The sequence below is a fragment of the Vidua chalybeata genome, chromosome 3, assembly GCF_026979565.1.
Source record: "Vidua chalybeata isolate OUT-0048 chromosome 3, bVidCha1 merged haplotype, whole genome shotgun sequence".
NCBI lineage: Eukaryota > Metazoa > Chordata > Aves > Passeriformes > Viduidae > Vidua > Vidua chalybeata.
In genome coordinates this window covers 8,401,658-8,473,746 of record NC_071532.1, presented here as the reverse complement: position 1 = coordinate 8,473,746, position 72,089 = coordinate 8,401,658, and the positions used below count along the sequence as shown (strand labels likewise).

Sequence of the window (72,089 nt, the reverse complement as noted above, 5' to 3'; positions counted from 1 at the left end):
GCTCCTTCATGAGCAGTTCTGTGTACAGGAAGAAGAAAATCTGTTCTCTAAGCCAAGGAGGACACGTCTGGCCATCTTTTACGAGGCACTCACAGGGCCCAGATTTGCAAAGTTTTGCATGAGCCCAAATATACAGATGGGAAAATCCTCTCAAATTTAAAGTACTTGGTTTCCTAATTCCTTGAGCCAGAGAACACCTGCACCTTACTGCTTCTGCAAATTCTGACTTTAAGACCAGATTACTAAAGCTGCAGAGGGGTCTGCTACCCCACTTCCTTGCTCTGTGTCTCAGTAAGGATTACATTTTTTTAGTGCAAAGATTAGCAATTCAAACAGAGAGAAAAGAAGCCTGAATACTCTGCTGCCAATTGCTTGGTTTAATTAAAAAAATCCTGGCACCCTATTTTTTTAAGAAAAAGTGTCTTTTCCAGAGGAAATGATTGAGTTCTTTTAAGGGGCAGAAAAGGAAGGGAAAGCCAAACCTATTTACCATGTCAAATCCAGCGAGGTTCAATGAAGAAGGGCAAAAAAAATTAGGAAGTTTCACAACATGACTTAAAAATCAGTTTTGTTTAAACTGAAAGCATTGCCTTTTTCCTCCATTCTAAACATGTGCGAGAACTGACCTTGCCCTGCTGGGTGTTGTACTCTTGACTTTCTTGGTGCTCTCCAGCGACAGCTTCACTTTTATCAAAAAGGGATCTGAGAAGAAAGGGGACTTGCTAGAAATCTGTAATTAGGATATAAAGTCCCTTCTCCTTCAGGTTTTTTTTCCTTTCAAGTGCTAGGGTTTCTCCAAGAGAAGTGGTGAGCATAGATACAGTCCCTGTGATGAACAAAATCTCTCCTGTCAATGCAGTAAGCGCAGAGATGCAATGGGTTGTCATAAATCCAGTCCAATACCCTCTTGCAAAATAATTACGCTTCAAGAGAATTTTAATCTCATGTTAACAAGACCCCCTACAATCTCTGTGCTCTCAGTCATATTAGAAACTGATTTGTAATTAATGACAACTGCAATGCCACCACCTTACCATGAGAGAGATCTTTAGCTACCTTCTCAAAAGGGCTTGAAAAAAAAAAAAAAAGAAAAATATGAGAGAAAGGTTTAATGGCTGCTTTGCCATGTTAATAGTAAGTGGCTCTCACTCAGAAGTACCTGGAAGCACAGAATATATGAGCAAGAAAATAATCTTCATACAGTGAGCATTTAAATTACAGTTGAAAAAACCTTATTTGAGTAAAACCAAGAATGTATTCTGTGCAGCATAAAATCCAATAACTGTATTTTGCCTCTAGAGAGGTACTGAAGTCAATACTTTGACCAGGATTTGACAGTTTGTGGAGTTCATACTCCATACAGGGTGTTTGTGGGATGGATGTTCTTAAGAAGTCCGTTAGATATGAGTTTGTTTAACACAGAAAATTTTTTGTTGCTATTCCTGTTGATTTCTGCTCCTTTGATTTTTCCCTCCAAAATTTACTCAATAAATAGGTCCCTAATGTATCTACATTCTTCAAAAGCATTAAAAAATCTGGGTGTGATTAATTAAAATCTCATTATCCATCATAATTGCAGTAGGTATGCAAAATAGAAGATTTTTTATTCAAGAAATTAATACATTCCTAGAACTCTTTGGGGTTCACATGAGAGATGGAAATGAGCACTGTGTAATAATTTGTTTCAGGAGAGCTAATTAAGTCAGTTCATTTATTCAGTTATCTAAGCCTGGCCTAATCCTGTATACTCCTAAAACCTTTTGATGCTCCTAACTTCATTACTGATTTGAATTAATATGAGGACACAATTCTGTTTCGTAATGCATGGGAAGTGCAAGGCCTGAGATCCACAGGGTAAATCTGTAGCCTGCCCTTGTCTTCCAGCCAAAGACATGGACTCCTTTTCACAGCCAGTACCTTTGGTCCTGCCGGAGTCTCTCTGGGGAACACCTCTCTTGCAGCTGGCTTTGGACCCTGAGGGGTCTGGGGAGGAAGAAGGGGAGTCACAAGCAAGCTGTGATCACAACTGCTGGCATTTACTCTGCACAAAGGGTCTGTGCTGTGGGAAAAGAAGAGAATGGGCCTTGTGGCCATCTTTATTGCTTTCTGCTTCTCTGCCTCATGCCAAACACCGGAGAGTACACACAGACAAAAGAGAGTCCACTTGTCAGTAAACAAAGGGTATTTATTTAAGATGAGGATTAATTCTGAGTTCTGACTGCCCTCTGTTTGAGGATGCTTACTGTGAGAGTAGGGAAAAGGCCACAAGACCTGTTGTTTGCTGTCTCCTGGAGAAAACTTTATTGGTTGCTTTTAAAGCAAAATATTTTTTAGAAAAACACTAAAACGAATTATTATTAGTCTCATGTGCATGAGTTTATTCCTTCCATTATAGCCCCACTGTATTTTCATGGAAAACAGGAAACCAGTCTTGGTATGCACTGCTTGGAGTTGATACTGTTGGGATATCAGAATTGAATTTTCATGAGGAAACCTCTGGAGACTTCAGTCTTCATGCAAACTGGCCGTACTAGGCATCCATTTAATTTCTTTTCATAAAACCACACTATAAAACTAATTCTTGGGTCTGAAGTTTCTGGAGTTTGCTGTATACTTAAGGAGAGCAAAGGGAGAACTAAGTAGCAGTTCTGGAGAATTTTCATGAATATATTGCATGAGGTAAAAGAATTCTACAGGAAACTTCTGGTTTGCCAGTAAGGACTGAGGAAGCGTTACAGTCCTTGCACAGCTGTAGTAAGGGAATTATTTATTATTTATACATGATCACTGGGTCTTCTGACTTATAATTTACTGTTTTGCATGGGAGTTTGCAGACCTGCTTCCTGGAGAACTGAAGCCATGGGTCCATCAGAGAGATGAAGTGATGATGGCCTCTTAAAATTCTCAATATGTTTTTTTCTTGGCTGTGCATAAATACTTCATAAATTTTACATCCAGCTCATTTTTTGCAGCCCCAGATGCCATAGCTGTCAGTTAAGTAGGGTTTGGATTTTCTTTTCCATTTTGTAAAGGATCTCCATTATTAGATGTTGACACCAATTGATTATCCTCTGTATTGTATCTTCTAAGAACACTGAGCCAATTAAATCCCTCTGCCTTCCTAAGGGTGAGCCATCCCGTAGACTCCTAATGGTCCCACCACAGCATGTTGTTTCTTTGTTACTAAGCAGCAATTAACAAGTTTTTGCTGGAGCAAAAGCTCCCAGAGACAGGCATGGCATGATAATAGGAACGTGTCTCCTTTTTGTCTTCTCAGCATGGCAAGATCTTGTATAAGCCTTCCTCCATTGGGTTGAACAGCCCTGTCAGGGTGCTCAGTGTAGAATCTGCCACAGTGCATCTAAAAAATAATGATATTTATGCATGTTCAATTATTAAAGGATCCTAAAACCTAAATCTGAGCTGCAGTCCTGTTTAAAGCAAGAGATAGTTTAATGTCAGTGAAAGATTATCTTTTCTTACCAAGATGATCTCTGTGCTGCCATTGAGTTCTGCACTGTCAGGTTTTGTTGATGGTGTAATTGTTTTTTAAAGTGACTTTTTCAGGTTTTAATGTCATGTTTATGCAAATTAAAACACAGAAGCTGAGAAGGAGACTTGTCATCTTTCCAAAATAATCTATAAGACTATTCTTTAGACAAGTCTCAATTGGGAAATAATTACTTCTGTGCATGAGATTAATAATAACGAAGTAATTTGCTATTGTTTTTCATTAGGAAAATTGTTTTTTAGCAATGCTATTTAAAAATCCAAAACTATGCCTCCTGAAATTCTGGTGATTTTTAAGGTAGATGAGATGTTATTGGATATGGTATGGAATGCAAAACACATCTTTTCCCCCAGTGAACTTCAGCCTGTCTGGATTTTATTTTGTGCTCTGATGCATACTAGGTAATTTTAGATTAGAAGGAAGCATTACTGTTGCATCTGCATTACTGGGGAGCCTTAGTGTCCCAGTCTGCTCCTAAATGTCCCATCTCCATGAGGAAAGGATGGGCTGGGAGAAGGGCTGGGGCAGAGGTCATTCTCCAAAGTGAAGGAGGTACCCTGGGCTGGATCACCAAACTGCTCTGTTTAATCCATGAGAGATAATACTGTTGTTCTTTGTCTGTCTCCTTTGAAAATAAGAACTTTGGAAGATTCAATCTGCTTCCCACTCTGGCTGAGCAGTGCTACCATGGTCTCTGGAGGCAGAAGTAAGAAGGAGAGGAACTTGTCCATTTGGAAAAAATGGAGATATTGATGGCCGTTTACTTCTCCAGTGGAAAGTAATGTTTCTGCCTAGGAAAGTGTTGGGTTTTCACTTTTAAGGATCAGGTGTCATAGGAGGTGCACGTTGGGTGTTTGTGGTACAGCCCAAAATCTGCATCCTTTGGAAAAGCCTGTCACTGTAAGAGACCTGTACTAAGACTCGAAACCACATGGAGTGTGACTAATTCAGCCTCTGCTGTGAACTTGGATCATCTGGGTAAGCTGTAAAGAGAATCTGTCCTGAGCTTTGAGAAGAGATTTCAAATTAAAGTTTTGTGTCCATGTGTGCTGAATTCATGGGCCTCTGCTTATACCAGGATCTGGAAAGGTGTTGCTTTGGTTGTCTGTGATTTCTTATGGAAATCCCTTAGGGAGTTGGTTCATTTCCTCAGTACTGGTGTACCCAAACTTTCTTTCCCCTCATGTGTATGTATAGATATATATACACATACAGATATGTAAAGCTAGAAATTAGTAGTTGACTGTAAAGAATTTGGCAAAAACTCTGGCCTGGAAACTCTGGCAAACTGTAGATTCACTATGGAAGCTTGTGACTTAAAACTAATTTTTTATTGTTCATTGAAAGTGTAATGGGTGAGCTGGAATCTGTTAATGCAATTACTCCAGGCTGGGGGCAAAGCAGGAGCTCATTTCTTTTGGACAGTAGCATTCTCTGTGATGCACCCTTGTCTCTGTAAGCAAGTGCTTTATCAGTATGTAGCTAAAAAACCAGTATGTAGGTCTTGCACCTCAGTGCTGTCACTTCAGAGTGATGCTTGAAATGCTTTAGCAATCATGTAGCTGCAGCAAAAAAAAATGTTAGTACAGTGAGAGACTAGAAGAAAACAGAAGGTATAATCACACCCTTGTAAAATAACTGATGTCTTCATTGGGAACCCAAGCTCTATTATCTCCAAAACAGCACAGTACTACAGAGTGAGAGAGGATCTGGAGTTGTGAATTTTAAATGGAAATTTTCTGCTTGTCTTTAGCCTTAGTGATGGAAAAGTCACTTCAAAGCTGGAGCTGTGTCAGGGTGTGTGTAGGAATATGAGTAGCGGAGAAGGTGCACTTCTGGCTGCCCTTGCTCATTAGGTATTAAGAGGGAGTCAATTATACTGGAGGACAACAAACTGAAATTGAGAGGAACTGTCTGCACCATTAACCAATGTGACTGTCCAGAACTGCATATGCAAGTGCAGAGAAACTCTGAAGAGGAATAACCTCTTCCCTAGGTGAGCAGATCTATCTGGCAGCTTTGGTCTCTGGTTCTACGGGACTGCACACAGTGACCCAGGCACTTGGTGAGAAAACTCTGTACAAACTGATTAGTTTGGGGTTCTGTACACCCATGTTTCTAACCCCAAAGGGCTCTCTGTCCCTGCAGGAGCTGTCTCATTGTTCCTGCATTGGTTTGCAGTGTGCAGTAGCAGTATAACTTCAGACCCCCGTGGTGATAGTGCAGTGAGAGCTTGTGATTGCTGTAGCCTGTGTGGGATGTGTTGGAGTCAAGAAAGCTGATCTGCTAGGACACACGCATGCAAATGTGATCTGCAGCATCCCAACATGGGTTTTCCTAGTCCCCTGTGCAAGGAGAATTGAACTGGGTCTCTCGTTCTCACAGACCCGCTCCTGCCCACTGAGCACGTGCAGATGGGAGCCCATGGTTAATTTCTATCAGATGCTTCCCTTGCAGTGACAGTATTTGAGGTAATTTCAATAACTTGATACACCCATGCTTTTCCTAACAGGCTGTTAAGCCCTTTCAAACTGTCCAGATCCCCCTGTGTATAATGGGATATACAAAATCATGGTAATGCCATTGCTGAGAGGAACAAACTGCTGTCAGATTCCCCTCCATATTCTCAAAGAGTGAGTGTACAATTACAAATCCATTGAGCTGCACTCCATTATCTCTTATTAATGGGAAATTGTCCATAAATTGCTAAGGCGTGACTGTGGTTTTTTTTCCCCAACACAGCTGCAGTCTCTTTATCCTGTGATACTCCAGCATCTCAAAAATAAAAAGAGAAAGTGAGGTGGGGGGGTGGGGAGAGATGGGAGGAGGGGGGCTTGAAACCCCTCACGCAGCTTCTTCCAGCAGCTCCTGGCAAGACGAGCGCCTTCCCTCCTGGCTGCCCAGCAAAGGGAGATGAGCAATTAACAAGGACATACAAGAGTAGGAGCAGGAAGAAGCAAAGAAGCAGGTGTCATGGTGAATGTGAGGTTTTATAGAGAGAAACACTTTTGTTTACAGCATTGTTGTGGAGCACAAACACATTGGTGGGAGGCCTTTTCTGTAACACCAGCTTCCCCTCCTCCTCCTTTCAACAGATCTCTGAAGAGGAGTGGTGGGTGTGGAGGAGCTCAGAGACTGGCCCAGCATTCACCGAGGGCTGTGGAAACTTCCCTTTTACTTTTTATATCAGATCTTGTAACAGCTGGGAATGAGAAACTATTGGGATGGCTGGATTTTCAATAGGACTCCGTGCTTTTTGGGACGGAACAAGAATCTGCCACAAACATCCCAGATGGAGACGCTGAAAACTGAAAGCTTCTGAACCTGGCCCAGGGCTGTTGTTATTGATGGCTCAAGTAGTGCTTGAAGGGGAAAGATCTTGGAAGGTACAGTAAAAGGGAGGCTGTGCTCTTAAAGCAGGATGATGGCACCAAGTTATGTTGAAGCTGTGTCTTGCAGTGGCCACCTTTGCAACCCTAGACCCTCCTTTCATTTCAGAGCCCCATGAGTTATCTCTCCTGACCTGGGCATCTCTACAAGCAGCACAAATACTCCTGAATAGCAGGTGCCATGGAGCAGAGCAGAGGTCCAGGTGCATTTGGTCAGTGACCTGTACATATGATCCCATTCCTCCTGTCATGTTAGGATGAGGAAATGAGCTACTTTGTGTGGCAAGTAACAAAAGGCCATACAGTTTTCCCTGTGTTAATTATACTACAGACTGCTTAATTCTGTAAACGAGCTGCTTGGCAGGCTTTCAGAACAATTACACAAGTCCCTCTCCTGCTCTCCCTGCAATAGCTCAAGAGCAGCTAGGCTGTGAAGCTGATGAGCCTCAGCACCATCCACCTCATGGTGGACGTCTTTTGAGAGCCTCTGTCCTGGCAGCCTGCAAAGCTGGGGCACCCCACAGAGTCCCTGGGCTTCTGTACTGGGCTGGAAGGACTGAAACCTGCAGAGGGGAGGGAAGCTGTGCAGTGGAAACCACAGTCAAGCTAAGGAAGGAGTAAGAGGCGATTAATGGGATCCATGGGCTAGAAATTTTTAAGGCAAGATGCTTGAGGCATGGTCACCAAAGCCTTTGGAGAAAGTCTCTGTCACTGTGTCGCTGTTGGGGCAGATGTCTGAGTCTTTGAGGGACTTGAGTTCTGCCTGTTCCTAAGTCATCAGCACGTGGCACAGTTTGGGCAGTCAACTGCTTCTGGCTCGGCCCCTTCACATGTCAAAAGGAAATAATGATCCCAGCCTCCTGCTTTGGGAGAGTGCTTTGGCATCAGCTGTGGAAAGACCAGCAGGTATGATCCTCATGAAGAGGGGAGAAAGGACAGCAGCCTCTGGGTGTGACATGTGAGGGACCTCAGGTCTTGACCAGGGAACGGCCTCTCCTAAATAAAAAGTCTGTGCTGTTGAAGGGTCCGGCCGACACAGCAAATCAGCATTTGTGTAATTGCATACTGAAATGTGAGCAGCACGATTCCCCCCAGGTTCCCATGATGACTCAGCACTACAATAAATGTTACGGAACACAAGGTACCTGTAAGCTCAAGGTTGCTCACCTGCCAATTGCTGTGCTCTGAACTTCTTGCCTGAGGTCTGCAATGTAAAACATACCAGGAAAAAATGCCTTTAATTCTTTTTTTAAGTGGCAAATGTGACTGTGTGCACTGAGCACTAGCTCTGCTTTCTGCCAGCAATGCAATTTTCAAGCAAGCAAAATAGATTCATCCAAAGCACAGTTGAAAATATTAGACTTTTATGAGGATGCTCAATAAAAATGAAAGGATTCTAGAATTTGTTGAAGAAAATTATGGCCTTGAAGAGAGTAATAGCTTTTATTCCTTTGATACATAAGGATTTATAATGTAATGTAATAGAGGCATTTTTCTTCAAAGGATATATGAATTCCATTACATCCCATTACTAGCCATAAATTTAATATTAAAAGTTTTTTATTTAGGATGACATGTAGAGATGGATATGAACCAGATTCTTGACTGGTTAATATTAAATTTATTTTATTTTAGTGTTATTTATATTTATATTGTTTTATATCAATATTCCATCAGTTCAAATTTTGGCCCTTAAGTGCTATTTATTGATTTGGGGTTTTTTTATTATTCCCCCCTCATTGTCTGTGTTGTTTGGGGAGAGGAGGAGTTCATGTTACATGTGGACTTTCCCTGTACTTCAAGCCTGGCTGGAAACTGATTGTGGGGCCATATAAAAGAATTTAGTGCCCATGATTCCAGAAATCAGGGCTTGGGCTGAGCCCAACCTTTCAAAAACGACTGTCACTTCCCACTTATATTTTGTGACATATTATAGAACACTACTTCTCTTTGCAGCAATTTTGTCATTATACAAGATAGAAAGAAAAATGGGAAATCTATTACAAGCCAGACTTTGTTATGACACAAGAGAAGAATCCCCTGGGAAGTTAGATTAAATTCTCTTTGAAAATAAAATAAAAATGCCACCATGCTTGACAACATTAGATTTATTATATATTTATCTCAAAAGTTCTAGGAATGCTCCTGTCAAAGCTTCTTTAGATGCTGAGATATGTGAGACAAAGCAAATCATTCCTTGAGTCATTGAAAGGGAAGTTTATTACAGAATTAGAATTAAAATATTTTAATAAGAACAGAAATCAGCAGTTCCATCACGAGTTGGAGGCTGATTGCTAGCTGCCTATGTGAGCCACTTAAACCAGCTCAGCTGTGAATTTCATATATGCAGGAAGAGGCACGTGCTAGGAACTTGTGTTTGACAGTGGTTTAAACCAAGTTCTTTAAATCCACCACAGAGTGAACTCAAAGAGCAGCTCAGTTGGCAGATAGGGCTCATCTAACACATGGTGACTGGTGATTTCCCCTGCCTCAAAACAGAAAAATGCCATTTTTTGTGATTAAATCACAGGGATGCTGTGCATGTTAAGAGATTTTTCTACAGCTAGTCCCAGTCCTACAAGGAGCTGGACATGCTCACATCTGATGAATTCATGTCATACTATTACACTCCAGGACTGAGAAACTGAAATTAATGGAAAGATTGTTCTCTCCACAACTGTGCATCATCCTAGACAGTGCATCTCAGAAGTACTGGCTGATTCATCTTCCATGGCCTACTTCCAGAGGTTAGGGGTGTGCATATGTAGTGGTTTTGGCCACTATGTATAGAAGCTCCCATGCAAAACCACCACAGCATATGAGGGAGCTGGGGTTCTTGTCATCATGACTGAATTTTCTGCAGGAAAACTTGCAGAAGAAATGGGGAATGAATTCCAAATAGCATTGGGTTAGAAACAGGAAAGAAGACAGTCAAGAGGAGTATGCACCATCTGGAACAGATGCACACGTGTTGATACCTGGGTTTCGCCTAGGTCCCAGATGTGGTGGGGATGGATGTGAATAAAGTAGTTCTCTGTGTAAAATAGACATGAAAAGTGAGCTTGTAACAAACAAGCACATAAATGCTGGGTGCCAGGAGTGCCTTCGCAGCCAGCAGCATAAGAGCAGCTCATGTCTTCAGATCTGTGGGAAGTCTTTGTGAGATTGACTTGCTCCAGGGTAGTAGCTAGTCATGAGTCTCAGAAAGCAGGGAAGCAAGGTTTTCCTTGCCTTTGAGGCATTTCCACTGTTCAGGAATAATGATGCCAGAAAATGATGCTGTCTTATTTTATGATTCCCAGATGTGTCAATAAAAGGCCAGTGGGGGGGAAAACAGTGCATAAAAATACAGAAGCAGAAAGCTCCAGGACGCAACTCTGAACTAGGTGGAGAAGAAAACTGTGTATTTTTTGTGGGAATGGGTGTTTTGCCCAGTAGAGAAGAGGACTGGGGGAAAAGGAGAAGAAGAGTAAGGATGTTGAAGAGACACTTGAAGATGAGGAAAACTGAGGTGAGATGAAAGAGGCTATCTGTAAAAATCAAAGGAGAAATGAGACTTAAGGCTTATTAAATCAAATACTTCGATCCCCAAAGTTTTCTTTCTGTACATCAAAAAGCTTAAGAAAGATTCTGCTTCTAACTGTGAATTTAGCTTGAAGTTCCCAACTCTAGCACTTTGGAGAGAGCATTAGGATTCATTTAAAACCCTTTATTCCTTTTGATGCAATAAAACCTATATAGCACTTTCCTAAATGAGTATCCATTAAGGGGACAAAACTATGAAAGAGTAATTTCCCACAAAGTATGAAGTCCAATAAGGTCTATTACCTCACATTTAGTGAATGGCAGAAGCCTATGAAGCATATGAACAGGTTTCCAATCACCCATCCATTTGTCTCCTAGAAAATGTACAGCATGCAGTGTGTATTCTCTTCCCTTCCCCCATAGGTCAAACATAGCATCAGATTTGTTTATGCACCATTTAACTTTCTTATCTCTTATGTGACACTTCAACTTTGTCTTTTATCTTCTTGCCACTGCCAAAAGGATGAATTCCAAATGCAGCTCGACCCTGCATTGCACTTGACAGCCAAGCCTCCCTGCACTGTCTCTGGCTCCATGAGCACTCCAAGGGGGTAGCAAGGTGGTTTTCCTCCACTGTTTTCCTTTAGTTACCACCAGAAGCTGTATTTCGGGAAAGCAGTCCCGCTTTTTAGCTGCTTTTATGGTATGAAAAGGGGGAAGTAATATAGGATTGACTCTTTGCATCACCTTGGAAAATGAGATTAAGTGGAATTAATTCACTGCTTTCTTTAGGCTGGAATTCATCCATATCCTTTCAGGTCTCCCAAGTAGCAGCAGAGGAAATCTCTAAAATGTGAAAAAGAACATATCCTTTTTTAAAAAAAGTCAGAGGACCTCTAGAGTTGGGGTTTCATCTCATACTTAAGTGATGGGGCTTAAAATTGACAGGCATTCATTGCTCCTATGAAGACTTCTGGCTAAAAGAGGGAGGAAAGACCACAACCAACCTTTACCTCTGAAACTATTTGGTGTTGACTGATTCTCATTTAAGTACTGAATTTGGAGGGAATCTGTTTCCTGAAATTTGTACTGGAGGAAAATATTTGCAATTTTTCATGCAGAAATTACATTTTTGAGGAAATTACATTTTCTATGAAGAAGAATTAATATAGTTTTGTAGTATTTTCTATTTCTAATTTCTAATATTCCACTCACAAGATGCAACTCTGCCCTGCTGCCCAGATGTGGACAGATGGGCATTTTCTGAGAGCTGCAGGGCATAGAAAAGTGGTGGTGGGGTTGTCTCACTTATCCTGGAGGATGTCAAGGAGCCAGAGGATATGTAACACTGTACCTTTCCTCTTTGGAACTGTCTTTATTACTGGGTTGTTTGGAGTTGGGTTTTTTTTTAAATATCTGTTATTCCTGGCTTTCTTATTTAATCTCTCCATGAAAAAAAATATATATGCAGCAATTCAGCACTCAGTCTCTGAAGAGGGGAGAAGGGTGGGCAGTCTATTCTCACCTTGACAAGCCCCTGCAGAGAAACTCCTACTAGTGTTAATGGGAGCTGCTGGCATGCATGAAAGAGAGAATTTATTCCCAGGTTGTTAAGGTTTTTTATGTATTTTTTTTAATTTGAATTGCTGTCGTCAGACAATGCAGTAAGAGGATATGCATGGTAATATGATGGCTGATGGGTTACTTGCAATAAAATCCAACAAGCTGGTTTATGAGGTATTTTATATATTTCTTACTTGTATTATTATAATAACAGCAAGGAGCCCAGGGATATGTCTCTTCTGTATGAAGCTCTTTGCATGTGAGTTACAAATAGTCATGCTCTGTGTGTTTTCTGTCTGTTTGGGTTGGTTTTCTCTCTGTTCTCACTGTGAAGTAAGCACATATAAAGGCAACACATTTGTATGGATGTTATTCATCACGGTTTGTCCTGTGATCATTTGACAAATAAACCCATATAGAAGATACTTGTGAGCACGTTTCCCTCCTGACAGGAAAGACTCACAAAAATGGATATCATGTCATGAATTGATATGAAAAAGGAATCCGATTTGAAGAATAAAATACATTTTTCCCCCCAAAGCACACTAGTTTTCACACTAATGCAAGTAAGCCACATGTGCAAGCCTTCAGCCCTCATTCTTCTTGCCAATACCAGGGAAGGTGTGATAATTTTGTCATCTGTGCTGCTTGGTTTTCCTGGGCGTTAGCTTTGCCTCAAAATTAGACTCCATGCTATTAATGGCTCAAAAAATAATGTGCTAAGTCAGTCTGCTTGCAATTTTAAGAGAAAGAAAAACAAATACAAAACCCAACAGACTTAAACGTAGTCCTGATTCTCAGCTGTGCTATGTCTGCACAGCTCCAGTGGTCCTTTTAAAATTTGTTTTTTCCCTAGAAAATGATGCACTTTCTCTGAAGACAATAGGTCTGTTCTGATTTACATCAGCTCAAATCTGGCTCTGCTTAACTCACATTTTGCCATAAAGCAATGTCTACTTCATTTTCCTTAGAAATGTCAGCCCTGTTGAATTAAATTAATGTATTTGGTTATGGGAAGAAGGAGAAGTCTCAGTAAGGAGAGGGAAATGTGGATTTTGAAGCATGATCTGCTTTCTCCAGCTTTCCTGCCCCAAATATGTAATTCTTTTGTGTATAATTACCTGGAAGGAAAGAATAACAGCAGGCGTGGGAAAAAAATGCTATGGAAGATTGTTTGATTATCCCACTGGGAAACAAATCAAATTTATGGATGAATTATGCACACAGAACTACATTTAGGAAAGTAAATTTTAGAGAATTGTGAAATTGAGTGGGCCAGGTCCACTGGGAGGAAGCAGTGAAAATGAAAGGGGTTGGTAGAAGGCTGGAGGATGCTAACTGGAGCAGTGATTAAAGCAGGTCCTATTTCCTTTTGGGAAAATGGAAATTAGAGGAAAAAAAAGAAAAGGAACCCCGAAGAAGAAGAAAATCCACAACAGAGGAGAGCAGCATTTCACACAAGAGTTGAAAGAGAGAGCAAGTGCTGGGAGCTGAGGAGGGTTGGCAGAGAAATAGGGGAAGGAACAAAACAGAAAACTTGAAAAGTCAGCAGAGTGAAACAAGGGTGAGCAAAACAGGGAATTTCATCATCATGCTCTGAGTGGCTGCTGGAGATGCTGGGATCTGCCTCAAACACTTGATCCCGTACAGACCCTCTGTGCCCATTCAGAAACAATTCAAAAAATCTGATTTTGTTCTTTCTCTTTACTGATTGAAAGTGATGTAGAAGGGGCTGGGGGTTATGATCCATCTGCTGTTGTTCATGGACCGTGCAGGGAAGGGAGCAGGTGTGACTGTGAAGGGATAATTGGGGACCAAGCCAACATGAAGTGAAGTCCGATGGGCATGGAGGACTTCAGAAAAATGAAGTGTTGGGGTTGCAGTATCCCTCCTGAGGCTCCTTCTGGGGGCTTAAACTGGAAACGCTTGGGAAATATTGTGGTTAAATCAAGTGAACCTTTCCTGAGGCATTCCCCAGCAAAAGAGTGCCCTGTTTCTTTTTGGGATGGAGAGTTGTGCTGGACTGGGAAGTAGGGCAGGATAACAGTAGCCTTTAGTCCACGTTTTTTTTTTTTTTTTTAATGGAAAACCTTCATTAATGAGGCAAAAACTTCATAAAAACCAAGTTGATACTGATGTTGAATAACACAAATCAGGATGTACTAAAAAACCACAGAAGGAACAGAGAATATATACAAATTATTAAGAAATTTAATATGGAAAATGGGAAGGGATGAATTTTTTAGGGGAGATTCAGTGATAAAAAGGCACCTAGAGTGACATGTCCTTTCTCTGTAGCCTAAGCCTGAATCTACAATGCAGGCAAATTCCAGGTGTTGAAGGATGGGTATCCCCAGGGCTGGACAAGTTCCATGTGAATCCAAAAGGGCTCCAAGGGCTCAAGCGGCACGTGTTAAATGGATCCTGAGCAGCATTGCTGGGGTAGAGAGGTGCTTATCCAGGAGTGCCTCCCTTGCCTAAAATGTAGCAGAGCTTTGAGCTTTGGGGGAAAGTAAGGAAGGTTGACATCAGGAATACTCTGCCATGAAGGCAGATCAGACCAGCAGCCACACTTTTCTGTGATGCTGTTTTTGGCATAACTTGAGGATAAGGATGGGATGTTCCGACTCACGAGCTCTGGCAGGTGAAGCTGGGAGAATTAGAGATCTCCATCTCAAACTGTCAGCTCCACTTTTCTGTCACACTGACTGCTCCGTATCTATGCACAAGACTGAGCTGGGAGGGCTCAAATGTGCCTCTACACCCACCTGAGGATTCAGCTGCAGCTGCAGATGTTGTAGCTTCTACTGGCAATAAGGGGCAAGCTCCTCCTCCCCCTTGCTGGTGAAGCTTTCAGGGAGTGCAGCTGCTCAATCCCTGGGCAGAACACAGCACTAGCACTGTCCTTGCCCTTTCTCCTCAGCCCTGGGGAACACCTCACCCCTGCACTGAGTGCTCAGATGTGTGCTCTTTGTTGTGAAACACCTACTTACAACCTCCCTGTGTCCTGGGAAAGCCCCAGGGATTTTTGTTTTGCCAAGTTCTTTGCCTGCTTCTATTGACCTCTGACTAAGTGATATGAAAGGCCAGGTTGAACAGGGCTCTAGCAACCTGATCTAGCAGGAGGTGTCCCTGCCCATGGCAGGGGGCATGAACCTATTATCTTTGAGGTCTCTCCCAACACAAACCAGCCTTTGATTCTAAATTGTTGAGAAATAGGATTGGATGCTACAGCTGGCCTTTAGAGGCACCAGCTGACTCCTTTTCTTATCCAATGTGCTCTTTGTTTTGGTGGAAAATGCTGCTGTGCCCGTATGTATGTGCAATGTAGATGTACCTATACATGGAGATAAATGACCCCCCATTAGGTCAAGATTTTAGAAGCCCTCAATATTTGGCATGAGTAGTACCACTTACTGATAAAATCTTTCAAAATAAGAACTGGAAATAAAGATGTAGATCAGAGCTTAGGTTCTCAGTTTGCTTCAGCTCTGTGAGCAGTTCTGAACAAGATGTATCTGAGTAAAAAGTATTTCTTTGGCAAAGAAGAAAAGAGCTTGATGTGTATATACTGTTTTTAAAAAATACATAGAGGTAGAAGGATATACAAAAGTGGGTTTAAAGCTTTCCTATTAATCAACTGAAGGCCTAACAAAACAACTTGGCAAGTAATTGTTTTTCTGCACATCCAACAGTGTTGAGCTTCTTTTGATGCTTACCTCAATTTGTTCTTCATCTTTTATTTGAGTCTGCAATTAACACTTGTAATGAAAAAGGAGATGGCGTGCTGCTGAGGAATTCTGGTGTTAATTAAAATTATTAACAATTGGAGAAATATAAGCATGGAAAAGGAGGTAATAAATAAAAAGGCTTGTGTATTTTTTTTTATAATTAAGGTGGAGTAAAGCACAGAGACTGTGTTTCTAAAGAGCTCCCTTGAAAATGAATTATGAAACTTGGCCAAAAGAAGTTACAGTGAAATTCCCCCTTTTTAGAAGGATTGTCATGCCCCATGCTCTCTTCAACAGCATTTAGTTTTGCCAAGGCCATTGTATAGGGCTGAATTTCATTTCTGAATGAATTACCCTAATCTACAGAAGAACAATAGGGAAAATGAGCTCTGCCAACAATAGAGAAGGAATGGGAGTGTGATTCATCCTTGCAGAATGACAATTTAGGATTGGGTGGGAGTGTTATTCAGAGAGGAATAATGCAGAGGCCCAGGGTTTCTTATGAGAGCAGCTCACCCACCCACCTGTGTCACTGCTCACTGAGAACTCCACAGTGACAGTGGGCCCACGTCCGGCATCCTCTGGAGCCTTGGGAGCACTTGGGGCCATCGCTGTGCTCACAGCTTCAGGCACAGAGATCCTTCCACCAAATGGGTGTTTGGCAACCAAATATGCCCCTGGATGCCAGCCCAAATCTGTTTTAAAACAGTGCCGGCCTCCCACCATCATGGAGGTACTTCCAGAAATTTCACCCGCACTGGGTAAAATTAATTTGGAGGTGTTTTCCAGGAATGTGCTTGGAAAAGATGTTGGGAATATGCTGGAGAAGGGAGCAGCAGCAGGGACATGGGTGCACAGGGGAAGTGGCCACCTCTGCCAGGTCCCTCAGTGTCTCTCAGAACACTCTCAGCCATACAGGCAAGTAGCTGCTGCCTGCTTGGTGGTATTTGCAGGTGGTTCATCCTTTACACACCCAGCTAAGAAACACCCAGATCTAGTCCAGTATCTTGGGATATTACAAGGAAGTGCTCTGGAGCAGTATTTCTATACTGAATTTCTCATCAAAGTTATTACATTTGCAATATTAGAGAGTATGACTAATTACTTCCCCTCCAGAGAAGCTATTACTTGAGAAGGACCATTCGTTTCCTGCTCAGTGCAGATGCTCAATCATGGAATGGGAGAAAGATATTTTGTGGTTTCAAATTTCCTCCATGGCTTTCAGGATGTTACCTGCAGTTAGATTTTCCAAGGGAAATTCCATTTTAAAAATCCCATAAAGAAAGTGTCCTCAAGCTGAACAATGCTAGAGCTTGGAAGAGGCTGTCAAGAACTCCTGGAGATGTTCCAGGTCTCTGGTTTTATGTGAGCTCTGCAGATTGGAACTCGTCCCACTGGTGATGGAAACCATGGTGCTTTCCCAAGGAGTGCTCTTGTGTCTGTGCTGAAGCTTCTCAAGGGTTGGAGATTGTTACCCAGCCTTATAACCCAAGATCCTCAGGGATCAAGAGAAACAAGCCTGATTCAACCATCTGACCCAAAATTAAATGGAAAATCTATCAGAGAAATGAATCTCACAGGTCTGTGACTTTATGGGGTTTTTTTTCTTCCCTTTTCTCAGCTGCTGGGTTGGTTTCTACTTTATGTGTCTATTTTTCTTTTATGTTGGCCCTTTAACCACCTTTTTTAAGCTTGTTCTTTATGACAGATTTTAAGCTTGTTTTCCGTCTAAGTAACCAATTTCATTCTTGTGGTGTTATAGCATCTTTCACTGAGGAATTAGATGTGACTGTTGAGAATTAAAACTCTAAATATCCTTCCTTTGAGACCTGTAACTTGGAATGGAGTGAATTGCTACTCAGTTGAAAAATTTCCCTTCAGGGAGAGTTCAGGTAAGGACAAGAAAAATCCTCAGAACTCGAACATTTCTCACATCAGCAACTAAATTAATCACCTAATCTTGCTAGATCTTGCTGATGAAGGAAGACATTACTGAAGAACTAAGAAACTAAGAAACTCATAATCCATGGTATCTTAATCCTCATAGTTTTTAAGAGAAGTAAAAAGTTACTGATTTTTCCTTTTAACTTCCCAGAGCCTGAGTGATGTGGTTTGGGCCTCTTAGAGATCTGGAATTTAACTTTAGGATCGTTTAAGCTTAAGGTCAAGGTCAGCCCCACTGCTCCATCCTTCTTTGTGAGATAAGACATTTGAAGCTGAAGTATTACCTAGCAAGTATGGCTTTGGAAACATGACATTTTAGAGTAATTACAGGGGAGGAGAAAAGAAACCAGGAAAACACAGACTTTATTGTTTCTCCCTACCCTCAAGAGCCAGCAGTCCCTTCTGGACCTCCTGGTTCTGATGAACAATGTGTTGATTAGCAGAAGGTTCCAGCCTCATTGTTTTGGGGCAGGAAGCAGGATAGGATGACTTCCCCAGCCTGCCTCAGTGCAAATGTAACACCAGGTTGGCTCTGCCGGGGCCTCCCTGGGTCATTCTGGTTGTGAAATGCAGTATTTTGCATCTGTAACTGCTTGCAAGTCCTTGATGTGCTTCGTGTACACACTGATTTAACCCAACACAAATACAGAGCGATGTGGGAGGGAGCTGTCATCTGCAAAGGAAGTTGGGGATCCGGGTGCTGGTGGCACTGGTGACAGCCAAGCTAAAGAGCAAATCTGCATTTTCCCCTGCCCTGACATACAACCCTCTCTGAACCCTGCCTTCAGAGGATGATTTTTGCTTCATCACAGGCAGAAGCAAGAAGGCTTCAGCCAGAAAAAATGAAAAGGGGAAATGCCTATCAAGCTTGTGTGTTATTAGAAGGTGCTCTATAGGAAAACCACCTCAGATAACAGAACTTGGGTGGGTTCAGCTAAGGGTATGCGGAAGTGTGGAAACCCAGACAGACTCAGTAAAACACAATAATAATAATAATAATAATAGTAACTAGGAATTTTCACAGATTAGTCTGTCCTCTATTTGTAAAACAGGAGGTTTTTCTACCTACTACAACAGTCAAACAATTCTAAGTTCACATTGCTGAAGACACTGATCAATTGTATTCACCCAAACAACTTACAGAAATTTATTTATAGGTTTTGGTCCTGGGCTGACATCCTTCCAGGGAAGCTGCTTTCAGTTACCAAGGAGCCATAACCTGGTCCTGTGGTAGCACTAATGTGCTAAAAGTGCCCCTGGGAGGGCTCTCATCCTGGATAGGCTCTGGGAAGGACATCCTCCCTCTTGGGTCCCAGGAGGATTTGTCACAGCAGCAAACTCTCTCCCAGGAGGTCCCAAGTTGGGAGTCCCAAAATTGGAGGAGTACAGCAGGGAAGGAAGACCCTAATTCTGCAGGTTAGTCAGTGTCACCCCAGGGAGCAGAGAGGGAGGGTCAGCAGCTGAGACACACCCTGTGGGATTTAGTGTCCCTTAAACAGTGTCTTTATGACAGGTCGCTGTGCTGGAAGAGGTTGCCCCCGGCCTGTGGCACACAGCCCCCAAGGAATCTGATGCCAGGAGCAATGGCTGAACGAGCCCCGGGGTAGGAGTTGCACATGTACAGACTGCAGTGACTTCAGACTCTGAGAAACAGCCACTGCACCCTCCACAGATTTTATGTCTACTTATATTCAAGGACCAGGTCAGGTCATCCTTGATCAGTTTTGACTGAAGTATCATTCAAGTAGAAATTGCTTTTCATGGCTCAGGGGATACTCTTCAGAATCCAACTCCCTGCTTGAAATGTGAGTGTCTGGTTTATTTATAAGTGTCCTGGAAATGCAAGAGGTGGTGACAGAGCTAAGGGGAGAGCCACTCCACTGATCTCTGCCTTTGCAAAGCCATCATAAACAAAACTGATATTGGCTCAAGGGAGCTGTACATTAGTGAAATGTAACATGAATTCAGATTGCATCATGCCATGCCATAAAAAAATCATTAAGTTACTTGGATCAAAAAATAAAAAAAAATAAAAGAAAATGGTAGCAGAAAGCCATTCAGACACAAGCCATCTGGAAGGGAGAAAACATAACACAGGTATTGGTCGCTTTAAATCTCAAAAACAGCTTCACTTTTCTATTTCTGCAGTTGTCTCTGCACTTTGCTCTTTTTGGAATAGCAATTACAGCATGTCTAGTAAGAATTCATGACAGCTTAGGACCTCACTTTAAAGGTAAAGGGTTTTTTTATTGAGGTGGCAAGAAAAAGACATTGATACAATTTTAGATCTCTGCCAACTCCCGGAAGAGATCCAAGCTATTAATATAGACACGTGTGCAAGACACGATACACTGGTCTGAATCTGTTGTTATCAGAAGGTCTTGCAGTGACACCTGTAGCTGTCTAACACTCTCCACCCCTTAGAATTTATCTTGTAACAAGTCTACTGTTCCAGCAGAAATTTCAATTCCAAATGGTTGCTTCAGTTTGTTGGGTCATTTTGGAGGTGTAAGGAGATGGAGAAGGGCTCAGCAAGGATAATCCGGTGGCTCACAAAAACAAAGTTCCCCACTAGTGAGGCTGTATTAAAGTCAGAGGCCTGGCACCAGTCCTGGTGGGCAGTGTTGGTGTTTCTGCAGGGTGAGGCATCCAGGGATGCCCTGCTTGGCTGAGGCACACACCTCTGAGACAGATGAGCTTCAGCTGGCAGACAAACCCCAGGCAACTCTCCTCTGCTCTGAGCCTGCTTTTGAGTGCAGGCACTGTGCACTGACCACTCTGCCATGGTTTGGGTACCAGCCCCCTCCAGGCAGGGTGACATTGGGTGTCTGGGCATGAACAACCTGCTTAACCCCCTTGGTCGTGTGGCAGGGTATCTCCCTGCTTAGCCTTGTCTCCGGGCTGATCCAAGGAGAGGAGAGTCAGTGCTGTGGCAGAAGGCACCAGATGCAATGAAATCCCTGACATGAATGTCTTGTTTTCTATCTGGAGCCCAGAAGTTGAGTATTCTGTTGAAAAATTAAATGCCTGGGAGTCAGAAGGGTAGTCAAAGCTCAGGAGCAGAGGAGGGAGGGTAAGGTTTGCATCTCACCACAGGAATATTGCATTATTTGCTCATCTCAGATCTGTCGTTGTTTTGCACTGCTCGCTTGACTGAACTTCTGCGTAGGAAAATCCAAAAGCTTACAATGAAGCAAAAGTGGTTTTAATTGTTTTTTTGTTTCCCCTTCTTTATGTAATTTCAAAGCTGGACTGTTTTAACAAGCCCTGGAAGCTCTGAGTCCTCACTCTCAGCTTTATTTTTTACAATTTGAAGTCACAGCTGTGAAAAAACAGATGCCTTTTATGTATTGAGATGTAAAACTGTAAGTCCCAGGAAGAAACTAGTGGTTCCCTAAACACAAGTTTTTGGGATTCTGAACAGACTGTAACCCTACAGATGGGGCCAGGCCTAGTTATTGGTACAGGGGTTTCTTCCATCAGAGGAGCTGAAAGTTGTTGAACTATGAGCTGGTTGAATGTACCCTCCAATTTCAAGGCTGAGATGTAATTTCACACAGCCTGTGAAACGTGGTCCCTGCAGAGGAGAGTACAGAGCAGCACTGCAGGAGGGCTTGTGGTACAGAACAAGCAAAGACTGTGTTCATATCCTCTGGAAAAATCCAGGTGAATCTGCAGAAACAGAACAGGCAAAATAAATCCCTTTTCTGGCTCCATTTCAGCAAAAATATGTCTGTGTTTCATAAACTGACAGAATTCCTATTTGACCTGAGTCCCAGATCTCACTGCTTGCCGTATCTTGCTACCAATTGAGCAATCCCTACTCCAGACCAACACTGCAGAGCCTGGAAAGTCTTGGGAGCCTCTGAGAATAGCCTCAGCAATTAGGAAAGTAGCAAAGCTTAATTAGATTGACTGTGTGTTTAAAAACGGTAGGGAACCAAAGCCAAGATAATCCTGTTCCCCAGAAAAGCAGTTTTGGGTGGGACTCCTCGTTTCTAAGAGCCAACTTAATTTTCACATTCCCCACAACAGATTGTTTTATGGAAGGAGTCTTCCCCTACCATTTATCCATCTTTCTCATCACTCTATTTTCTCGCTGTCCCAGCAATCCTGACTTTGCCTCCTCTAGATTCCAAGGGGAAGGTTTTTCCACCCTATTTTCTGGCAGTGGTGCTGATTTCTGGAAATACCTACTATTTCCATAACCTCAGATAGCAAATTTCCTGGGCTATGTCTCCCTATCCTTTTGAGAAGCTACTTATGCAATTACAGATAGCAGAGTTGCTATTTCAATGTGTGCCCCACAACCTGCACTCACATTCCACCAGCCCCCCTTAACTGCAGCCTCAGCCACAGCTCAGCAGGATTATCTGCAATGCCTAAAAACATAGCTTTGCCAAGCCAAATTTTCCAGCTGCCCTGTGGGGGATGTAGGATTCTCAGGAAACTTCCTTCTAGAGGTGGGTGTCTTCTCTGCTGATAACAGATTTTCCAGAGCAGAAACTTAGTGAGACAGCTTTGACCTGAAACTGTCAGTGAAAAGATCCAGTGTAACTTCTATTGGATATGTTATCAGGAACAGCAGTAATTTATTAAAGCAAGAACCTACATTCCACACGAAGGGAAAATGACCTGTATTTCTGTGTGATAAAAATCCACTCTTCTCTTCCAAGAAGGAAGGTGCAGTGACTTTGTGGGGGATCACTTTCTGCCTTCCTAAACCTCTGCAGCTCCCCAGCTGGTGAGCCATGAACAGGCTTACAGAAGGAGGGAGGAGATATTGTCCTTTCTTGTAATTACCATCTGCAGTTGGGCCATTTTACTATTATCCTGGATGTTACTCCACAGAGCATAGCAGGGCTTTTATTTTTTTTTTTTTTTGTTTGTTTGTTTGTTTGTTTTCCTTTTCTCCATTCTTTTAAAGGTGCTGGTGACACAGGTATGGGGGAAAGGGTACCTTGACAGACTCTTACTTTCTGACCTCACTGGTGCATTTCAGCATAGAAATGGCTGCAAGGACTGCACATTTTCCACACATTTTCATTTGGAGAGGATGAGGATTTCTCAGTGTTTTTTCCTCTGCCTGCCCTGTCTGACATTGTGGTATCACCTGTGATCTTTGTGTCTCTCCGTTTCATTGTGTCTCTGTTACTTGATCTCCACGTGTCTCGCACATATTTTAGGGAGTATAGAGCAGGGAAGCTTTGTAAAATTTCCAGCTACCTCCCAAGAGCAAAATTTTCCTCTTTCCCATGTGCTTCTGGAGTGGATGTTGCCCCTGCCTGGAAGAGTGCTGCATGTGCACTTGCCTTTTCTCAAAAGGCTGTGAGCTTTCAAGTTGCAGGTGGCTAAACAAGCACATTTCTCTTATCTATATCTCGGCCAGGCTGCTTGTCATCACAGCCTAGGATCCTCATGAACCCCAGGCAGCTACAAATCCCTCTTTTGATCATCAGGCAGACACAGCAAAGCTCTCCTGTGAGATGGTTTGAGAGTCAACCCTGTCCTTCCCTGTAACAGTAAACGAACAGCTGGAAAATCAAGGAACTGCTGCTGCAGTGACAGAGGGAATCCCAGCCCTCCCTGCCTGCACCCAGAGCTGTGCTGCTTTCCTACATGGAGCAGCCAGAAATGACACAATCCATGTCAAACCAGCAGTGAAGGAGGGCTGGAGGTGGCTCACACGGGCACATCAGCACGGCTTCACAGCATCAGAAGAGGCTCACAGCTCCTGTCCTTCAAAGGCAGAAATTCATCCAATCTCATCACTCCATTTAAAGGGAGAAAATTGTGCAAACAAGAGGCAGGATGCCCCTTTATTTGCCCCTCTATCACTGAAGTAGCAATTATTGTTCTCTTCAAACTGCCAAGAGCCTGCACTGAGAGGAACCCAGACATAAACAGTGCTGTGCAGAGGAGGAAACAACGTGAAAGGGGAAGATCTACAAGTCATGTTTGCCTTCAAATTGGAGCAGCTCTAGTGCCTGTTGCCTATACCAAATGTGATGGATGTGAGCACAGTGCCATTTTTGAGGAATATTTGTTCCTGAATGTAAGCATTTGTATATTTGAGGAATATTTGTTCCTGAATGTAAGCATTTGTATATTGGTGGACTCCTTTGGAAAGTTTATTTTAGTGGATAAACCAGTAATGTGTTTCAAACACATCTCCTCCTCTGTCAACCAGAGGACAAACATTTTAAGGGAACATGATCAGTTTCTCATTCTTTTTTTTCATGGGGATTGCTATTTCCCACACATGGGGACTACTTTGCAGTCATGTAGGAACTCATTTTCTTTCTATTTTGAGAACTTCATGAGGTGCAGAAAGGGGAATTCTTTGCCCTAACTGAAAAGATACTCATCAGATTCCATGAGTGGCACAAAGCATCATGTAAGAGAACTGAAGGATTCAAAGGGAAGTGCAATATAGAGAGTCAAGTGCCTGTGTGTCATGAGGAGAAAACTTAGGGATGTAAGACACTAAGCCAGTCTTACATGCTGAAGACCAGGACTCCTGCACACAGAGAATAGAGCAGCAACTTGGTGCTATCATCTGCTTAACATGCTTAATCTGCTTTTTATTTGACAAAAAGCTGGGATTTGTGAACAAAATGCTGCATATGCTCTTTGCTGTTGAATGTGTCTGCCCCTGTGGCAGATGACAGACCCCTCTGGGGCTGCTGGAGTTTGTTGATTTGCCTCCTTAATGCTGGGGAAACAAAATCCAGCAGTTCACCATCAGGATTCACAGGATGTTCAAAGTTATGGTCTATAAACTACAAATAAGTGTTCAAGGTCTGCTGGATTTGATTTATGGCTTATAAATGTGATTTTGCTGACCTAAAAACTACTTATTTGTAGTCTGCCTTCTATGAGAATAGTTAGAAATAGGAAGCCAAGTTTGCTCCTGCTTTTTTGAGAGAGTCAGCTAAAAGGGACACACACTGTTCTCTAGTTAAGAGAAGCCCTTTTCCTCCTGCCTCCCTAATGCTTGGAGAAAAGGCAGGGAAAGACAGTGTCCCAGGCAAATCACCCATTGCTCAGCCCCTTCCTGCCTCAGGAGAGAGTACAGCAGCTGTGAACTGGCCCCCACTGTGGGACTCTGACTGACTGTGAAAGAACACCCCCAAAAACTGTGTCCCACTTTTAACCACAGCCTGCTGACCCCAGCTACACTAAATAAATATATCAAAAGCTCTGTCCTGCATGACTGTAGTCAAATCCTGAGACTGATTTGGGCAAACCAGTGGGATTTGAGATTTCTGTTAAAAGAAGGGTACTGTTCTCAGCTCTTCTCAAGTGCTGGTGTCTGAAAGGTCTGAGGAGGATTTTGTATTTATTGCTTTATTGCTGAATCAGGGTGTCGGAAATTAACCTCCCACCTGCAGAGCCTTGGCTTTCACAGGCTCCTACACAAGCTGGATTCCTCTGCACAGTGAAGGTGCAGCTCTTCCCTAGGCCATGACTTTTATTTAGCTCAAATTCATTTCAGGAAGGTGTCAATCGATTATCATTACTTTGGAAGAAATAAGCACAGGCTTATTTCAAAAGGGTTTTAGTTTTTTAAAAATACAACATAGCTAAGAAGTGGTTTGCTGGTTAATCTGTCTGTGTGATCTGGGGGTTAAGCCTAAGAACCTCATTACAATTTTCCCCAGTATCTGTTTAAATTTACAAGGAAGATCATGTTTAGCACCACCCAAATAGCAGGGGCCTTCAGCTGGATAGGAGCTGTGAAATGTAGAAGCTGCACAGGAACCACCAACACACTGAGCTGCACAAAGTGGGCAGTACCAGACCAGGCAGGTAAAATGCAGCACGTCTGTACAAGTGATACAGAGGGGAAAGTGACCTATGAAAAAGGTCTGTATATAAAAGTTGCTGATGCATAGCTAATGCTTTCTTTGGGGAAACGTGGGGCTGGCAGGCTCTGGTCTCCTCTCCTCAGGTGATCTGCCTGCAGGCAGTGAAGCAGAAATGTATTTGGCAAGGAACAGAAGGCTGTGTATGCACCGAGTGTCCGAAAAAATGCTTCATGTAATAGGGTCTGCTGATTGAATACAAAGTCAGATATTGTTAAAAGCAAAATTGCTAAAGTGGGGAACTGAATACACCTTTTTTTTTTTTTTTTTTTTTTTCCCCTGGGTGCAGCACAAGTGAAAATATAGCTGATGAGTGCTTTTTCACCACCATTATTGGTGGTGCCCTTCCTTTTATCTATAGATAAGATCTCTGTATTTCACTCTAACAACTCTCCAGGGCATTGATCTGCTGCTCTTAAGCCAGTCCTTACTACAATTAATTACAGTGAATCTGTGTGGCTGCAAGTGCCAAACACTGAGGAGCTTTTAGCTGACCCAGTCTATCAAACTGCAGTATTCACCTATTTGAGAAGAGAGAAACAGGAAATGGCAAAGAAAAAGGTGTCTGTAAGCAGAAGAGAAATAGCAAAAAAAAGAGGAAGAATTGTGTAATGACCATAATGGGATACCTACACCCTTACTCAGGTCGTTGTTTGCCAACAATTTCCCCATCACCTGTACTCACTGGACTCCTCTGTCAGTAGGCTTTGATTTCTCATGAGCCACAGCCACCTAATTACATCCAGGAATGGGACTTACAGCCCACTCTTTTCATCAGTGTTTCTTATTAGTAGCTGCCGTTGCTGCTGCCTTCTGTGGTTTTCCCTGTACATTCAATAAAGAGCTCCAACACCTTCATCAGGGCTATGAAAATTAGCAGGCACTGGAAATTAGGTATTTCAGCAACTGCCTCTCTAGTGGATCCACTCCTAAACGTATCCATGGACAATCTTTCATATTAAATGTATAGCCAAAAGCCAAATGTAAGCCTTAGCCAAACAGAGTCTTCAGCCTAATGCAAGGGAAACTGCAGGACTGATTTCATGAGGAAAAGAAAAAAGAAAAGGCAAGGCAAGGCAAAATCCCCTTGACTAACAGAATCAATGACATTTATACTGACCAATATCTAATGTGACTTGTCAGTTGTGGAAATCTGTCCTCAGTCAGGGCTCTGGTGGTTTGTGGGCAAATCTTTCCTGGCTCTGCTTTCTTTCCTGGGTTATCACTACTGGAAGGAGAGCACATGCCAGTTGCAAGCATAATAATGTGGGAAAACATAATAAACAGATAAAAATACAGTAGCCTTTTGGTTATAGAAGCTCAAGTTGCTCTGTCTAAAATTCCAATAATATAAAATTTATGTTGAGAAAATACCACACTGTGAAAATAAATACCTAAAGGGTTTATTGTTTCTGTTGAAATTTCACTTTGAGGAAATGGAAGAAGAAAAGGAATTATTTTTTTCTTGTTGCCCTCACAATGTGTTATTTTAGATATTTTTAACATTTAAAGATTTTAGATATTTTTAACATTTGTTTGATAGAAAATTTCTGTTGGGCCATGCTGTGGCAATGTCCCAGTGGCATGCATGGAAATGTTCGAGTTGGTTGTACTCTGGGGCACATCTACAAAGAGAACAACTGTGTCAGTGAAGCAGCCTTTCCTTCACACCTGTATTTAGTATTTATCACAGTGAAGGTCATGGCAGCTGGCCCATTTTGAGTGATTATTTTGTCACTATCTGGGTTAAACTGAAATAGGACGCAGCTCATTCCGAGGAAACCTCCCTGTGGAGATACCTACCACAGTAATGAGATGAGAACTCAATCTAATTGTGTTATTTTGCTTCCAGAGCATCTGTAGGCAGGTCTCATTCTTAGCAAGTATTTCTACACGTTAAAAAAAGCAAACAAAATTTAGGGATTGATCTGTTTTCCGTAGAAACTAGGATCTGTTTTGTAATGGGCTTAAATTTAGAAAGACTTACGAATTAAAGAACAATACTTTGCTGGTTTTAGAGAGGAGATAGAGAGCCTAAGAGGATGTTTAAGTCTCTGATTTTTATGTACAGATATTGCTTATGTTTGTACCTTTTCTGCTGTGGGTTGTAGCTGTTTCTGTAATATCCTTCTATAAGTTTATAAGAACATGTTCCATTTGCAGTGATAATTAACTAATTAAGAAACTAAAATCAGCCAGTTTTCTTTTAAAAGAAATCAATTTAATTTAAATTTTTTAAGTATACTACCACTCTCCAGATATTAAAATTGCACTCTTTTGTGTTCTTAATACGTTTCAACAAGATCAAGTAGCAGCAACAAAATATTCCATTTCCATGGAAATCAATGTAGTTTTCTTTGCCTCTAATTAGACCACTTTGCTGAAAGCCAAATTGTTTATTTTTAACCTCTCAGAGGATGAAAGCTTGGCATGCCTTTTATGTCAGGAGTGTAGCTGTTCTTCTCTGCTTCATTAGGTCTTTTGGCTTCAGCCACATCTGTGGCTGGGAGCTGGGCAGCGGGACAGATGTGCAGAAGATGCTGATGCCTCTGCCCTCCTTCCTTTGCTCTGCTGGCAGTTTCCAGCCCAGTGCAGTGGGAAGCAGCATAAAAAAAAGAGAGACTGCACAGGACTGCTTCCTGTCTGTCTGCAGGCTGGCTCAGTGAGAACTATCAGGATCTGGAGGGAGAATGTGCAGGGGATGCTCAAAGAGCTGGGATGTCTCATGCACCTGCGTGAAATAAAATTGGTTGTCTTATTATTAGTCCCAAAAGCAAAGGATGAGGTCAGGACACAGGCAGCACACAGGGGAACCCATATGCCACTTTCCAATCCAGAGGCTGTAGCAGTTCCTCCAGCAGCTCCCACGTCCTGCACAGCTCAGTGTAAAAGGCAGTTTTGTAACAATTGCCACTGCACATAAAGCAGCAACAGAGAAACAGATGGGTGCCTGAAGCCAAACCTGCTGTCCAACAGTCTCGGTCTGAGTCAAGCCATGGTACTTATACACCGTGCTTGGTGATGAAGATTCAGAGGCTCTGCAACTTCGTGTGCAGGTGCCACCCACTTCTGGCCTCACAACCAGCTCTGATCAGAGAGATTCCTGGGTGTCTTCCCTAGCTCTGGGAGAAAAATGGCATCAATAGGAAAGCACATTTCAAGAATGCACACCCCAGCATAGTGAAAGCTCTCATTGTACCATACTTGTAGGTAGGTCACTTATTTTTATTTTTTCCAAAAAACAATCTGCTTACTTAGAGATTTGAACTAAACCAGAAGCTATTACAGTAAATTGCCTTGGGTGGGTTTGTTTAGTTTTTGAGAAACCCAGTTGCTGTAACCAAGCTGATATTTATTTGCACTGATGGAAGAGCACAGGACAGCAGGTCCCATCAATGCACGTGTGTTATGAGGGGTCCAGCTCATAAGGATGAGTATCTGGATGTAAAGATGTTTTTCTAGTTTAGAGATACTTATATTTAGGGTTGCCATCTCCTCTATGCAGACTCAGCACTGCACCAAGGCACTTCTGTGATGACTAATGTTGGAAGGAGCTAATGCAGAAAACAGGATTGATGTGGGGATAGGAGCCCTCAGGTGAGAGGAACAGCCAGAGGGAAGTGACTGGCAGGTGATGGTGTAAACAGGGTGTAGGGTAAGGGAGCAGGAGGGTAGGAAAGTTAACAGGAATTTCCCATGTCCATCCCATTCCTGTCTATGCTCCCGACTAAGGTCTCCTCCTTGTTACAGGTGTGTTATCTTGGTGCCTGTGAGCAGGGCAGCAGTGCCTGGCTGCCATGTGCTGGGGAGGCAGTTCTGCTGTTTCAGGTTTCTTGGCAGCATTCTGAAGTTGGTGGAGTTTGCCACCTTCTCCAAGCTGAGCCCATGATCTTCCCTGCCAACAAAGCATGCCCCATGGATCTCACCAAGATCACATGTATTGATCTGATGAGACTGATTTACTGGTTTGGGTTTTTTTCTTTTTCTTTCTTGACCTCGACAGTTTAACCTATTGATGTATCTGTTTGGCTTTACTTTTGTTGAAGGTTGTGTACCTGACCACAGTTTAAAATCAGCTGTAGTGCTTTTCCTTTCCTTGTCTCACATTCTCGTTTGCCTGACAGTGCCAAAGCCATCGCAGGGATCAGGGACAACACTGGGCCTGAACCTTCAAGGGCAGGAACAGATAATCAGCTCATCAATGCAAAGGCCTGTGCAGAGATTTATTTACCTCTGCTGATGACACACAGGACACAGGAGGGAACAATCTCCTTCTTTCTCTTCAATAGCTCAATGCTTCTGCACAAAAAAACAGCAACCAGCAGTAAATTTGTCTCCTTGCCAGTAAGGTCAGTAGCTGCAGCTCAAAATTCACAGGGGAAAGTGTGTAGGAAAATACCATTTTTGTGAGGTCACTCTTTACCTTAGAAGTGGCATTGAACTGCCTTCATGGGGTCTCTGCCAGCTGGGTAGGGAAAGAGGTTTCCTTATGATGCCAAAGATGTACTCCAGACTTTTCATCAAGTATTTGAGTAATGCCAGAGTTGAACTAGGGAGACAGCAGGAGAATAATCAGAATGACCTGATATGAAACAATCTCCTCTGTTTTACTTGAGGTTTTTTTGTTAGCATTCAGATAAGACTTTAATTAAAGGTTTCATTTGTTACCTATTGATCTTTGATATTTACCCATAGTCCTTTTTTTTTTTTTTTTTTGGATTGATTTGATCTTGCTAGATAGGAATTAAATGCACAATTAGTTTTAAGTTAGCTTAAACTGAATAGTTCAGTTAAAGAATGATTTGCTGACAATATTAATTGCTGACAGACTCCAGGAACCACTGCAAGATAAACGGATATATTATAGCAGGTGTCTGAAACTGCCACATGGTTAGGGAGAAGAAGCAGATAAGCAGGTTCAGGGAATTCCAGAAAAAGTAATATTTTTCGTGTCTGGGCCACATAGGCCTCACCTGAGGCATCACTGATAGAAAAATTAGGCCATTGTAAGATCTGTTGGCTCAGTGCAGCTTTTGTTAGTGCCAGCCACAAAAGATAGGTGTGTGAGCATGTGCAGCCTGCAGTGCTTAATTGCCACTGAGCCAGGGCTCTGGTGCCCATGTGGGGAAGCACTTCCCCAGATGTGTTCAGTGGTGTCTTTCCCAATATACAACACAGAGAAGATGAAGCAGGAGCAGGACTGCAGCACACAGTTGTGTGTGCAAGGAAAGGGCCAGTGGGGCACAGCTTTGCTTCTCATGTTATGCCTATGCAAAATGTCTCCTGGGAACATCATTTCTGGTGACTCCATCCTGTGGAGCAACAGCAAAACAAGCACCTACGTGCCTGCCAGAAGGTGCAAGTCAGCCAGGACCAGGAAGAAAAAGGGGTGACGGGATGTGTGTGTGTGAGAAAGAGACAAAAGTTTCAGTTGTTTAAATCCCAGGTGATTTATCTTAAAAAAAAAAAAATCACAACTTCTATTCTCTTTTTCCTGCCAGTTTTCCCTAGACAGAGTTATCTTTTTTCACCAGTTTTCATCCTTCACAGGCCCACGTTTTTTTTCTTTTTGGCACAGTAAGAAGAGGAAGAAAAGAAAGTATGCCAGAGGAAATGAAGGAGAAATGGATAAGCACAACCTGAAAAAGCATTTATTTTTTTTATCACTGCCTACAGACCAGAAAATGGTTTTAAAGTAACTTTTATGATATAGGACTCATTCAAAGTATTTTTTTTCAAAATGCCTATCAGGTCAAGCAATTGTTTCTGTGTCTGTCATGCAAGTGCATGAGTAACAAGGGGATGGTAAAAACTAGCTGACTTCATAATTTAAAAAAAAAAAAAGGTCACATCACTTTTTGCTTCTGTACAGCTTCTTGCTTTCTCACTATGATGCTGAACACCAGCTTTATTGCTGTCTGTGCACTTAGGGTTTAAAGTGCGTTGCTACGTTAGAGGGGATTAGATAGGCTGGGGCTCTGAGCAACCTGGTCTGGTGTTAGGTGTCCCTGCCCCTGGCAGGGAGGTTGGAACAAGATGAGCTTTCAGCTCCTTTCCAACCTAAGAAATTCTGTCATTCTATGATTAAGGCATTTGGCCCTGAACACCGAGCCAGGGGGCAGCAAGGGTTGCTTAACTCCACGAGGAAGCAGCACCTGTTGATGGAGGCAGCCAAACCATCACCCAGCATCCCTGCCCTACAAGGCAAAAAGCAGAAAAAGGCTGGGATTTAATGTAGTTTGAGTTTGTTTTTTTTTTTTTTTTTTCCTCCACAAGACTGGTGAGGATGGAGGAAGGGAGGAGGCGGGGATGCCAGGGGTTAGCTTCATCTGCCACAGGAGGGAGAAATTGGGACCATGCCCAAAGGGAAAGTGAAGCTCAGCCAAGAGGGCTCCTGAGGATACCTTTCTCTGAATGGGAAGGCACATCATTCCAATAGTGAGAAAGGATCTGGTTTAAGGGCTAAAATAAAAAGCTGTGTATTGCTGAAAATGCAGAGTCTCAATTTTCCTGTGACATGCAGGATTCATTTCTGGGCCTTGCAGTTCATGAGATAATGGACTGCATAACTGTTCTTCATCACTGTGACTAACAGCCCCTTTTTGGCACACGTCCTAGAACTCAAAGCAGTGTAATTTTTATTTCTGGATATCACAACTAATTATTCTATTACAACTAGCTGTAATGTTACAACTAACATTATTATTATTCATCTGGGCCCTGGTTATCCTTTCCCTTTTATAAATTCTACTTCTGCACAGATTAAATGTTGAGGCTATTAACACTTTGATTACGGTCTAGTCATATTAAATTATCCCTTGGTAGTAAGGTTGTCCTGTCAACCACTATCATACCCACAATTAATTGAAAAGATAACTGGTGGTTTGATGCAAAGGCTGAGCTGGAGTAAGGTAGCAACCCCCAGGGAGTCTGGTGCAGGCTCAGGTGGGCCCTCCCTCCTTCCTTGCAATGAGGCTGGAGACAAAATGGAGTTAGGCTATAAATGGGAAGAGGATTTAGGCTTGTAACAAAAGTGGGTGGCTGCATGCTGAAGCATAATTAGTTTTTTAAGTCCTCCTGGGTGACACAGGAGAGAGAAATATGAAAAAATAGGGAACTGAGTTACCAAATTCTGCTTAAAATAGGTCCCCATCCCTAAGTGTTCAAAGGGCCTAGGGGAAACATCACAGCTCCAGCGAACAAAAATCACAGTGTTTGAGTCTTCAGCCCTGGTATGCAATGCCACTGCCCACACATGCATGGGGCCTTTCAGGTTGCTGTTTACCAGGTATTTCATGGACCCTGAGGGAGGATGTGCCACAGAGACTCCCCTTACCAGCTGAAGGACTTTGGGGTAGTTTCCAAACATACATCATCCCTGGACTGAACAGCCCCAGGGGAGCAGCTCCATGGATAATTGCCTTTTTGGCAGCTGTTGCCCATGGCTGGGAGCTGCCATGGGAGGCTGCTCACCTTAGGCCTGCCTTGTTTATCTCCCCACATTGGGATAGACTGTGAGCTACGATTTTCCTTTCCATAATTATTGATAGAGTGGCTGGTAAATGCTTCCTTGCCTCCTCACCAGACTCAAAGGTTAGCTTGTTAACAAGGAGGTTTTCAGATACTCCCCACCCGTGTTCCCTTCAGGGGCGAGCGGGGTGTCTTTTAATGGTTGTTTGATGCTGTTCACATGGGCAGGCAGCACGATAACAAGGCAAATGATTGCTTTGCTGATCAGAGCCTGTAATAACTGCTCACTTGGTGCTGCACATTCAATTCTTGACAAGCCAAAAGGCACTTACCATTTGGGCTGATGCTATTTTTACCCCTGACAGGCAGTAGGAATGATTAAGTTTCTCCCTTCTTCTGTCCCAGTTGAGCATGGGGTTGTTGCATCTAAGTGCAAATGATCTTGGATTATTTCTTTTCCCTGATATCTCCAAAGGCATAACTTTTGGAGTGCCAGCAGCAGGCAATACAATTTCAAAACATTTGGGAATGACAATTAGGGCTTATTTAGGTGATGATTGAGCTGCCTGAGAGCTCAGTGCCCACCAAAATGCACCGTGGCCTTAGACAAAGGGAATTTTCTTGCCTGCCTACATCTGATGAAGAGGGATACTTGCATGATGATGGCTTCTTTTCTCTGTAGTTGAACACCTCAGTTCAATTGTTTGCACGTGCAAAAAGTAGTGTGTCCATCCTTGCATGGAGGCTGGTGCATTATCACATGGGGTTTGTCTATACTAATTTATGTTACTGCATAACTCTAAAAAGAATAAACTTTTTTTTCTTCCCACTAATCTCTAATAGTAAACTTGGGTTTGTAATAAACGTACTAAACATAGGTTTATGGGTAAATAGTAAACTCAAATTTCTGCTGAATTTCTGTTGTTGGTTAGTTCCACTAAGCCAACTGGGCAAAATTGTTTTGTTATGTAGGTGTGGTTTTTATTTGGCATTTGTTGCATTTTTACTATTGGAACACAGGTGGAATTTTATTTGATGTAGGACTTAAGGCTGTGTTTCCAACACTAAATATCCTGTACTCTGGAGATAGGCTCTGCTGTTCTGCCCTGGCATCTCCCAGCCCTCAAGCAAGGCAGGAATGCATTGCAGACCTTTCCAAATTACGCAGTCCTTGCAGGTGGCTGGAGGACAGTTTCTGCAGCAGACACAGCGCGATTTTCCCTCTGCTCCCCTTCCTGCATGGCGGGCTTGGAGCTCACCAGCTCATCAGCTTCTTCCCTCCTACTTTTGTTACTTGTTTCCAGAAATATTCCTGAATCTGGGTTAACTGCATAGCAGGAGGGCACACCAAGCCTTTGCTCTCAGAGCCCAGGAGACCCATTGGTCACACTGGGCAAAACCAAGCGCGACTTTGGTCCCCAGGAACTCGGCCTGATGTATGTGAAGCTCACACATTCTATAAATAAGCAAAGTGCACATGTTAGGGCACAGAAGGAGAAGGACAATATCAGAAGATATTTACAGCTTGCTTGAGGAGAAGTCAGTTGAGATGAAAGCTTTGTGGCCAGACTTTCCCAAAGAGCTTACTCGCATGATTGAAGTTGGCTCTCATTTAGCCACTAAAATTAGCAGTGGAGCTTCTAGGCCAGCTGACTCTTTTGGGTGCTAAACAGCTTTGACAGCCTGGCCAGAGATATCCCAGAAAGTACAGCTCAGTGTGGAGGGGAAAAAAAAATTCTATTGGTTATGGAGTTTCTCTAAACGGAGCGGACTTCCTCTGGAAACACGTCCCTCACACTGCCTGCTAAGATTTTGAAAACCTGCTTCTGCCGTGCAGATAGGTAGAAGACACTTGGAGATATGTGCAGGCAGAGAGATCTGTAATGCACATCCACAGCTCTAGGGCTGCTTGAGCCGTGTTCAAGCTGCTGAGCACTCAAGATTACATCTTACATCTTACCTGATGTAAGATTGGATCAAAGTAGTCAGTGCTGAACAACAGTCCCCAGCCATAAAACAAGAACTGTCCTCTGCTTCTCCCCAGGAGTCATAAGGGCGGCATTTAAAAACAAACAAAAATCCCCACAACAAACCCAAACAAACAGAAAAAAACAGAATAGCAAGCTTTTTCCTTCTTGCTCCTGTTTTTGGTGTTGTCCTTTGTCTTCTGCTTTTAGCTTTAAAAGCTTGAAGTTTCCCCCACTGTGAATTGGGTAAGATGCATTTTTAGAAAATAATAAGGATCTCATGAGGCTAGAGCTGGGTCTAATAAAGAAAAGACTAATCGGGGAAGGGCAAGAACCAAATTATAATGTTTCACTTATTATTATGAAAATTACCCATGAATAGGAAGAGGAAACAGCTGGAATTAATAGTCTCACTTGCATTTTGATTTTTTGAAGTCAAACAGAACAAGAAATATTTGCTAAGAAATGAAAAATTGAAATACTATTTTTTTAGTTTTTAATGAAAAAACTTTAATCCATTATGGGAACTATCCATAAAATGTTTTTCCATATGTCCTGTAGAAAGCTGGTTCTTTAGAAAATATCCAAATTCTCTTTCTGTATCTGCTCCGGATACTTTAGGCTTAATGTAGAAATCACAAAATTTGTTAATACAAAGGCCAGCAAATGAAGCAGGACTCTGAGTAGAAAGGCTCCTGAAAGGCTATTGACTAAACCTGCAGGTTCATTAATCACCTATGGATAGGAGTTTTCTTTTTTTTTTCCATGAGCCAGAAGACATATTTTTAAGTAAGACAAATGAAGAAAGGGTGGTTCTACAACTCATTTTATGACAGTAATGGAAAGTCAGAACTTTATTTCAAGTGTGTATCCACCATCTGTGGGGAGCTGGAGCAGAACTGAGTGATAAGGCCATGACCTTTGATCATCTCTCAAAATGAAATCTCATTGAACAACCTCTCTGGAAATTCAGCCCTTGGATATAAAGGTATTTCTATTAAAGACATGCATCTGAGAACTAAACAGAGCTACAGGAGTCCAGCCAAACAAATCTGATCAGGGTATGAAAGTGAATTTTCAGTGGTTATATATAGGGAATGGTGTTGGATCAGTGAATGAAGTCCTACAGAGCTCTGATAAAAATGATCTTTATCAAAACTAACAAATTGAGTTTGGCCATCTTGGGTCATTTTATTGTTATTATATCTTTGTCAGCGATCACCCAGAACAAAGTTTTCAGACTTTCCAGGAAATTAACTGAAGATCAGTTACTGTGCTATCTTCCAAATTTATGGCTGTGCAGCTGACTACAGACCCAGACACACAGCCATAAATAATCTCTCATGTCTTCTAGCTCATCAAATTGAAATCTGCTTCCTTGGGAGGAGGCAAAATGAGATTGGTGCATTACAAACAAATTTATTAAAAGGTGTGTTCAATCTTTCATGAAGCATAAGAAATCATTAATGCTTAGTAGGGAATGAGATTTTTCCCTTCTAACTTTTATTTTATGAGTATGAATGTGTCTGAGAAACTCAATAAGAGGAGCAGCATGGAGTAAGTTTACCTTCTAGAAGTCAAAAGCAAAGACGAGACCTGGAGCTGATTAATGGCTACATAATCTATCAGTTCAGAATCAAGGAGCTGTGGGTAGAGGCAAAGTTATTTGTAAGGTAATTTAGCTTGACCTAATGAGGGCTAAGTTCCCACAGACTATGGCAAGGTCTGTCAGTCTCTCTGGCTCTGGAAGCACTTGGGGAGTTTTCTTACTGTATCATCGTAAGTGCATTTGTTGTTTATTAAATATTACAGCTGAGAAGATTTTTAAAAAATTCTTTTTAAAAAGTAAGACTATAGCAGTGGTGGTAGTGCCTCTGGGATAACAAATTATTATTAGAAGGGGGAAAACTGCAACAGCAGGGTACAGTGCTGAATTCTCCAGATGTAGAAAATCCTTTCACCCTCTTTAGTCTGCAGTAGGAATGATTAAGTTTCTCCCTTGGCACAAACTTTTTGTTTAGCAAGTCCCGTTGTGTCAGGCCTTTCTTGCAGCAGATAATGGCAGGTGCTGTGGTGGGGTGAGAAAAAACTCCTGCTGATGATAGATAGAAGGTACCTGAGGAAGGTGACTCATCTGAAGGGTTTTGTTTGCACACATTTAGACCAAAGCGGGGATATTTTGCTAACTGGTGGCTACCAAAGAGTAGCATATTTCCAGCCTTCACCAACACAGCTTGGTACCTTCAGCAGTCCTTCAGCTGCCTAAAGTCTAGAATTTGATCAGTTGTCCCTGACCCTCCTGTCAGCTCCTGCCAAGGAGCTCCTCTCTTGGGTGCCTGTTCTGTACAGACAAGTGCTGGAGAGGGAATGAAAGCAAAGTGACTCCCCTGACACCTCAGTGCTGGAGAGATCCAGATACCTGAACTCCTCTAAGGTTTTCCATCTTTGCAACAAGTCTTACTGCTTGAATGAGCATTGGTTCCAGCTCTCAGTTTCCTGAATACAAAGTAAGTTTGGGCCAGTTTGCTTCACATGGATAAACATGGTGATTACTAGGCATGAATGAGGAATCTTAAATTCTACATCGTGGATTACTTTTGCATTGTTGAAGATAACATAAGAGCAGCCCATGGCTGTTTGCCCACCTGGTTCATCCCACAAATTATTTGCTCAAGAAGGCCTGAGGGTCTGGTACAGCCTGTTTAAGACACTGCGAAACCTTCCAGTGGTTTCAGTGACTTCTAGTTGAAATTGCTTTGTCTTTGTAGCAAATAGTCTTTGCTACTTTCCTCCAACAAAAATGTTGTCTTTTTTTCATAAGGAGAATTATCTGTGTTCTTTCATTGTAGCTCTGCCTGTTTACCCTGCTGCTTTACTTACACTTTATTCTTACCAATATTTAGTTTGTTCATGTTTCCATTAAATTCCTCCAGGAATGGTCTTTTGGGGCTAGTTTTCAGTTTGCTGTTATATTCCTTTCACACCCAGCAAATTCAGCTGCTGTATTTTTCCCCCACTGCATTATTCAGCCTTGTTTTCCTCCTCTTTCTCCCCCTTCCTCCTCATTCCATGCAGAGGACTGTTCTGTGCAGTGCCTTTTTTTTTTTTTTTTTTTTTTTTTTTTTTGTTCTCCCTTTCTGCTTTTGTCATTTCCTGGTGATATCTCCCTGGAAAGAAAATAAGCAGAGAAGGAGCCACGGAAGGCGGCAGTACAGCCATACTTAAAATACAGGAAGCCAAAGATATGGAGTGATGGATGGTAGTTCAATTAATGTCTGAGCTCTCCTCACCTGTTTTGTTGCTTTATGCTAAGCAGAACTGCCACACTCTCTCCATTTTAAAGATGGATGAAAGGGTTCAAACAGCAAAAACAGCCAGTTCAATCTTTTATGCTTGCAAAGCAAGGCTTCAAAATGTAGCTTAAAGCTGTCTCTGGATGGTGCAGGCTAAATGTGGCAGCAGTGGCAAGCTCCTGGGCTTTCCCACGAGGGTACCACAGGAATTTTGGGTCTCCTGTCCCAGAAACAGCTGTCAGATAAACAAGACTCAATGTCAGGATTTGCATTCACTCATTTACTTCAATGAGTTGTAATTCTGTTACAGGGTTTTATGTTTTCTAATGATGTTGTTTTGAATTTTCTTTTAATAGTAGTGTCATTACTTACTCTGGAAGTATACTTCAGTTGCTTAGACACTGCAGTATTCCCAGGACATCTCTCTTTTCAGGAGGAAATTAATTCAGTGTTTAACTCATAGGGGTATCTTCTGCAACCTGTTTTTAATGGGAAAAGCAAAGATAAATTCAATATAGTGCAAATCCTAAGAACAATGTCCGATGTCTTCCTTCCTCCTTTCTTGGGGCAGACCTGCCAGGCAGCATTACAGAGAGCTCTCTGGTGGGAAAAGGAGATGCAGAAAGTGCTGCCATCAGTCTTTGCCTGCACTTAGATAAACCCATTGACATTCACAGACTGTAATGGCAGGAAAGCTTTCCAAAACCATTTGACCAGAGAAGTTTGAGTTATCATCATTGTTGTATCTCAGTCTGACAGGGAAAATGTTTTGTTGGTCAAAATGTCTTGTAAACACAGATATTTGATTCAATTTAATCAGAGGCAGCTCCTTGTGCAGAATGTGGGTGGCTCATCCCCAAGGGAAGGAGGAATGGAAGAGCAGGGAATTCACTCCTGCACTGCCATCAAGGTCGCTCTGGGTCAGCAGGGAATGCATCAGAAGAAATGCTGACTGCCTGGGGAGAGGGAGGCTCTCCCAGGCCTTGGGAGCAGCTCCCCATTCTGGCTCAGCATGCCCATCTAGGCACAGGCCGGGCTGAGCTGGGACTAAGGTTGTGTTCTGGAGTCAGCCAGAGGGCTGCTAGGAAGAGGGAAAATCCAAGTATCCCTTTATTCCAGAATGACACAGTGAGGGATTGCACTGGCCCAGTGCCAGCCGACAGCACCCAGGATCTCCTTCTGCAGGCGCTTGTAGACCTGAGCAAATCTCCTTGTGCTAATGGCCTTATTAAGATCAAACCAGTGTACATTGCAAATCTACACAAAGAGAAATTAGAGCCCAGATTAGATTAGGGGCTGAAGGCTGGCAGCGTACAGCTGCTTGTGAAATTGCACGCTGAATTTCATTTTTGAATAGACTTTTACTGGTAGCAATTTGAAGGCAATCATTAGAGCCATCAGCCTTTGAATGAGAAATTTCAAGGGACACTTCAGCATAAATCTACTCCTCTGCTATAAGAAATTATTCCTGATATGCTTTGGGCTATGGAAACCAATTACATGAATTTTGCACAATAGCCTGTTTCTCCCAAACAGGGGTAGCACTCCTGGCCATAAACAGACATCCTTTTACTTCCAATTAACTGTGTGGGTGTGTAAATATAAGGAAAACTGCCTTTTCAGCTTGAATTTAATGAACAGAAAACAATGGGGGAAAGGAATCATCATTTACAGTTAGAATATGAGACTCTGGCCATCCTTATTCCCTGCCTCTGCAAGCCAGCTGGAATTGTGAAAACAAACCCTTTCCCATTAAATCATAAATACTGCAGGTTTTATTCCTTACTGACTCCTAGGCTCCAAGATTTAGGAAAGGGTAGGATATTAATTTCCAGAGCTAAACTTGATATAACTCACAGTGCTCTAGTTGTCATTTAAACTTCAGGTGTGTTTTTCTTCTAGTGCAGGTACTCCAGAGCTGCCCTGTAATCCTGAATCCTGCTGAATTCACACCCTGGCAATATAGCAATGTCCAAGGGATGCAACTGGTAATTCTGCCTGGCTGTTAAACTGCCTCGTGTCACCCTGCTTCCAATGGCTGCTGACAAGGTATGTGTTTTAACTGCTTCCAAGTGCTTTAATCTTAGTATTAGTAGAAAAAGAAGCCATTATTAATGCTTAAAGCCATTGTTATTTTCTCTCTCTGCCAGCTGGTTCTGTATTAATATTAGTGTTTATAAACTGAAGCTTTGTATGTGTGACTCAGGCTTCCCATGTCATTAATTTGAAAACCCTGAGAGCATTTTCTTACACAAAAATTGCACAGGGAAGGGAGAGGGTCTTTTTATTTACCTTCAGATTTCCATCCTTGAGGATTTTCTTGCTGGGTGTTCTCAGGTTTCAGGTGCAATTAGAACACTTAATTGGTTTTGTATGAACACTGGGATCCCTTCATTCCCCAGGAGCAGCAGATTTCATTAAAACCACCACCCAATATCATGAAACACGCAATTAAATTCTTGAGCTGCCAACATAGCGCAAAAATGGTTTATAAAGCCCCAAGTGATAAACATGTTGAGAGAGGAGGCTCTGGGGTGGCATGAGCTGCTCCATCTTCTGCTCTAACAGAGCTCTGGGTGTTTGGTGAGAGGCACAGCACTGCTCAAACCAGATCTAGCCAAGCCTTTAGCCAAGCTGGGGCCAGGACAGCTGCAGCCAGAGCACTTGCATGTCTCCTGTGTGAAGGCAAGGCCCTGTAATTGCTGCTGGACTTGTGTTAATCCATGTCTGTGAAGGTATGGTTAGGAGAGGGAAAGATGGACCATGAAAGCTTCAGTTGCATCTTCTGGGCCTCCTGCAAAGGCTGAGCTTATTGCAAAGCTTTTCTTCCCAAGCAGTAGTAGCACTGGGAAGGCAAAAATAAACGCTCACATGTCTCAACCCCCAAACTTTGCTGAATAGAAAAAGAGTGCATTATGCCAATTTTTCTTTCAGTTGCTTGGCTTAGTGCAGGGATGGTAGCACAACATGGGGGAAGTTGTGCCTGCCAGGTTGAGATGTGGACTCATATCCAGCCAGCAGGAAAGAGCTGAGGATTTGTCTGGGAGGGGAGAGAAATTTTCCTTTGTTAACTACTTTTGCATCTCACACTGAGAAGAGGATCAAAGTTTAAAATAAGCAGGCCAGCAGAACAGTGCTGGATCTGTGATCCAGCTGTCCAGGTGTATCTTCCCTTAAAGTTCTCTTGAAGGATTGAAGCACAATCAGAAATTCACTTGAAATTGTGGAAGTCATAAGTGAGGAGCATTGGTAGGTCAGAAGGAAGAGACACCAAGAACTAAACTTGCTATTTTGGTCTGTTTTTTCCTCCCACTATCTTTGAAAAAAAAAAAGAGAGAGAGTGCATTGTAGAACCAAAAACTCATCTACCACAACATTCCTTTCCCTTCACAATTAGGAAAAAAATGTCCTTCCAGGTACTGAAGAAGAGAATATGTGCAGGGTTCTGTGGTCCCTGTCCTTTAGCCCTGGCTGTCTGCTGTCCTTTCCTTCAGCTGCAGTCTGCTGAACTCCTGTCTTCCCGTGGGAGGTAGACCTTGTGGCCTTGCACACAGAAATTGCAGGAAAGTAGGTGTCTGTCATTTAGGTAGTTGCTATTTTATTCACCCTTTGAGGCACTGGAGAGAGGTTGTCTTTTTTAAGTAAGACCAATATTTGGAATAATTTGTGATTTCAATTTTAAACAAGCTTGGTGCGATTATGTAGCAGCAGATGCTGGGAAACATGAAGTGTTTTATCTGGCAGTCCTATCTCTCTGTAGGTCTAGCAGGCCAAGAGACAGAGCTTTCCTGGGAAGACTCCTCACCACAGGAACAGCATCCAGCTTTTTCCCTTTTTCCTTTTTTTTTTTTTTTTTTTCTTTTTTTTTTTCCCAGCAGCCGTACTATTTTCCTAACTTCAAAACCTGTTCCTTTTCTCCTCATTGTGCAAGTCTGCAGAGAGAGAGCGTGCAGGAAGATGGGCAGAGGCTGGGAGCACTTTCATCCTGCTGAGGCTGTGTGTGTGTGAACCTCCCGAGCATCCCGGGGGAGCCTCTCTGGGAAGCGCTGCAGAGCCGGCTGCGGTGTGTGCTGCCGATAAGGAGATGAAACAATGGCTGCGATACCAAAAGCCTTCACAGAATTACTTGGTGAGGATGTTGCAGAGTCAAAAGCTTTGTGCCTTCGCTGCGCGGAGCAGATGTGCTCACTCCTGAATGCTTAACCCCTTCTCTTCCTTTTAACTGTGTAAGTTCATGCACAGCTTATGAGAGCATCCGAATTTGTGAATGCTGAGGAAATGGCATTTGTGTTTCTTGTCACTTGCAAGGGTTTGCATTTCCTTTCTTGCAGGGCCACTCTGAGACCTGTAAACCACTGTAGTGCAGCCCAGGCACTGACCCTATGTGAAGATTTAGGGATGCCCAAGCTGTGCCTGGCAGAGGTGGGAAACCTGAGATGTCCTTGCTTGAGATCCTCAAGTGGAGCTAAGGAACCAAATTTCTTATATTATTAATGCCTCATTTCCTCAATATTGCCACAAAGATTTATGTGAAGGGACTTCCAGAGTGCTAATGGAATTACCCACCCAAATCTCCCCTGTGCCAATGGCAGGGAACGCTCCAGTTCTTTGCCCTCATGTTAGTGCTGGGTGAGTAATTGAATTATTTCTTAGCAAGCAAAACAAAAAGTCCTTGATTTTTGTTGGTAGTGTTGAGGCTTTTTCAATACCTGATTTTTTAATACCTTTCCTTAGGCTTGAGTTATAATTTGAAATACAAAATGAAAACATTTTGATAATTTTTCCCATTCCAGTGCCAGCAAGGGTCAGTGGTTTCACTCAGTAAACTCTGCTTTTTTTTTTTTTTTTTTTAATTAACAAAATGCCATCCTGCAGCATTCCACTTAACTCTGTTTAGTGTACCTGCTCCTGTCAGGACTTCAATGTTGCTTCAGATCTGGTGCTGATTTTGCTGAGAAGTCCTTTCCCATTGCCTCATGGCTGCCAGTTAATTTCCTAAAATCCCCCTGGATTTAGTGTCTGTGCCAGGGCACAAGAACTGCACTGGCTGAGCTTGGGGAGGATAAAAAGAGCATCACAATCACGTGTGCGGAGCAGGACCGACTTCCAGTCTGGTGAAAATGACTGAAAGAGTAGGAATAATTCTGGAAATCACTCTGAAATCAAGATGGGAGGATACAGCTGGAGCTGGGCAGCCTCTTGTGTGAAACCACTTCTATGAACCTTGTTCGAGTGTGTGCACAGACACACACCTGGGAATGATGTACTCCTTGTCATGGGCCTGATCCTGTGGAGCTGTCAGTGTTGTCAGGAAAGGTGACCAGGTCAGCTGCTCCATGCACTAGGAGGACAGCTTGGGCCTATAAAGAGAAATACAAGTTCAGGACACTGGAAGTATGATAGTCTGAAGATTAATGATAGAAAACTATCATGTGTTTGAGGAAAGGAAAGTAAGCAGGAAAAAAGGAGCCTAAATTAGGCTGCAGCTCCCTGGACAGAATACTCAGGTTATAAGTACTCTGGCAGCATTTAGAGCAGGGCTGGCTGTGCTGGTTGCTCTTTGCTGTCCTTGACACTATCTGTGTTTATTCATGCTACTGTTGTGCTGTGCTGACAAAGCCACCCCAAGTGTCTCTGAGGTGGAAGGAGATTGTGCATGGGTTTGGCAGCAGGATTGACTCTTGACTCTGCTGGAGAGTGTGGGGGTTGTGCCCCGTTTGCCACAGCAGTGCTGTGGGACACTAGCATTCCATTGTGAGCATTTCATTACTCAGCTGGTGCCAGGGATGCTGGGCTTAAAGAGCATCTTCTCAAAGGAGCCAAACTTTTCCACACCGTCACTGAGTCACCCTGATCTTTGTGATCAAGCTGGCACAAGCACTTGAAAAGCATCACCATCCTCTCCAGCCCCATAGCTGATGAGCAAGGGAAATTGAGGCATGAAGAGGAAAATGTGGGGTGCTGATGTCTCAGCAGGGTGGGAGAGCTGCGAGCAAAGCAGCAAAACGCTTCTCGTTGTCAGGCTTAAGTCACAGCAGATTTCAGCCTTCAAAACCCCCCAGTGATTGTTTTAGAGGAGCAAAATAGTCATTGCTGCAAGGAGCCAGCACCTGCAGTGAGCTCCACCTCTCCCTCCCTTTGTTGGGGGGACCAAGGTGTGAGGGGAATTCAGCAGCGCCCACAGTGCATGCCAAACGAGATCAGCACTGGGCACTGTTTGCTGAGCTGCAGTGTATGGGATCACTGGGAATTGCTGCATTGCTGAGTGCAGTCAATCCACTTACCAGCACAGCACTGCTCCTGAAGGATCCCAGCCAGCTGCTCCTGTCTGCTGTGGTGCTTGGAAATGAAAAGTGCAATCCAGCCTCTGGTTCCAATGAAAATTCTCTCTAATCTGGAATAGCTCTACCCTGGGAGATGCCTTTAATATGATAGTAGGGCTGCTATGTCAGGATGAATACTTTTTTATTTGTAAAAAAAGAACTTTATTCCTGCCATAAAAAAGTTTAGTGCAGAGAGTTAACTGAGGTAATGTTTTTAGAAGCTGAAAGTATCAGGAACTCAAATAAAAGGCAACAATGATTGCTTTTTTTTTTTTTTTTTCTTTTTTAATTTTTTTTCTCCTCTTTTAAAGCTCCTGAGAGTTCATTTCCTGGTGTCATTGTCATACCCCTAGATCTGAGTAATTAATTTGTATTTGTGTCAATCACATGTATGCTTCTGTAAGTATTGCATGCAATTCAGACTAAATTAACAGCTAAACTAAAGCTGGTACTGAGCAAATCAAGCTGCAAACTGTGTGTATAGGCAGGAGTAAAACACTTTGCAAGAGCTCCACTGTGCCATCAGGTGTTCTCTGCTGGATGCAGTGTTATTCTTGGATCATTTATACAAAAAGGCCACTTTGATTTTTGTTTCTATATCAGATGCATTATGAGACCAGTGCTGATATCCTGACTGTGTCAGTTTCCTTGATTTTAAGGGAATTTTCTAGGCCCCTCTGTCTGCTCCTTCCTGGTTGTGCTGATGTCTCTGATGTGAATAAAAATGCTACTGAGCAGGTAACCTTAGTGTCATTCAGCACTATGGCTCTTCGTGATAAACTCTAGCTTTTGGCTTAATAACTCAATAGCCTCTGAACTAACACCACTCTTTAGCCAATCAGGACTTTAAACCAGCCTATTTCTGTTAAGAAGCCAGTGGTTTTTGGAAACACCTCTTTGCAAGAGGATACAGGAGTTACTTTATGGTTATGATTGAGTTATGGTTATTTTTAGGGTTAGGATTCATGCAGAGAGAACAAGGAAGGGGCTAAAGCGTGGTGGAGTGGGGCTGTGAGGGATTCCCAAGGGAGGTGTGGGCTGCCAAGGGACCTGGGTTGTCAGAAACTTTGTGGTCAGTGTGCTATAGCTGGGGATGAAGACCCAAAAGGATGCACTGCTTGTCTCTCACTCCTTCATAATCACAGTTGCTTTTGGGGCCAGTTGCATCCCTTTTCTGGAGCATAGTTTCCAGCTCCAAGGGAACCATTAGTCATTTTCCTTAGAATATACTTTGGAATGTATCACCTATTCATTACCGTCCTATTTTAAATGAAATAGGAAATGAATTCTTTTGAAATCACAAACTTTAATGATTCCTCTCTCCATGAGAATTCATTAGGCTTTATTTAATCAACTACCCAATGCACACTGTGGTCTTTGCAAATAGAAGCTGCAGTTGCGTGACAGGAAAAATTGACTCCATGGACATGAGGAAAAAACCACCCTGAATAGCAGTCTAGTCTGCAAAATCAAAAATCAGATACCCATAGTTTAGGTAAATTGAAGTTGAAAGAAAACCAAATCACTTCGCAGTGCCAGGATGAATGAGAAGCGAATCTGAATATCAAATTGACCTTGCTCCAGGGGAGAATAATTTGGTATGATATATATGCTGTCTCTGAATGTGTTGCTTACAGAAAAACTAAGTGGTTTTCCTGGAAAAAGAAGAAAAGGAGGTGAACATAAAGTCATGAGGAATTAAGGGCCTTAGTCCCAAGTCAACCCTGAGATAATTTTGGAACTAATACACTTTTGAGGGAAAGCAGCACTGCTTTAAGGGAAAGGTGCAAGATTTCTTGGTAGGAATGTTCATTTATGCATAACTTCTACAGCTATTGATGCAAGTTTTAGCACAGCAGCTCGAGGACAGCATTAATGAACACAGGACAAATAGGAATGAGTGTATGAGAAATGGAGAAAAAGCATGCTGTAGAGGGACTGAGGGAGTGGGTACTGAGAAGCATATCCTGGCCTCAGTGAAGGTACTGGAAACTTTCTTATGAATGTCCAAAAAATTAGTGATTTTTTTTAATAGTGATTCTGTTATAGAGCTCCTGTAGCCAAGCAGCCCTCATGAAATGCTTAAAGTGCCTTGGTGTGTTACTAAACCCACCACCCTGAGAGCAGTAAGAGGAGTGGTTTCATTCCTGAAGCCTCACTGTCAGGTCTCATTAAGGAACTAAGTGTTCTCTTTTCTCCTAATTACCCTGTGCAGACATCTCTGGTGCTGTTCAGCTTCATTTTATGGCCCCTGCAAGTAAAGTGCAGCTCCATAAAAAGCCAGCCCAAGATGTGCAGGGTAAGAAGGCACAGACCTACTGGGTGAGTGCAGAGCATAAATACCAGGACTAAATGACAGGGTGGGTTGGCAGGAGCAAGAGTGGGAAGATTGTTCCTGTTTGTTACCTCTGGGTCTTGGGGGAGTTTTGCCACCAAATTCCATTAAAATGAGAGCTTCAGCCTTTAAAAGCATCATTCAGGGGCTTGTTTTGTTAAATAAGCTAGCAAAGATTGTATATTAGTCTCTGACAAGGCTACATTTGGGTGAAAACCATGCTGAATTATTTATTTTGTCATTAATGTCACACAAACCACAGTAAGGAGAATTATATGGGCTGCAAAAGCGGGCAGCTCTAAGTCAGGTTCAAACAAATAGAATTGTTATTCTTCAATACCAGTGGCGGGCTGCAGCTGCCTAATGCATCCAGGAGAGGATGAGAAGTGAATGGTAAATCAATGGAAAGGTTCACACCTGACTGACAGCCTTTAAATAATGTAAAGGGTCCTATGGCAAACAGCAGTTATACAATACATTAGCATTTAAGACCAGTGAAAAGACATGCAAGGAAATATTAGGGAAATTTTGGTCTTGTAGCTGCAAAGTTTAAAGAGCTGGAGAGGAAGAGTACATGTAAATTGGGTGGAAAGCTCAAAGTGTGCTTTTACAATGAGAAAACAAAGAAATTTTAATTTGGCCAGACTGACTTTGGCTGGCATTGGCATTTGGTAAGGCCAGAAAGGGTGTTGTGCTGTGCAGGGCAGAGGACTCCAGGCAATGGTGCTCCCTGGAATAGTTGGGGCAAGGAGGTGGATCCAAGGGCACTTTGGGAGCGCAGGCTCAGCCCCTGCTTGTGCCACACATGATGTCTCTAAGCCATGCCAGTTTCCACAACTCTGATGCTCTGCCCACCTCTTACCAGCTGAGGAAAGACCATTCAAGGCATCCTGGAGGTTTTCAGCTGTGTTCTGTCTTTCACAAAACAGCTTCTGTCTCCCTGAACAAACACCATAAGGAGTAGGATGAACATAGCTGAAGTTGTATCTAGCAGATACAGAGGTCTGCTAGACTGGTTCTGGGAGTCTGTGCAATGTGCATTCCCTGGTTCTGGGAATCCATGCAATGTGCATTATTCAAATCCTGTCTGGGCATGTGTACATGCCAGCTTGCACATGTGTGCTCTCTCTCTCTCTTTGAACTATGAAAGGTCTGAACTTTGCATTCCTGACCCTAGAAATGGGTCATAAAGGGCCCTTTGATTTGTGGCTGTTTGGTGTGCTGAGAAAAGGTAAAGAGGATAAATGTCTGTGATCAGACACGTGGACATACCTTCATTTTGTGGTTAGTTTATGGCCATAAACTAAGCCACAAGAAGTTTCACTCAACATGAAGGAGAGCATCTTTATGTTGAGGGTGGCAGAGCACTGGGAAAGCTGCCAAGAAAGGTCATGGAGTCTCCCTCTCTGGAGACATCCTAAACTCACCTGGATGTGTTCCTGTGTCACCTGCTCCAGGTGATCCTGACTTGGCAGGAGGTTGGACTGGATGATCTCCAGAGGTCCCTCCCAAACCTAATGATTCTATAATTCTGTGTTTTCCTACTACACATTAAGATGGGAGAGAGTGAGGCGTGGCAGGGCTGGTGTTTGATTTGTGATTCAGGGGCAGACTTTTGGTGGGACATTAGGTGTACAGTGATTTACATAAGCTATGCAGCTTTCTGCTTTGTCATCTATAAAATTGGGAGAAGTAGCCTGAAAATTATCTAGTGATGAGAAATGCCTTAGCAGCTCTGTGATGCTGAGGAACAACTGTAATGAGGTAACAAGACTGTGAAACTTTGGTATATTAAATTATTTCCAATGTTAATGGTTAAAGTTTATGGGAACAGTATCAGAAACACATTTAGGTTTTTAAGAAGCTGAGGCATCATTTATTCTGCAGTGAGAAATGACAGCCACTAGAAAGACAAAAATTAACTTTTTGTGTAACTATAGTGAGGATAAGGCTGTTAATAAATTAAGGTTGAGAGCTAGTTTTAACATGTCTGATAGTCTACAGCAGACTGGGAGGTTTATATGGAATATTTCATGCAATAAACTATGTATTGTAATGCTTGGATGCAGCCTTTAAACAGGCACAGCCATCAGAAGAAGCTTCTGATGACCAGGAATGGGCTAATGAAATTAATTGCAAACATTTTCTCAGCAATAGAAAAAAACTAAAGTAATCATATTTTTAATTTAATGATGGGAAAAAATCTGCTTTGTTTTGTTTATGAATACTAATTTTAAAAAATCCTAATCTGGTAACACCATTTGCTTCAGTGTCCCCTTTGACCTTCTGATGGAGCTATGAAAAGTCTCTCTTCTCTTCCTGGGATTTCTCCTCTTTTATCTACCACCCACCAGTCTCCTCACTTGATCTCCTTTGCCTGGTTGGCTGCTCTGAAGTTCTCCTTTTGTTGTTGAGTAAGAAACGGCAGAGACTCACCAGAAGCCTGGTTTGCACAGCAGCAGCTTTACTGCAAAAACCTCTCTTTTTATAGACTGTTCTGATACAGACAGACCAGATTGGTCAGTTAATCAATACATTTCACCTAATTGGCTAATCAACAAAAACACCTTTCTTATAAACAATCTTTGAGAAAAACAGGAAAACAGAGAGTAGGAAAACACCACCTGCAGGTTGTTTATAATAACAAGTTATCATCATTTCTCTACAACTCCCTAAAGTCTCACAAGTCGGTCCTGAGAAAACTTATCTGGTTTTCTCACTCTTTGACCAGGCTGTCAAATCCACATTCTCCCTTGGTTTTGGTGCCTCCAGGCTTTGGGGTAAGAGTTAAGCACAGCACAGCAGTGGACAGCTGATCCCCTCTCTGACAAAGAGAAGCAGCAGGATCTTTTCTCAGCCACTTGGCTGGAAATTCATAGCTTCCTTTAGCTATGAATTCAATAGAACACTAGCAGTTGCCTTTCTTTGTCTTTACTTGGCTAGGCATTGTTGTTATTTATTCTCCTACTAATTCCTGTGTCACTGCATGTATGTGTGTCATAGATCATGTGCGACATATCACTGTTGGTTACTTGGATCTGTTATTTTTCCTCCCTAAACCATGGGCAGTGATACTGAGCAGCATAGGCCCAATATGCAGCCCTCGGGGACCTGTCAGAAATAGTCTCTTGGATGAGGATTTTATCAATCACCATTTAGTTATTTTGGCTGTGAAATGTAGCACACTGACTTTATTTTGCCCTGTGAACCCACAGGCAGAGCATTTGCATGGCATACAGTTACTCAGGTGAGAAAAGGTGTGATGAAGAAAAACCCTCTCAAAAAATGAGCAGAAAACAGATTCTACCCAATGTTCTCATACATACCATGCTGTTAGGAGTCACCTATTTCAACATTCAGAAAGGGCATCTAACAGGTTGACTGGAAAGTTGAGTGTCTTCAAAATTCTGGAGTGGCTTTATTGCAGTGGGGTAAAAAGATTATTTGTCAAAGACCTTTTTAAAAGTGTAAGGTACATGTATGGGTGTGGTAAGTTCCAGTGACACAGTGTGAGATGCAGCTGTGGTGGTGTGAAGAGAATGATTACAGTCCAGGTTAAGGCAGTCAGGATAATGTCACTGAAGTCACTCCAGTGGGTTTGTATTTCACAGAATCATAGAATGGCCTGAGTTGGAAGGGACATTAAAGCTCATCTGGTTCCAATCTCCCAAAGGTGGGCAGGGACACCTTCCCTTATACCAGGTTGCTCAGAGCCTCATCCAACCCAGCCTTGAACATTTCCAGGGATCCAGGGGCATCTGACTTCTCTGGGCAACCTGTTGCCAGTGCCTAAGCACTCTCATAGGGAAGAACTCATTCCTAATATCCAATATAAACCTAATTTCTCTCAGTTTGAAGCCATTCCCCCTTGTCCTGTCACTCCAGGCCCTTGTGAATAATCCTTTTCCATCTTTCTTGTTGGCTCACTTGAGGTACTGAAGGACACAGTTAAGTCACCCCCAAGCCTTCTCCAAGCTGAACAACCCCAAATCTCTCAGCCTTTCTTCAATGAGAGCTGCTCCATCCCTCTGATCAGCTTGGAGGCCTCCTCTGGCCTCACATCAACAGTTCCATGTCCTTCCTGTGCTGGACCCAGGCTGGACACAGCACTGCAGGTGAGGTCTCAGCAGAGGAGTAGAATCCCCTCTCTTGACCTGCGCTCCAGTGTGAGTGAAATGAAAATCTGCATTTTAATCTATAAAGAGTAGCTCCTGGAAAAAGTAATAAATTTGAGTGTGCTGCAGTCACAGATCTCCATTTACTGTAGAAATGGAGTTTGGCTGCATTTCACTGGGTAAAGCTACTTCAGGTTTTCACCTTGCTCTAACATTGTTAGTCATCTGAGGAATTACTTGGTGTTTACAGAGCACTTTCCTTTCCTGGCTGATAGAACAGCTTGTTTGCCACAGCAACCCCAGTGGTGACTCTGCTGCTCAGGCACAAGAGATGTTCACATGAATTTTGGGAATTATTGGCGTTTTAAAGCAAAAGGGATCTGATGTAGTAATGAGATGCTAAGCCAAGAAAGTAAGGTGTGCTACAAGCTCATTAACCAAGATTCCTGTGCAATCATTTTCAGTAATGCTCTTGTTTCATCTGTTGGTTTTGCTTTCCTATGTCTATGCATGCACTTAGGGGAAAAAAAAACCTTGAGAAATAAAAGAATACAGTTGCAGGTTCTGAATTATATTTTTAGCCTAGTGTTTGACAAAGACATTGCTAGCACTGCCAAAAACAACCAAAGGTGAGAGTGGATCCATTTTTCCTTTAAGGGAGGCTGTTCCAGACCTGAAGGCTCCTGGATGCTTGTCTGGGCTCATGCTGCTGTACCACTCGTTTTCCTTATGGGAAGAGTAACATTTTGTGACAAAGACAAAGCTTCATACAAGCAGCAACAGCCAAATTACAAATTACTGTCATTTCTGACTAGTCCTTTAAAGGAAAATCTCTCAGATCTGACTCCCAGGGGGTGAAATCAGTGTGGGTGTTAAGCAACATGGCTTGGCTATTTGGGTAAAATGGCCTAGTTTTGATTAGGTAGGGAATTGGAGGATAAAAGGGATTTATTTTTCTCAGAACTGGGCAGACAATAGCAATGTAAAAACCTGGATCACATAGCTGAAGCCAATATCTTCCCCTTGAGGCTTTCTTTTGTTTCCTTTGTAGCACATCAATTTAAAAGAGACCTAAACTCCTGTTTCTGAAGGTTGCCGAGTGGGAGGGTAAAAAATAAAAAGGGTGTTTGGAGTTCATGGATGCAGCCTCCTAGGAAACTGTGGAATCAACCTGTCACCCTTGGAGTCATGGCTGATAATTCTTATATGACTCTTGGTCTTTTATCTAAATTATCTGCTGGCACATCTGCAATTTAATGATGCCACATGACACTTGGTACAACACAGTCTCTTTAACATGTTCCCACTCTCCTGGTACTTAGGAAGGCATCATGGACAGGAGGGAAAAAAAAGCTTTTTTCTACATTTTGCCCTGGATGTGTTAATAATCCTCTCCAGCCTGCTGAGCAGCTCAGGCTGGCAGCCACCTTTGGGCACTGCTGACCAAGAAGATGATGCAGACACTTCCACCCACCTGCAGATATCCTGTCCTCTGTGTGTATTCCTAAACTATATTTGGAGTCAAAAGGAGAGAACAGATACATAAATGCTTATTTTAACAACTCTCACTTTAAGGAGCTGCTCCTGCTGAGTGGGCATAAGGATATGTGCTACTTCTTGCTCCAAACAGAGCCTGGAGGCCCTGGGTGGGTGACAGGGTGGGTGGACAGAGCCCCTGGTGACACAGGGGATGGTGAACCTGCCCCAGGTAAGGTAGGGGACCAACAAAGACCTGACCCTGCACCCACAGAGCTGCCCCCAAGCACCAGCTCTGACTCCAGTTTCTGTCCCAGATCTTACCGGATTTGCAGTAACTTGTTTTAGCCTTTCACGTTGCTTTTCTGGATCTTAATTTGTTTGCAATACATCTTCTGCCAGGTTGTCTAAAATATACTGAAGGGAACAAGACTAATGGCCCCCCAGATGTGACAACGGAAGAACAGAAAATAAAACAATTCACTTAAAGGAGAGAAAACGAGGTGGAGGAAGGAGGAGAAGCAAGGAAAGAAGAAAGACTTGGATATTTTGTCAGACATATTTGGTTAGGATTCTTTTTTTCACAGAGCTTTTTGTTTTAATAGTCTTTGGTTAAAAGGAAAAACTGTTTTATTAAGAACACTGCTTCTACTTATTTTCTGTAAAATTAATATTTGCACAGAAAAAAAAAATACAGCTTCTACTTTGCATACTAATTTTGACTGCTTATCTTTGCTCCTTTTAATTTTTTTAAATGAAATTATACCTGGATCCCTGTAATCCTAAATTCAACATGAAGAAGGAACCTGAATGCTACTGTAGATCTGCCTGTTGATTTCCAAACCATCTTATACAATTTCCAAAATAGCTTATGCAATATATGACCTGGAGAGAAGGCACATTTTCTTCCAGGAAAGAAAAAGGAAGAAAGGGCAAGATTTTCTCCCTCACTGTTCCCAGAGAAAAGATGGAATATGGAGGCTCAAAGGCCTGCCACTGGAGCTACAACACTTCAGCCCTGGAGGGGCAGAAAGAAGCAAGGAGAAACACCTCTCCAAGGTTAGGGTGAGAAGAGCCTCCCTCCCATAGGCCTCTGTGGGCACATGTTAAAGTTTCATTGGTTTACTCAGTTGATGTCACCCCTGTTCAGCCCCCTTTTACCATGTTTGTATTCCCCCAGAATCTTCTCCTGTCTCCTGATCCCCACTGGCCACAGTTTGTCAGAGTGTTCTGCCCCTGTTATCCTATTGATTCCCCTAGTTTGCTGTCCCTCCCCTGCACCACTTTTCCCTGTTCCCATTGGTCCTTGACCCTCAGAGCCACCCCTTTTTCCTGTATTTAACCCCGTGCCCTCCACCCTGCTGCATCTTTGTCCCTAGACCCTCTTGGTGCCAATAAATAAATGGTTTTCAGATCTCCAAACAAAGACCCATCCTTTGCCTCCTTCGTCAGCTCTTTTTAAAAGTGCTCTGGGCCCCGAAAGTGCAAGTTTTTCTCTGGGATTTGTTGAAGCACGCTGCTTCAATGGAACATTCAAAATCTAAAGGCATCAGTAAGAGAAGGTACATAATGAGCAAAATTTAAAAAATCTTATTGTATTTAAGTAACATCCTGGGCTTTGGCGACTTGTTTCACAATGTGTTGAGTGTTGTTGCTTTGGCATGGAATGGTTTCTATTCTGGAATTGCACTTTGCTGTGGGGAATGTTGGTACAACAAGAATGGGATTTGTCTCTCCTCTGGGAAAATTTTGCCACAGCTCATGTCATTATTGTAGGGGTGCCCACTCCAGTCATGTCCCCAGTGTCGCAGGCACCATTCCAGGATATTCCCGTCACAGGTTGGACATGGCTCCACGTTTGCCAAGGAGTTTTTGTTGTATTTTCCTAATGGGGCCCTGTGTAAGAGGCACCAGGCAACTACTGCCCATCTCCCAGGGTGAGCATTCCCTCCCTGGGGACATAAGAGCCCCGACCGGGAGGAGCAGTTGGATGTACATTGCTTGTGACACTGTGCTTGAATCAAAACCTTGAGACCAGAAGTATGAAGCAGTTTCTGTCCATGCTTTCCTTAGGAGAGAATTTTTCCCTTATTGAACTGCCCCACACCTTTGCAGACCTGTTCTGGCCAGCAGGCTACTGCTTTCTCATTAACAAGATACATTTTTAAAGAGCTGCGCTACAACGAGCACGCGGAAGCTCTGAAGCCTTAAGCAGAGGTCATGAAATTTTGTGTTGCATCTATTTTTTTTTAATTACTGTATAGAGAGAAATGCATTAAAACTCAAAGCAACAGTGATAGAATGATCCTGGGTGAACAGGCTGAATCAATGGGTAAGCAGTTCCTGTAAGATTAAAAAAGGTATTAAAATAGTCAAGCTTTGTGCTGCTTTGAAGCTCATAGGCATGACAGTTTTGGTGGTTTTATTACATTTTTTGTGTGTTTGAGTCAAGTAGACAGTGTCAAATTCTGATAAAACAAATTCCAACATCCTAAAGTCAAATTATATATAATTATATATATAATGCAACATGTACAAATTGTGGGTGGGTTTTTTTTCTTTTCATTCACTCAGGGTATTTTTAAGCTCAGAATTTAACCATGTGTGTCACTGCAATTTAGAAACAAGCTGAGGTAGGTAGGAGTTAAATCAAAATTATTGGAAAAGATGAAGACCACTTATATTTCCAATGATCTGTATATGCTGGACAGCCTGTATGTCCATCTGAAGGCATTTTGCTGTAGTATTCTTCATCTTTTCTGCACTTTGATGAAAAAAAACCAAATTATTTTGATACTCTTTTTCAGGTAAGGAACTGTCTTTCCAGGTAGTGCAATTTCAGCGTAACTGCCAAATGTAATGTTCTATTATTGTCTTGCTTAGGGAAATCTGTTCTTTCCTAAAATAGTTCTGTGATGCGTAGTCTGTAAGTATTTCAAAACAAAAAGCTCATCTTGAAGTGTTTGGCTTCTGCACTGTAGCTTTCTGAGCTCTCACTACAACAGGATCTGAACCCCTTCCAGCAGCATGTTAAACACCATGAAAAACATCTGCCATGTTTTGTTTGCTTTTGCATCCTCCCCTCTGGGGAAAAGGCAAGTGCAGTGACATGGCCGATTTTGGTCAGGTTTCTCTGTATGAGACTGGTTTGGGTTTTTTAAGCAAGATGCATTCTTCTGAACTGCAGTGAGAAAAGGCAGGGTGGAATAAATGCACAGAGCTCTTGGAGTGGCAGGCAGAAATATTTGTGAAGTGTGGGTGGGTGGTGCTCACCTTCCTCACACTAAGCTGGGGGAACGGCTGATCATACTGGGATTTTTTGGTATGGAAGAGAAAAGCAGAGCTGAGAGCAAAGGGCAGGTTTGCTCATTGCTAGATTGCAGGAAGTGGAGTGAGAGGTGGTTGGATTCCAGCCTCGAGTCCGGGACTGTCCCTTGGAACACAGGAGCACCCCTGACCATGGCAGGGGATGAGTAAAAGAGTCACTTCTGGAAACTGCAGGGTCAGAGCTCTGGGCTTGGATTCACACTTATTCACAGGTTGTCCAAAGTGAGATGTTTCTGGTTGAGAGATGGCAAACACGAGGCTATTCTGGGACTGCTGGTCATTGTGCTAGAAGGACTTCAGCTTTGAGAGAGCCTGGAAATCCAACTCTGACATGCAATCCTTCTGCTGGCTCAGGTCTCAGGAGCTGGACTTCATCTGTATTGCTAACTGTGGTGATCTCATTACAGAATCTGTGTATCTATTACCAGTGCTGCTGTTCCAAAACAGACTCATTTTGAGTCGGAATTTAACAGCATCAGACAGACCAGATGGAAGCACAAACAGTTAAATTTTTCTGAAAATCCAATTTGCCATAGGACAGAGGAGTTTTGATAATTGATATTAAACCACTGTTGGGTATTTGCCTTTGCTCTCCATGAGAGGTGGCCAGGCCTCCAGTGACTGGGAATGGGAAGCCTGGGAAGCCCTGGCTGTTCTCACCTCCACCAGCCTGTCTGGTGCAGGAGTCAGTGCTCCAGCCCTCAGAGTGTCAGTCAGCCACTGGCTTTGCTGTCCTGTAAAACGGCATAGTGCACAAACTTATCTGGACTCGTTCCTAAATCCAAAGCTGCTTTACAGAATAAACTGGATACAAATTACAAACATCCTTTGTCCTTTTCAAAACCTAATGCACAGCCGCTGGTACTCACTAGTCCTGGAATAAATACTCCAGACTTCAGACCAGCATTTTCTGAACAGTTCTACAAAAAAGGCAGTGTACTACGTAAAACAGTTCTTTAGTTCCTAAAACTGGGAGATCCCAGCTTCTTAAATTCTCTGTACAATATTCAAAGCAAATATTGTCTCTGGATCATAAGTTTTATTAATATCTTGAATTTGCTTTTATTTTTATTTCTCAAAAAGCGTGCAGTACCTGGCAAGCTGGGGATGATTGGATAGGAGACTGTATCAGCAACATTTTGAGGAAGAATGCAAATGGTTTTGGATAGAGAAAAGAGGAAGAGGCTCCCAAGGGCAGGCAACCTTCAAAGATAGGGAGAAGAGAGAGGAGTGAATAAAGGGCTATGCAGGCAAAAGCAAAATCTGAAATCCAACTTAGCATAAGATTAGCAAAAATGTCTGCATTTACATCACCTGGAACGATGGTTGGCAGTTGGCAGCCCTCTCCATGGGGAGCAGGAAAGGTGCCCTGTCTTCCAGCTCATGGATCAGCTATATGTTTCCAGGGATGATTTATGATTTCCAGCTGAAGGGCAAATGCTGAGCTTTAACTTACTCCTGTAGAGTGACTCCTGCTGCTTCCGAAATGATTTAGTGTCTATTGCGAGCTTCCCAGGCTGCTCTATAAACAATAAATGGTTAAAAACCAGTGAGGAAGGAAATGGCTGGTTAACTAATAATCCTAGTGAAAACTGGCCCTTGATGAAGTGCAGACTCGGAGCGGCCTGTGATGGGCACCAAGTTTTCTTTCAAACCATGTGCTTTTTATTTCTGCTGGTGTTGGCTACTGCAGAGTCTGATTCTGCAGCAGGGGCTGTTTGTCACCAACTGCTGCATGGAGAGACTCAGCCTTCAAAAGGTGGTGGTTTATGTTGTTTCTTTCTTTTCTTTTTTTTAATCTTTACTAGTGGAAAAAGAAGCTAAACTTGCAAAATTAAAACAGTGAGAAGAGAATGATGTGTGAGCATGATTATGCTATGAGAAGCACACTGGCATAATGAAGGGAGAATTGCTCACTATGCTGTGGTCTGTTTTCACATGTTTATGACAATTAGGTACAGAAGTGGGCAGATTGTCACTGATTTTAGGGAAAGCCCCTGAGCAGGCACAAAGGAGCTGAAATGCTGGCAGGATTCATCCTTGTCAGCCCACCTCTGCATTTCCAGCAGGATTAAATTCACCCATTAGCAGCAAATGCACAGTGTGGAGCTGCACGAGCAGTGCCCAGTCATTGTAATTTTTCATGGAAGCAAAGGAGGGAAGGCACTAAATGCCCGAGAGCCTCAAACCCAGTAGGTACAATATCAGAAAGCTTTGTATCAACTTAGCAGCCCTTCTGCATGTGCACAGAGTGTGAAGTCTTTCACTCAAATTTAGATTGTCTTTGCTTTGGTTTAGTGGTCCCAGGCAGATCGGTAGTTCTTCATCACAAAACCTCCAGTCTGCAGTCTATTGGCAGGGTAACTTTGAGGGACAGCACTGGGAAGCCATTCCTCCATGGGATAAAAGGGTTCCAGTTCTTTGATGTGATATTGAAAGGCTGCCACTCAACCAACTTGAAGGCTGGGGATCTCGAGCCTGCAGCTCCCTGCACAACCACATCCTGATTTCTCATGTGTCAGTCCTGGACAGCCTCCCTTCACTCAACTTGAAATGCATGTTTTCTCCTTAAAAAACCACCGAGGCTGCCTGTTTTCAGTGATTCATGCATGTACAACCCATGATCAGTCTTAGGGATTTGCTCCAGGTTTTGTTGTGCTAATTGCCATCCCAGGTGGCTATGAGTTAATTAGCAAGCTGTATATTTCAGGGTGCACCACAGCCATGTATAAACAAATCATTACAGAATAAAGAATGCGCAGATAGGATGTATTTGATGTTTTGGCAAAAATACTTTGGTTTGACCAGGACAACTGAAATCCATATGTGGTTCTTTACATTAATCGCCTTCATCTAGATTTGGTTCTTGGAGACTTGGGAATAAGGAGTTATCTAAGGATTAGATATTAGGAAGAGATTCACTGTGAGGATGGTGAAGCACTGAAACAGGTTGCCCAGAGAAGTTGTGAATGCCCTGTCTGTGGAAGTGTTCAAGGCCAGGTTGGATGGAGCTCTGAGCAACCTGGTTTAGTGGAAGATGTCCTTGTCCATAGCAGAGGGATGGAATGAGATAATCTTTAGGCTCCCTTCTAACCCAGGCCGTTCTATGATTCCATGAATTTAATTTCATTTTCAGACCAGCCTGTGATTTGTGAGTTTTGATGATCTTCCCTCTTTCCTTGCTCAAAGGAAACCTGTTTGTGTTCGGACATCTGGGGAAGATGATACAAAGACAGCAAGATCTCCTGTTGGTAAGGCACCACTGATATCTTCTGGTCTTGAGCAGCAATCCAGTGTCTCCCAACTATTTTCTCCCTGTGTGTCACCCTCAAAGTTTGCCTTAGCATGCAGATGGCCCCAGCACAATGAAGGACGGAGGAAGGCAGCCAGAGCTCGGGTGGTGGGGGGACAGATTGAGGGTTCTGTGTCACCACTAAGCAGGAAGCCAAGCATGTGCTTTTCTCTCCTACCACCAAACCTCCAAGTCTCTTTACTCTGGGGTGCCTGTCCCCTACATGGGTATGTCCAGGCCTGAATCTATTGCTTTTCCATTCCCCTGCTCTTTCTGTAATAAGTCACTTTGCCAGTTTGCATCCTTCCCTTGCAGGGCAGTGCTGCTACCAGGGAAAAAGAGTGGGATGGGGGTGGCAGAGAGGATCAGCAGGATGTGGCTCTTTGAGACAGTTTGGCATCCTAGTACCCATGGACACCCACCTCAGTGGGGTCAGGAGATCCCTGTGGATGGGCAGGTGCATTCCACAGTAATTGCATCCATCCCATCCCTGCAGCCAGGTTCCTGTGGCTGTAGCCTCACATTTAATTTCCAAAGAACTATAGAGGATTTTCTAGGGTTAAATTCTGTCTTGCTGATGCGTTTGTTGAGTCAGTGCCCCACTCAGGCTCAACCTGAAACACAGCTTGGGACTATGAGCCTTCAACTTGAGTTTGTTCTCTCTCTGGAGTCATCGTTTACTTCAGCATAATTTTTCTAAATTCATACCCATCCTCTTAACACACACAGACCTCAGAGAGATTTTCATGCATTTAAATGAAAAAGCCAAAGTTCCCTTTCCTCGTTCACATTATGCAGCATTGCCCTTCTCTGTACCTTGTCCTATTTCAGAGCTGTCATGCAAATAAAACCAACTTAAAAAAAAAATCGTTAAAAAGTGTGCATCCTATCAACCTTTTTTCTCCTTGTGCTGTATGTGCAGGAAGAAATCCCTTCTCCTTCCTGCCTTCCTATTTCATATGTTTCCACTTTTTTCCTAACTGTGATACAGTATCTTTAGGGTTCCCCAGTTGCCCAGGAAACAAACCCTGACTTCCTTTTCCCCAACATGTAGTATTCACTATTCCATGAAGCTACTGTTTCCTGAAGTGTTTTATTGTGGGTTTTTTCCCTAAACTACTCCATAAGTGGGAATTCTCCTTTTCAGTCCCTGTACTGGGGCACCCCCTTTCCTTTACCTATCTGAGTCTATCTGGATGAAGCAGTCATTGCGTTTTCTACCTCCATCACTGCAGTATCTGACTGAAATTAGCATTATTTCTTCTGATTATGTGAGTGTACTGAACAGTCATCCTTCTGCCAGGCATTCTGCATGGATTCCCATGGGATTGCCATGTTGGCCACAGAACAGAGATCCTCTTTGGCAGACACTAAAGATGGAGAAGGTGGATCTGGCTCTGGGGTTCGTGGTGGGTAGTCACTGGAGGCAGAGGGTGTCAGCAGAAAGGATCATTTGTCTTTCCTCTTGGCTCAAGTGCATGGCACTTGTTATTGGCTCTCCTGGGCAACAACCATAAAGCCAACTCAGACACTCTCCCAGAAGGAGAAAACCACCAGAAAAAAAAAAAAAAAAAAAACCCAAAAACCAAAACAATCAACCCTAAAAATTATACCAGGATATATGATGGGGGAGAGATTTAAAGAGTAAAAGGCAGGTTGTCCCTGTGGAACAAGGAGTTTGTTCTTGCTGCAGCTGGAACTCTTTGTGAGGGAATGTGCATGTTGGTGTGGCTGTGGTGGGGAGGTTGCACAAATCACAAGTGGAGTGAACAAGAGACACTGGAGCAGGTATGGAAGAACAACTCAAGGCTTTTGCCTGTAATCCTCTCATGTCTGATATACAGAGACCCCTGATGGCCAAGAGACTGCCTTTTCCAAAATGAAATATACCCTGGAGTAAGATACCCAGTTTGTGGTAAAAATAACTATTATTTCACAGGCCCATGGAAAAGCACCTGTCTGGTAGCAGGAGACTGGCAAATCACAGATGCAAAAATGGATGTGAGAGCTTCTGTGCAGAACAGCCATTGGTGAAGTTAAGCTACCCCATCTTCCCTTTTTCCTTGTATAACTTTGTATTATCTTGATTGTTAGTGACACATGGAAGGTAAAATGGTCTAAGTCGTAATGATTCATGGGATGGGGAGTGTTTGTCAGCTTCAATAAATCTGTTAGCCTCTTTGACAGTGAGGAGAAAAGAGCTGTTTTGAATTCATGGTATGTTTTTAAAGTTTCTTTCAAAGAGTACTGTTTTTTTCTCTCCTCTCATGTTTCTCAGAAGAAATCAGTCTGCCAAACTGCTCCAGGAAGCTCTTCTGAGATAGAGACAACCATCTCTGTGTACGGTCTGTACTTGTGAAGCAGAGCACTAAGCCCTTTTTCCATTTAATACATATTAATTATCCCTCTGCAGCTCCTCTCTAGTTTCAACTCATCCCAGGCACCAGAAACTTGTGTGGCTGCATCTCGAACAAACCAGAGCCTTTCACTCACCACCTGGTAAGTCAACACTCCAAAAATAAAAATAAATAGAAAGGTTTACTGCTGAAGGATTGAAGCTTTCCACACTTGAAAACTGAATGCCGTGGGACTGTGGACTAAGGCGGATATTTTTAGTGCCATCAATATCTTTTGGAGTTGATATCTCCCAAGACAGATGGTTGTTTCCCACAGAACGTTGTCAAATGTTTGCTCAGCCAAGATCAATTTTGTTCCAAGTCCTTTCCCACCTTCTGGTGAAATACATTTCACTTGCCAGACAAAAAAATTACAGAAACAGCATGAAACCTTGCCACCATAGAAGGTTCTCGTCCCCGTGGCTCTCCTGTGTCCTTTAGCCATGTGACTGACATCTCTCTCTCGGTGCTGAGGAAGAATAAAAGATGCACTCATGGTGTGAGCACATCAGGGCTCAGGTCTCATGTCAGAGGCTGATTTCCTATGACACCTGCACGTTACTTCTCAGCCTGTCAAAGGGCCTTGCTGCCACGCTTTGCTCTTAGGTCTCCTAGATCCTGAGCTCTTGACCTGCACACCCCAAATTGATCTTGTGAGAAAATTAGGTGCAAGGGGGAAGGAGGAGCAGAATTGGTGCTGAGGAGGGGGCACAGAGAGTCTGACTTTGTGTCCATTGCTCAAAAACTGCAGCTTTCCTTTTAATTACAAACCCATTTGAGTCTGGAGACATGAACGCCCTTTGTGGTGTCCGGCAGCGTGCATGGCTCTGTGCACGTTTTCAGCTGAAATCAGTGGGGAGCAAAGGACTTTTCAAAGGGTGATGTGGGATGTATTTATTTTCTTTTCCTGGCTTGTTGCTATTTTTAGCTGAGCCTGACTTGTCACAGTGTAAGAGACAGAGCTGGTTCTTTCCAAAGTACAAGTTCCCTTATAATGCCTGATTGTTACAAGTGAGAAATTACAGCAGCCAGTGATAGCAGCAGTTTCTGAAATGTTATGATGATTCCTTCCTGCTACACTTGTCTTGTTGTGGCTCTGTATTTGAAAATTGTTAATACATGGTTGTTTTCTAGCAAGGACTTGGCAATCCAGGCTCAGTAGTGTATCTCTCATTTTTATTGCTTCATACACAAAAATAATACTGATTTAGTATTGTAATTCTAAATCCTTTTGAAAATGCCATGAAATCAAATTCATTCTTCTGCATACTGGAAGGTACATTGGATCATCCAGAATATTCTTTCCATGCTGATCCATAATCTTTATTATTAGCGATTCAGAGGCAGGTGAGGCTCTCATTGGAAGGGAAATAAATGCTATGATGCCCAAAATCATTTTTCATCCTTAATTTAGTTGTCAGAGTGATATATTCACACCCCCCTGACATCTTAAACAACTCCTATATCCCCAGACTGCTTTTGCAGAACAGGATTATAGTTGAAAGAAATGTGCAGGCCTTGGCATTGTTTGGGATTTGACTGGGATTTATTAATATTTCACTCCTGCATTTTCCTTAGGATTACAGACCCTTGATCCTTAACTCACGTAGGAGGCATTTTCAGCCTCCTCCTGCCAAACGAGCCTCTTCACTGTTATCAAAGTACTGTTGATGCATAACCATGTATTAGATATATATATGCCCAACTTATCACTAAATTGTTAACCAGCAGGAACCACTTTCTGCCACCTGGCAAAGTCAAGTGGAAGCCTTGGTGTAAGGCCTTTTCTTATATGGATTTTTTTTTTTTTTTTTTTTTTTTTTATGGCAACCTGTCAATGGAAGCAAGGTTTGCAGTGTCATAGAGACTTCTGGGAGGGTGCAGATGTGAGGATTACTGATCATTTGGCCTGCAAGTGGGTTTGGGACAACCCAATCCCTATCCTCTTGTACAAAGCCTTCTTGTGCAAAAAAGAAATAAGGGGAATGCAACAATTCCATATATAAAAATCTCGGAAAGAAAAACCTGAAACATACAGAAACTTTGTGTGTGTGTTTGTGTAAGGTGGTGTTTTTTATTAAGCCTTATTTTATCTATGTCACAGAATCACAGAATGGTTTGGAATGGATTTTAAGGACCATCCAGTTCCAACCCCCCTGCCATGAGCAGGGACACTTTTTGCTAGACCAGGTTGCTCCAAGCCCCATCCAGCCTGGCTTTGAACACTTCCAGGGATGGGGCAGCCACAGCTTCTCTGGGCAACCTATGCCAGGGCCTCACCACCCTCAGAGGGAAGAATTTCTCCCTAATATTTAATCTGATCCTGCCCTCTAATAGTTGAAGCCATTCCCTTTTGTCCTGTCACTACATGCCCAACTTAGCAGCTGGCTTCTCTCCTGCTCTTTTGGGGAGCTTTCTGATCTACTTTAAACTGTAAGGAGAAAAAAAAAACCTCTTCCTTTCTCCTTAAGAATATTCGTGTGCAAAGGCCAAGATCCTGCTCTTATATTTTTGCTTGGGAGTTTGTCTCCCAGATACATTAATTCATGGAATGTTATCATGGTTAAGATCCAAATTAAGCTGTCTATCCTGTAAAGGATCCCCCCTGCCTGAAGCAAAACAGAACAGTTAATGCATTTTTTATAAGCAATGCCATTAAGGATGCATAAAAGGCATGTTGTAAATATTAAACCGAGACTATCACTTTTTTTTTTCCTTACTCCATAAAGCATAGGAGAAAAATCTACAGGTCAGATTCCTTCTGATGCAAATTAAGCCAGATTCTTTGATTTCAAATGCTTTGTCCATTTCTTTTACTATGGTATTACAGTTTCTTCTTGAGCTCTGAAACAGCCCTGCTAGGATGTTTGAAAATGTGGCAAGTTCAATTATAGAACTATGCAATAGTACAGCTATAAAAACACTTGAATGTGAACAGAGCAAGAACAGAGCACATATATGAATATTTCAAGATATGTTGAGGTCTCCTAAAGCTGCTCTCTAGCCAAGGCAGGTTTGACACAGAGCTTAGGGCTTTATTGTGGCACCCCTGTGAGCAATGTTGGCCCAAGGCTGGGTGCATGCATCTCCCAGGCACATTGCCTGCTAGGCTGTTATCCCACCTAGTGGCTGCTCTCCCACCCCACAAGGTGATTTTCTTGCAGGGTATTGGTGAAGCAAGCCAAGGCTTGATGTATTGCTTCAGTTAGCAGTGAATGTGCTTCCACAGTGCTTAGTCAGGTGGTCAAACGTGTGCCATTGCCTTAACTGTGTTACACCAGGGACAGGTTTCATGTTCACATCATCTGAATTCATGAATCAAATATAGATGCCTGTCTAGTACAGCCAGCTTTCCAGTGTGAGTGCTCTACATCACTCTTCTTACTTACACAATCACAGAATCGTTTGGGTTGGATCCCTAAGATCTTTGAGTCCAACCATTACCCAGCACGGCTAGGCTCACACTAACTCATGTCCCCAGGCGCAACATCTAAGTGGCTTTTAAATATCTCCAGGGCTGGTGACTCCACCCCTTCTCTGGGCATCCTGTTCCAATGCTTAACAACCATTTCAGTGAAGAAATTTTTCCTAACATCCAATCTAAAGATCCCCTGGTGCAACTTGAAGCCATTTCCTCTTGTCCTATCACTTGTTACTTGGGAGAAGACAACCACAACAACCACTCTGTGTCTTCCTCTTAATTTGGGCACATGAGATAATGTGAAGAAGACCCTCCCTGTCCCTGCTTGTGGGACCATCTCAGGTTTTCCCAAGTCTTTAACAGCAGTCACAGGAGTGACTTTTATCTTCTCTGCTGTCAATACACAGGTGTGCACAATACTCCTACTCACTGTCCATCCACTTCCCCATCAGCCCAACACTGGCCTGACTGAAGGCAAAAATAAAATTTGATTGCCTTCCAAAGAAGTAGGGTTCAAGCCAAACTTTTGAGTTGGAATGACATGAAAAAATATCATTTTAAACATATTTTAATGGCAACAAGAAAAAAAGATTATTTGCCAAAGCACCGCAGGACACTTCCCCCAACTGACAGGGATAATATTTACAGTGAGCCTTTGAGGAGTCCACTGTGAAATCCTCTGTTCCTTCCTCCAGCCCTGCTCTCTGCCCCTCTATTTCTATGCTACATTTTGCTCTGCTTTCCAAATGTTGCTTTATTGTGAAAATAAGAAAAAATCTGTCTCCACTTAATTCTTTAAGTCACCTCAGTGGTTAAATGCATAACTCACTCTGACTGGAGGCTCCAGCTTTTTAAGTTGATTTCTGTACCCAGCAGAACCCCTTCATTCCTCATCATCTTTTTTTCCCTGGTTTTGATGTTAGTCTTGCTTTGTGGGACTGAAGCACTCAAGAGTAAAGGCAGCTGAAGTTTCCAGCACATGCCTTAAGAGTGTCTGCTGCTCTCTGCAAAGCAGAGATTTAATAATGAAGGTCACCCCAGAAATTTAATGGTTAATCTTTACCTTTTTCTACAGAATAAACAACTCTTCTTCAGAATATAGAACTATAAGAACTATTTTCATGTGTATTAAAAAAAAATCACATTGTTATGAAACAAAACCATTGCCCTGGCCATCATTTTTACTAAATAAATCTCAGTATTTAATCTCTTTTTTATTGAAAAAAAATATAAGGCAATTAATTGCTTCAGTGTACTGGCAATTATTTAGGTGAAAGCATTCCCACCTGTGCTCTATCTGCCAATGTACTGGAATAAAATTTTCCCTAGAAAAGTGAAAAAAGGCCCAGAAAGCTTGACGCGTACTTTCTTTTTTCTCTTTCTCTGTTGTACTTTTTTATAGATATATAATTTGGTGATGAAATGCATTTACCATCAGTACTATACTCAATCTAACAGTCAGCTTTTTCTTGCAGAAAACCTGTAGCTCCTTTCTCCCTGAGCTGCTTGCTGCCTGCAGCTGGGAAAGCTTTTCCCATGGCTCCCAATTAGCTGCCTACCCAAGCGGTCTTTTCCAGCTGGATTAGATATCCAAAATTCCCTTCATATGTCCCTCTGCTGCCTGCTACACTTCCATTTGTGTTTCCAGCAATATTCTTTACAAGTGATCTGCCACGCGGTTATGCCACGGGAAGGTTTGCTGGATCTGCAAGCCCATTGCAAGGGTGCAGGGGTGTACTGACTTTGCATGCCCTGGTTTTTGGTAGTAGGGGGGCCACAGAGGTGGCTCCTGTGAGAAGCTGCTGGAGGCTTCCCACCATGTCCAGCAGAACCAATCCCTGATAGTTCTGAAGATGGACATGCTGCTGGCCAAACCTGGGCCAAGTAGAGAGGTTGGTAATGCCTCTGTGATCACATATTTAAGAAGAAAAATAAAACAAAGGGCACATAGTTTTTCTTCTAGTCAGAGAAGAGGAGAAGGTGAGAATACGTGAGGGAAATAACATGGCGACACCGAGGTCAATAGAGAAGGAGGGGCAGGAGGTGCTCCAGGCACTGGAGCTGAGATTCCTCTGCAGGCTGTGGTGAAGACCATGATGAAGGGGATGCAGAGATCCACCCACAGCCTCTGGGGATCCACAGGGGATGCAGAGATCCACCCACAGCCTCTGGGGATCCACAGGGGATGCAGAGATCCACCCACAGCCTCTGGGGATCCACAGGGGATGCAGAGATCCACCCACAGCCCATGGAGGAGGTGCCCATGCCAGAGCAGGTGGGTGCCTGGAGGAGGCTGTGATCCAGTGGGAGACCCAGTGGAGGGAGAGGGCCCTGCTTCCAGGCTGGAGCAGCCTGTCCTTGGAAGACTGTGCCCCATGGGAAGAGACCCACGTTGCAGCAGTTTTGGGAGGACTGTGTGCCCGTGGGAAGGACTCACATTTGCAGCAGGTGAGGTTTGGCTGCTGCTCATGAGAGGACCCACGCTGGGGAAGTTCACAGAGAACTGTCTCCTGTGGGAGGGAGCCCACAGCCTTACAGGGGAAGGACTCCTCTCCCGGAGCAGCAGAAGAAAATCTCAGTGATGAACTGATCAAAATCCCCGTGCCCTGTCTCCCTGCTCTGTCAGTGGGAAGGCAAGAGGGGCTGGGGGTAAAAAGGTGTTTTAAGGCTTTATTTTACTTCTCATTATCCTCCTCTGATTCTGTTAGTAATAAATCCACTTTGGAACCTAACTTGAGCCTGTTTTGCCCTTGAAGTGTTTTCTCCTGGTCCTTATCTCAACTCATGAACACTTTGTTAATTTTTTTTTCCTTTCCACTGCCCAGCTGTGGCAGGGGAGGGTGAGTGAACAGCTTTCGTGGGTGCCTAGCTTTGGGCCAGTGTCAAACCATGACCAAGGGCCAAAGCTTCTGCAACTTCTGGCTGCTCCAGCTTCTTGTCTCCTGTTTTCCCAGGGCAGAGGGATGCTCATGCAGTCTGTGGATGAGAGGGAATTCCCATAGCACAGCAGTATGTGGTTGCAGTGCTGGGGCCAGGGCAGAGCTGAGTGTAATGTTGTCTTCCCCACTGGGCTGCAGGTCAGTGTCAGGGTACAGAGGGGAAAAAAAATAAAGGAAAACATTTCTTACATTTCTACCACCATGTTTCATAGTTTTTTGTTAATTAAGTCTTGTGGGCAGGAACTCACTACTGAAAACCTATTTCTAGACAAAATCTGGTAATGAGCTCCCACTTAACTGATGATCAGTTTCTAAAAATAATTGCTCTGAAATTAATGATGCAGGGTGTTTTTTTCTTTGTTTAATCATGCTATCTTTATACTAAGGTAGACCAGAATTATCAGATCAACTCTAATAGCATCATTTGCTGTAATTTGAGATCATAATTCTCAGACTAAACTGAAAGCATCACCTTAAACCTGCAGCAAAGGGCAGCTTCCAGCTTGTTGCACTTGATGCTCCCTGTGTAACAGCATTTTTGACCCTGTTATTTTGAAATGTTTGAGCTTTTAAATATCCTTGGAATGCCAAGAAAAAGACCTAAGGAGGAGAATGAGCTTTGCACTGGGTGATTCTGCTGCATGTTTTAAATATTTCCATGGAATTTGGACTGTAAATAAGACACAGGTGTGGGAAACAACTGTGTGTCTTCAGCTCTTGCAGAATCCAGAACCAAGTCTGAGCTCTCAGCAGTTTGTGAGCTGAGCACTGGTAAACTGAGCAAATCTCTTTGTCTGATGGGTTGATCAGAGCAGACAGAATTAGGAGCTTAAAAAATAAAATCACTTTTAGTCCAGTTCCTCTGGATCTGGTGGCTGTCCCTTGGATCCCTCTGTGCCTGTGACCTGTGGGAATGGCATCCGTCTGAAGTGAGTGCCTGCTCTGGAAGGCAGAGGGGGATTTTTCTTTGCACTCAGGAGTGTCCCATGCTGTAAGGACTTCATTGGTCTAGTTTCTGTTTAACGTGACTGGTGTATAAAAACGAGTTTTGGTGCTTTTAGTAATTTTTCCTAAGGAGAAGGAATTTTCAGTCTCATCCACTTTTCAAGTTCAGGCCACTGCAGGGTCCAGGTATCACCCTATCAGTGTTCATTAACAGCTAATAAAAACCATTAGGTTCTGAAGTACTCTGCTTTTGTCTTTTGCAGAGATCACTTAGCTGCAGATAACCAGGGAGATGCCTGAGAAAAGGAGCAATTACAGGTAATCAATAATCCTCAAATGGCAGCAATTAAAATTCTGAAAAAAATTTAATAAGAAAGCAGGCAAGGTAATAGCAGATCATCAGCCATTCAGAGAGGTTTTGCAGATGTCATCTTGAAGAAAGGAGGAGTTTTTAATTAAATCATCATCTAAGAACGCCATTACTCCTTCATGTGTGACAATTTAGAGTACAAGAAACAGCTTCAAATGGCCATAATCATAAAATATGTGTTTGTTTCCCTCAAAAATGACCCCCTTATCTGGATGTGTAAAAGAGATGATTCTGCTGAAATGATACAGGAGAGCTGTCTGCTTTTAAATTATCTAATTTCCATCCCCTTTAGCTGACACAATTTAATGCAGTAACATATGCATTTGTTTCCAAATAGAGATGTCTGTAGACAACGTTTTTGGTATAACTTTGTCTCCTGGCCCAAGAAGATTACGATTCAGCAGGGCTTGTGTTTCTATGATATGATGAACTCGAGCAGCTTGACTTAGGAATTGCCTTTCCTCAGCTCTAACTGGGGCACAAATTCCATTTTTAGTGATTCTTTTGGAAGCTCAGTCCTGGGGGCCCCCTCAGTGTCTTGAAGGGGCAGAAGAGGTGGGTATCCGTAGAGGTCACCTGCTGCTTTCAGAAGAAATGGCTGGTTTGGGGCAGCACCTCTCAAAGCTGCACGAGTGTCTGCTCCCACTCACTGATGACGAGGAGGAGGAAGAAAAGGAGGGGATCCTGAATCACTCAGTAACTGGCCCAGGCTAGGGGGAACTGGCGGTGAGGATGGACTTAGGGTTCTCAAATCTGCAGTGGCCTCAGGTTGGGGTACCTGTGAGTTTTTCCCTGGGTGGGAGACATTTGGCATCTCTGCAGAGCCTGGAAACTCACCCATGTTGCAGGGAGCAAGCCTGAAAGGGTAGGGGTTTTTGTTTTTTTTTTTTTCTTATTATTATGTGAGGTTGTTTAGAGGGGATTTTTTTAGAGTTTTTCCCTCTGTGGAGGTAGAATTGATGGTTTATTGAACTGGAGAACATTAACTGCTGTGTCTGGGGGTTGGGAGGAGTGGTTTGGTGGAAAATGTGATTGCAACCTTCAGTGTGTGAAAAGCAGCAAGACTCAGCTCTGCCAGGGCTTTGTGTAACTAAAAACATTGTGGTGATGATGTTCAGGTTGGTGCTGGAGTTGTGCTGCAGGAGGCTGCGGCAAGTGGGGGTGGCTCAGGTGGAGGACTGTGCTCTCTGCCTCCCACCCCAAGGCCCCTTGGAGGCAGGCAGTGGGTTAAAGGTCTTTTCTCTTCTTGTTTAAATATCTGCAGTTTTATTGAAGCTGGTGAGACTGCTCACAGGAGAGAGATTAAGTATTCATGCAAGCATTTGCAAGGTGAGCCGTTCGACCTTGCTCTGCCTGATTTCCTTGCCCAGCTGTACAGCAGAGCACTGAACATGAGCCACCTGTGTCAGAAAGGAAGGATATTTGCTGTGTCTGTCTCCAGCCAACTTGGGGTATCAAAGATGGGCGCCTTTTGGGACACAGAGGCCTCTTTTTCTTGTAACCTGCACCTGAATTAGGTGTCTGGGGCAGCCTGAAGGAGACATTATGAATTGCCATGTCTGTCCCCTTCCGCTGACCTAAACTCGCAGCTCCCAAGCTTTGCCCAGGGAGCAGCTCCTGTCAAGGGGCAGGCAGGAGTTACAAATCAAGTACCTGCTATTCCTTTCCTTGTCCAGCTGCTCAATAACTTCAGAAACCTCTTCTGCAGTACCCACTGTGCTCAGGGCTTGAGCTGTGTGGCTGCCTCAAGGTACAGCCTTCACACCAAAATCAGCACACCTGAAACACTCATTTGAACAGCCCAAAAGTTTTACATTCAATATATGTACTGGGATGGATCCGAACACTGCCTTGCTGTTCATTCTCTGCTCCTTTAAACAGAAACCTGTGGATAATTTTATAAAAAAAATCAGATGTGTTAAATATCACCTGGGAGAGGCCAGATAGCTACTTAAAAGTTAAAAAAAAAAGAAAAAACAAGGTTTTTTTGTAAGAACAGGGCAACAAATGAAACCTTGTAGCCACTGGCAATGGTGGCTGTTTAATAAGAGTTGATAAGGAGGCCTTATCTTGCCTCAGAATGCTTACCCTGTAATGGATACCACATCTGGGCCAGTACTTGGTCTCTTGCAAGACATCTGGGCAAGGGAAAGCTCTGCAGTAAGGCCAGGCTGGCTGCTGCCTGGAAGATGTTGGAGAGGAGCATTCTCAAAGTCCAGATCATTTCCCTTAAAAGCAACTTTTCCTCATCTTCCCCCAAGTACCCAGCACTGCACACATACAAATTGCAAAACATTTGTGCTTCTCTACTTCCTGCTTTGTCAGAGCACATGGCTCTTGCCTCTATACAAACACTAAATTTTAAGTAGATGAGTTTTTCACTCCTTTGATTTGCACCTGCCTGAAGTACCATCAAATTGTACTGTTGACTGTCTTGGGGCTTTTCCAAGGCTGACAAGGGGTGAAGAGCAGGATTCAGATCATGTTGGGTCCCATATAATGCTTGTAGGCAAGAAAATGTCTTCTCTGCAGACCATGACCAGCAGTACTTAGAGAAAAAAAACAGAAGAAAAACAGAAGATGCTCTTTCTTTTTATTTTTCTTTTCTCTATCATTAAGGTTTCCATCAGAGCCTCTGCAGTTGCCAACCATGGAACATTCCAGTGTGTTCTCAGATTTCTATGATTCCTGTATATTTGTGAGGAGGAAAAACTGAGCCACTTACAAACTGATGATCAGAGGGGCCTCTCTGTGCAGCTGATGCCCTCATTTTCTAGGTCAGACTAGCAATTAGAGAACAACTTTCTTTGTCCTTCCTTTGACAAAAAAAGGTGATGCCAATGTCTGCATCCTGAAGTAACTAGAGCAGCTGGTCCTGTTGGCTCTGAG

At 42.9% G+C, this 72,089-nt stretch overlaps 1 long non-coding RNA gene across 1 annotated transcript; it reads left to right on the top strand.

Moving 5' to 3' along the window:
- The first annotated feature begins 40,177 nt into the window (after window positions 1-40,177).
- Window positions 40,178-53,085, top strand: LOC128786524 (uncharacterized). The gene is made up of 3 exons (XR_008430318.1): window positions 40,178-40,310; window positions 42,193-42,390; window positions 52,913-53,085. It is a non-coding gene; the product is annotated as an uncharacterized LOC128786524 (long non-coding RNA).
- Window positions 53,086-72,089: the final 19,004 nt, after the last annotated feature.